The 72089-nt window shown below is 37.6% G+C and overlaps 1 protein-coding gene across 3 annotated transcripts; it reads left to right on the top strand.

The window, feature by feature from the left end:
- The first annotated feature begins 16758 nt into the window (after positions 1 to 16758).
- On the top strand, positions 16759 to 65211 carry LCA5 (lebercilin LCA5). Of its 3 annotated transcripts, none has more exons than XM_081530393.1 (8): positions 16759 to 16952; positions 32307 to 32693; positions 36896 to 37425; positions 57675 to 57812; positions 58742 to 58838; positions 59552 to 59694; positions 61894 to 62026; positions 62390 to 65211. In XM_081530393.1, the coding sequence occupies exons 2-8, from the start codon at positions 32495 to 32497 to the stop codon at positions 63244 to 63246; spliced, it is 2097 nt and encodes a 698-aa protein (XP_081386519.1). In that variant the 5' UTR covers positions 16759 to 16952; positions 32307 to 32494; the 3' UTR covers positions 63247 to 65211. The 3 variants fall into 3 exon arrangements, with proteins under 3 accessions (XP_081386519.1, XP_081386520.1, XP_081386521.1); XM_081530394.1 differs by having other exon boundaries at positions 16759 to 17005; XM_081530395.1 differs by lacking the exon at positions 16759 to 16952 and adding an exon at positions 26507 to 26629.
- Positions 65212 to 72089: the final 6878 nt, after the last annotated feature.

The raw sequence follows: 72089 nt of genomic DNA, 5'->3' as shown, positions 1-72089 counted from the left end.
CTCTTGGCAACCAGAGAAGTCACCGCTATGAGAAGCTCACATACCACCAAGAAGAGCAGCCCCCACTCGCTGCAACTAGAGAAAGCCTGTGCACAGCTGTGAAGACTCCATATAGCTTAAAAAAAGTAACAGTCCGCCAATTATGTATATTAATAAATGGAGTAAAACCTTTAAAAATTGTGAATTATTCTACTGTATATTTGAAACTTACATACTATTGTACATCAACTATACCTCAATAAAAAGATTTTAAATAAATAAAAGCTTGGAAATGGGGGGAAGAACAACAGCCCTTCAAACTTGGAAACTTTGTGCAAAAATTCTCAATTGGCCTTCATCAGGGTGCCTTAAAATGATGGATATTTCTCAAGGAGCTCTTTGTAGTAGGCTGGCACGCTCCCCTTTTAATAGTCAAGTAACACTGCACCCTTGACTGTTGACTTTCGTAGAAAGTCTCTGCTGGATATTGCATGAAAGGACACGCTCTTCTGGCACATTGGCAGAAAAAGTATTAAAAAGAAAGGCACAGAGATAGACGCCATGGTCATGACATTTAAGTCCCAGTAAGACAGGTTTGCATAACTACCTGAGACACAGATAGTTATGTCAGCAAGGAGGCTGCAAGGCAGAGGCATCTTCTAGGGTAATCAGTAACTGAAGGACGGGGAAGCCTGGCATGCTTCCGTCCAGGGGGTCGCATAGAATCAGACATGACTGAGCGACTGAACCACCACCACCACCACCACCACACCACATGTGGTGACCACCCTATAGAAGAACTTAACAGCCCACGTGGTCTTGACTTGACCATGTGTAGGAATAGCAGTCAGGTGATCACGGAGGTAATTCTATAAGATCAGGCCTGGTTTGCGTCACACAGAACCAGCCAGTGCAAAGCCAGGAAGCAGTGGCTCTGGGTAGAGTAAGCCCTAATGGGGAAGGTCTCCTTAGTGATCTCTGCAGTGGTCAGGTTTTTGTCTCGGCTATATTAAATAAGGGAGGAAGACGGATATGCATGTTTCATCCCACAGAAGAATCTAGAGAAGCAGAGAATCCCAGTAGGGGGAAAATTCAGGGGTGGCTCAGTAAACCCATAGCTGGTCAAATTCTCCATTCCAGTGTCCATGCAGAGTTCATTCCTTTCTGAAACCAGTGCAAGCTTCTGCTCTTCAGGTCCAATTTCTGTCTCTTTCTGTTACCGGTAGTTAAAAACCAAGCCTCCTCTCTTCAGCTACATATTGTTTCAAATTCTTTATCTGCATGTATAATACTTTACAGCAAAGCCATGGTCACAACAGTTACTTTGTGTGTGTCTGTTTTGAGAGCCTAATTTTTCGTATCTTTTTAATTTTTTAATTTTTTAATTGTAGTATAGTTGATTTATAATGTTGTGCTAGTTTCAGGCATACAGGAAGTGATTCAGTTTTATATATACTGTAGCCCGCCAGGCTCCTCTGTCCATGGGATTCTCCAGGCAAGAATACTGGAGTGGGTAGCCATTCCCTTCTCCAAGAAATTTTCTCAACCCAGGTTTCCTGCATTGAAGGCAGATTCTTTACCATTTGAGTCATCAGGGAAGCCCATAATATATTGTTCTTTAGGTTTTTTCCCTTACAGGTTATTGCAATATATTGAGTATAGTTCCCTGTGCTGTACAGTTCCTTAATAAAATTTTTTTTTCTATGACAGAAGTAATGGAGATAGTTAGCTTGGACAATGTAGAGCTATAGAAAACCCCCAAATGTCCATAATTCTTATCATTCAAAAGCAACCACTATTAACATTTTAGTGTGTTTATTTCTGTTTTCCTCTTGAAGTGAAAGTGAAAGTCACTTAGTCGTGTCTGACTCTTTGCGACCCCATGAACTATACAGTCCGTGGAATTCTCCAGGCCAGAATACTGGAGTGGGTAGCCTTTCCCTTCTCCAGGGGATCTTTCCAACCCAGGGATTGAACCCAGGTCTCCCGCATTGCAAAGGATTCTTTACCAGCTGAAACACAGGGAAGCCCAATTTTTCTTCATACTAAACATTTAGCAATTTATTAAAGCAATATCAAAACTTAGAAAATCTTCTAAGTTATATAGATTTCTCTGAGCCTCCTTGCACCTCCCCTCATCACCTGTGCCAAGTCTCACTCCCCAGGGGTAATCATTTTCATCTAGTCCTCTGAATATAAAGGATTTTGTTTGTTTGTGGTAGTTACCCTCTAACCTCTCACTTCTATTTATTGACATTAATTTTAGGTGGTATTCATCAGCTAGTTATGAAAGATGAGGAAATTAGGGCATTTACAGATACTCTATCTTTTTCCGTCCTGAGTTTTGTTAAATTTTTTAAAAAATTGTTGATATTTATAATGCTGATAGGGCTGCCCAGGTGGTGGTAGTGGTAAAGAACTTGCCTGCCAGTGCAGGAGTTGTAAGAGATGTAGGTCCGATCCCTGGGTTGGGAAGACCCCCTGGAGGAGGGCATGGCAACCCACTTCAGCATACTTGCCTGGAGAATCCCATGGACAGAGGAGCCTGGTGGACTACAGTCCACAGAAGCAGATACAACTGAAGTGACTTAGCATGCAGGCACATCATGCTGATAGTGTCTTGTGGCTTTAAGGAGCTCTTCCATGCATGCTGTTTGTAGACTGAGTTTAGGGATATAAACCCAGGGGAAAAAGAGAGAAAGAGAGGGAAAGGAGAGCAGGGAGGACCCAACTGTCTCAGTAGTTCTTTAATTAATTATGCTGATGATAACCCCATCTTAAACTGACTTTTGCCAACATTGTCTCTGAACTTGGAATTTCTCTGGGCCTCATTTAGAAAGGACTTCTCTTACCTATGAAGTTTTGGACTTGTAGCTTTTCACTTCTCTATTTGCACCTTCAGTCTGATCCTAATTAGTTTCTGCCTTCTAGGATTTCTGCAAACTTTTGGTCAATAGCTATCTCTGTCCCATGGAGGTATGTTACGTTTTTAAAAATGTTTTTTAAGATTTATGTGATGGCTCTTCTGTTATTTGCCTGGGACTTCATGGGACAGAGGGTTAGATGTGTGTGTGCCGTCCACACTTGGCAACACTAGGAATAACCTCCCCTATATGACCATTGCATGGTTTCAGCCATATTATTGTGAGCCTTATATCTTACTAATTGAATTGGTTAATTTAAATCTCAATAAAAACAAAGTTGTAGCATCTTGTCAATATTTATTCAGATGCCAGAACGTGAAGCTCCTTCCCCCACTTCGTCCTGTCTTCTACTAACCTCCCTGCCGCCTGTCATTTTCTTCTGTTAGGTCCATTCTTATCCTAATCACCTCCTATGTGGTTCCCATAAATGCACTCTGCAAAAACTAAAAGTGAATTGAAGAGTAATTACGTCCCATTCCTACTTAAAACTACATTCGTTTTTTTGTTTTAAACTCCTATTTTGGTGCCTACTCTGTGTTGATCCCTGTTCTAGGTACCAGGCATATGGCAGAGAATGAAACAGAGACAAACTCCCACCCTTGTGGTGGTTATATTCTAGAAGGCATGGGCATGTTATATCCTTTAGGACTACAGCCATCAGCTCCATACAAATTGGCGAGCACTAGAAGGATAAAGTGTATAATGCTGCCAGCTTAGGAAATGCATCATCAGAAACTCCTGGCTAGCTTACCAATACCACAGACTGTGTTCTAATGGATTACTTGGTGGTCAGAATCTCTTTGTCCATGGATCAGTGGATATTTAATAATGAAAATAATAATCACATTTAAAGGAACAAATAAATGTTAGAATTCTTAAAATTTGAAAACAACATCAATATCCTACAATATTAATGGTTAACAAGTTGTGACATATCTGTAAAATGGAGATAGACTATTATAAACAATATTTATATAGATTTTTTGAGAGTGTGAAGATTTTTTTAAGATGAGAAAATTGTTGTCATCAAGTGGAAAAACTCATAAAAAATTGTGTATATAGTTGGATTATGTATGTTAATGAAGCTGTCTCAATATTAAAAAATACAGCAGTATCCCTGCTTCCCACTGTGCTGTCTTGAATTCCAGATTAACATCTTGGGCAGATTCTATAACATGGCTGGTACTTTCAGGGTTGGAAGTGTATTTCAGTTTTAAAGCTTCACGCTCATTTCTGACTCAATCTCTTCCTCCCCTCACATAGTAGAAGCTGGAGCTCTGAACACGACAAAAGGAGGGGAGCTGGTCCAGCTGGCTCTGGAGTATGGAAAGGGTCAGGCTCCACCTTCTTCTGTGATGGCTCATGGGTCTCAGTGGGGAGGCATCACTGGTCTCTCTCTGGCTCATCATGTTCTTGTCTGATGCCAATGCCTCTGAGGATGAGATGGTCCCCAGGCAGGTGAAGTGTGGGTGCCCTGAGGCGATGCTCAGCTTTCCCCAGGTCCCCTCTGTTGGTGTGAGGAAGAGAAGGTCCAACCAGACTTCCTTCAGGTTGCCCTGCTGGTCATCCTTCCAGCCTGTCTGGTTCTGCATCAACCACCCCTTGGTCTCCCGGGCTGCCCCGCGCTCTCCTGCTTCCCCTCTAATCCTCCGCTCCTGCACATGGAATCTTGAGGCTTCAGATGTCCCTGCCGTGTCCTTTAACACCACAGCCAACAGACTGGGGGCAGGAGCCCTTCCTTCTTCTAGGCACACTGTATCTTCAAGCCTTATTGGGAGTGGCTTTTCTACTCTCACCATCAGAAATTTACCCTGGAAACGAACATCTAGTCTCTATGCATGCCTCATAAACAATGGGAGACACCCCCAAACCATCTCAAATGCTTTAGTTCAGTGGCAGCACAAAGTTCCCAAGAGGGTGCAACTTAGCAGGCATCATTCAGGGACCAAGATGCTAGTCTGCTCTTCTTCAAGACAACTGATGAATCTCTAGAATTATTCTCCTGGATTTCTTCCTCTCACGCCCACCCACTAGGCCTTTCCTTTGGTAAGATGAAGGCAAAGAAAGGAGTTTCTGAGGGTGGTGGTTGGTAGTGGTAAGGTTGATCCTATACTTTTTAATCAGCTCTGGTGGAACGTTTTGAGTCCTAATTATTTGTGGCTCTTTAGAGAATGATGGGGCTTCCCTGATGGCTCAGACAGTCAAGAATCTGCCTGCAGTGCAGGAGACGTGGGTTCGATCCCTGAGTCAGGAAGATCCCCTGGAGAAGGGAATAGCTACCCACTCTAGTATTCTTGCCCGGAGAATTCCAAGGATAGAGGAGCCTGGCAGACTACAGTCCATGGGGTCACAAAGAGTCAGACGTGACTGAGTGACTAACGCTTTTACTTCACTTCAGAGAATGAGCTCAGCTTTGGGCAGAAGCTACAACTCTGGGCCAACAGGAAATCTCATGCAATACTAGGAATTGGTAAGGGGAAGACCAGAGGTACTTTTCAAGTTCAGTAACTTTTATCCCACTCTGTCTTTATATTATTTCATTTGTATTATCTGGAAAAAAGTCTTCTTAATTCCTCCAACTCTTATGGTTTTCTTTAATGTCTTAGGTAATGTCTTACCTAGTGACGTGCTGCATGGTCTCGATACCGTGACCACAGCCCCTCTCTTGTCCTGGCACCAGGAGCAAGCAGCTGGCCACTGTGCCTTTGACAAGAAGAAACAGAGTTCACGGATGCCAAACAGGGCAAGTGGGCCCTGGCTTCCTGCTGTCTGATTTCTTCCCTGAGTCTTCATATCCAGGTCACTCATTCTTTCTTTTTTTTATAGCAGCCATAGGCAGCTGGGTATATTTGTGTTTCTTATTTATTTGTTTACTTGGCTGCATCTGGCCTCAGTTGTGGTACTTCGTTGTGGTACTCCAGCTTCTCTAGTTGTGGCGCCGGGGCTCAAGGGTGCTCGGGGTCAGTAGTTGTGGACTCGGGCTTCTTTGCCCTGTGGCATGTGGGATCTTAGCTCCCCAACCAGAGATCCAATATGCGCCCTCTGCATTGGAAAGCATATTCTTAACTACTGGACCACCAGAGAAGTCACAGGTCCCTCACTCTCGTCTCAGGATCCAGTCTAATGAATCGCATGGTTATTGCTGCTCGGCCATGGCCTGGACTTGCCCTGAGTCCTGCTTTGCTTCTGAGTTTTCAGGAAGGGCATCCTGTGCATGCCAGCTTCACTCAACTTTAAAGCCAGATGTGACCACCTGTGCCAGTTCACAAAAGCTTCTGTCATCAATGCTAAGAACAACCATGAATTGCAATATTTTTTAAAGTTGTGGTAAAATATCCCTGGTAGCTCAGTGGTAAAGAATCTGCCTGCAATGTAGGAGATGCAGGTTTGATCCCTGGGTTGAGAAGACCCCTGGAGAAGGGAATGGTAACCCACTCCAGGATTCTTGCCTGGAGAATCCCATGAACAGAGGAGCCTGGCGGGCTACAGCCCATGGGGTTGCAAAGAGTCGGACATGACCGAGCGACTAAACCACCATCAAAATAAACATCACTGTGTAAAATTTACCACTTTAAGTGTACAATTCAGTGGCACTAAATAAATGTAAAAGTTGCATTACCATCACCATTGTCTATTTCCAGAATGTTTTCATCATCTCAAACAAAAATTCTATATCTTTTAGACAGTAGCTCCCTTCCCTTTTTCGCTCTTTTGTTTCTGGTTACTTCTGTTCTACTTTCTGTCTCTATGAACTCTCCTATTCTGGATTGTTCATATGATATTAATGTTTTTCCCCAAGGCTTACTCACCTCTGTCTACGTTGATCATTGAGTGTCAGACTTTTGTGGGATTTTTGTTGTTGTTGTTGTTCTTTTTTTCTATTTTTAAAATTGAAGTATAGTTGATGTACAATATTATATGTTATAGGTATACAATTTTAATGATTATATCCCATTTATAGTTATTATAAAATATTGGCTATATTCCCTGTGTTGTGCAATATGTCCTTGTAGCTTATTTTATACCCAATAGTTTTATACCTCTTAAAATCCTACCCCTGCCTTCCTCCTCGCATCTTCCCTGTCCCCACTGGTAACCACTAGTTTGTCCTCTGTATTTGTGAGTCTTTCTTTTTTGTTTTATTTACTAGTTTGTTTCATTTTTTAGATTCCACATATAAGTGATCTCATACGGTATTTGTCTTTCTCTGACTTATTTCACTTAGCATAATACCCTCCAAGTCTATTCATGCTGCAAACGGCACAATTTCATTCTTTTTTTATGGCTGAGTAATATTCCTTGTATATATACACACTATCTTCTTTATCTGTTTATCTGTGGATGGATACTTAGGTTGTTTCCATATTTTGGCAATTGCAAATAATGCTGCTATTAACATTGGAGTGCAATGCCCAGCAATTCCACTCTTAGGTATATATCCAAAAAACAAAAACACTAATTCAAAGAGTGCCCAGACTTTGAAGCAGGAAAATAAGAGAGGTAACAATTAAGAAAAGTGTACAAATGCATATCACCCCCTCACCCCCTTCCCCATCAGAAAAACAGACAGGACCTTGGCTCTTGACTGTAGCACAAATGTGGAGAATTAAGTGTCCCATAACTGCTGCCTTCATGACTTCTGCTATTTGTTTGTATCACTTGTAGTATTTATTACATTTTTTTTAATGTAAAGAAACTTTCAGTTCAGTTCAGTTCAGTCACTCAGTCGTGTCCGACTCTTTGTGACCCCATGGACTGCAGCACGCCAGGCCTCCCTGTCCATCACCAACTCCCGGAGTTTACCCAAACCCATGTCCATCGAGTCGGTGACGCCATCCAACTATTTCATCCTCTGTCATCCCCTTCTCCTCTCGCCTTTAATCTTTCACAGCATCAGGGTCTTTTCAAATGAGTCAGCTCTTCGCGTCAGGTGGCCAAAGGATTGGAGTTTCAACTTCAGCATCAGTCCTTCCAATGAACACCCAGGACTGATCTCCTTTAGGATGGACTGGTTGGATCTCCTTGCAGTCCAAGGGTCTCTCAAGAGTCTTCTCCAACACCACAGTTCAAAAGCATCAATTCTTTGGCGCTCAGCTTTCTCTCACATCCATACATGACCACTGGAAAAGAAACTTTAGATCACTGAAAAGTCAGTGTCATTCATAAATGAGAAGGAAACTATAAACATTGACAGAATGGAAAGAGTTAATACATTTTAGCTAGAAACCATTGCTTGCAAAGCTTGTTTTTAAAAAATGCCTGTTTTTTAAAAAGCTTGTTTTGAAAAAACAAAGCCTGTTTTTAAAAAATGATCAGCAGGTATTAGCATTAGTGCTGAAAACTGCCACCAGGCTGAGATTTTCTCTTTCCTGAATTCAGAGAGATTTGCTGCCAGTTTGTAATACTATACCTAGAGACCACTGAAGTCATTTCACATACTGGTTTTAAGAGGCCAACATTTTGGGAAGTGACACTTTGTAAATGTTTTACAGTTTGCTTATGTTTTCCCAAGTGTTATATAGGCTCTCCAAGCTTTACTTAGTTTTACTTAACTTTTACTTGTATTACTTATATAATACAAGTCCCTCATATACATGTAATGAGGAGGAACTTTAAATATCTTTTGTAATTCCTTTTCCTTTGGAATCACATTTCTGAAATTATTTTCGTGTTGGTTTAATTATCAAGAAAAGAGTTGCAGATCCTTAGATGAAAAAGATTATTTGAACTTAGCAAGGCAAAAAAGATTTTAAAAAAGGAAGAAAAGGAAAAGAGAGGAAGAAAAGAAACAGCATGTTAATTCTTTAGTTAATTCAAGATTTCAGTGATCTGAAAGTACTGGGGGGAAAAAAGTCACCCGCATAGTAATAAAGCATGCATCATTTGAATGGATTAAAGTTTAAATCACTCCAAAGCAGCTTATTTTTCATCCATCACCATGGATACAAAAAGGACAGCTCAAGTGCAGGCATCTGACATCACAAGCATGTCCAGACAGGCCAGGGAGGAGAGCCGAGCCACAAATGATGGGCAGAAAAGCCACGAAGGGAGGGGAGGCAGAGGGAAAGGGTTATTGTTAAAATGATGAATCAGATGTTCAGTTGGGAGGATTAAATAGAAGGAGGCACGAAGCCAACTGAGAAGCTGGGAGACGGGCAGTCGTTTACAGTGACCTTTAAATACCTTCTTAGCCAGAAATAGAAGCAGAGGAAGACTGAGAGAAGGTAGATCAGATCAGTCCCCTCTCAGATATCAGTTTCAATAGTTTTTTTTTTTTTTCAAATGTTCTCCTTATTTTATGTGTAGGCTTTAATTTTAACTAATGTTCTAAGGGCCGTGCAAAAGGCAATTACCTGTATGGGTTAAGGGAACCGAAGAAGAAAGGTGGGGGTCACTAAAACTTAGGAACTCAGAGAAAAGATCCAGCAGGGCTGGTATCTATACCCACAGGAGAGAAATCCAGGTCTCTAGTCCGAGGAGCAGCAAAAAACACGTCAGACTAGAACCAACTGCTGCTGCTGCTCCTGGAGTAACATTATAGGAACAAGGGACATGAAGAACATCTCTCTCCCCACTGCCTGCCTTCCAGCCTTTTCCTTAATGCCTCCTGCTGTCAGAACCTGACAGTGAACCAACTCACGAGGGAGTCTGGGAGATGCAGTTAGCTGAATTCTAGTCTCAGCATCACATAATAGAAAATAGAAATGCAGGCTAGGAACTGAGAAACAATCGCATATAACTGGCAGCATTCCAGTTCAACTTTGGCACGGACATAAGTCGTGGTACTCGGTCAATCAGTGACAGCCACCAGTGAAAACTGCTGGGTTCTGGAGAGAAATGAGGTAGATTGTCACATGCTAGGGCAGTAGCCCTGTTTTCTTTCCTAAGAATTACCAGTGAGGTTAGTTGTAAGTATGAGATACTCTCTGGAAAGTCCTGGAAATTATTGTCGGGGAAGTCTTGACAGTGGAGGTACTATAAGTCAGAAGGGGTCAGCAGACAACCAGTTTGGCTGATCTTATATATATTAAAGACTAGGAAACTTAGACTTACATGTGCTTTTCTTAAAAGAATTTAAAAATCACCAAACGCTATGAACCCATTTGAATAAAAGTTTATCATCACTTTTGGGGACATCTATTGGTTTTGTCCCGTATTCCTTCTTTTAGTAGCAAGATTCCAGTTTTCCTTTGGATAACCACCTCTCTCAACTCTTCTGGATGAACATGAAAATTCTTTCCTGCCTTCCCCACCCAAAGGATCCACCTGGCCACAGTAATTAGTTCATGTTCAGGTATGAGCCGAGATTTTAATACCAGGATTTTTTCTGGATCAATCAGAAAAGAGGTATTCTTTTCCAATGGGGTTGTTAGACGAATAGAATGTAAGCCTGGAACTTTAGTGGTCAAACCTGACAGGGAAAGCCTGCCAGATATAAAACCTGCACGTTAGAAAGTATATGCAAGAGATGAAGAGAAAACAAAAATTTAATTGGGCTTCTCTGGTGGTTCAGTTGGTAAAGATTCTGCCTGCAATGCAGGAGACCACCTGTAGCGCAGGAGACCCAGGTTCAATCCCTGGGTTGAGAAGATACCCTGGAGAAGGAAATGGCAACCCATTTCGGTATTCTTGCCTGGAAAATCTGATGGACAGAGGAGCCTGGCAGGCTACAGTCCATGGGGTCACAAGAATCGGACACAACTTGGGGACTAAACCACCACCGTATTTGGAGCTGAGTCTACTTCTAGATTTTTCTGTTATATAATTTACTCTTTTTTTTTTTTTTTTTTACTAAGCCATTTTTAAAAATTGAGGTTAATTTCACATACAGGGAAAAACATCTATCTTAAGTATAAATTCTGATAAGTTTAGATAAAGGAAACACTCTTTTAACTACTACCTCAGTCAAGATATAATAAATTCACATCACTCTAAAACTCTCTTTCACTCCCTTTCAGTCAATCACTACCCTGACTGTTCTGATTTTTACTGGTACAGATGAACTTTGTCTGTTTTGAACTGATTAATGGAAATATACAGAATATATATTTTTGTGTGTGTGACTTCTTTTGCTCAACATCATGTCTTTGAAATTCATCCATGTTGATCAGTCATTAATTCTATTGATGACCAGCATTACATTATAATTTTATTCTCATGTGATGGGTATTTGAATTGTTTCCTATTTTGCCTAATATGAATAAAGCTGTTATAGACACTATTGATTAATTACTTTTTGGAAATATGTTTTTATAGCTCCTGTGTAAATACCTTGGAATGAAATTACTAAGTCATGTTAGAAATGTATGTCCCAGAGATATCTGAAACATGGTCCCCAAACCACCTATTACTGTCCTTGACAAGTAATGGACAAGTACCATCCATACTTGCCCTTCTGTCCTCACCATCTTCGGTGAAGTGTGTTTGTGTGTGAAATTGCTTTAGTCGTGTCCAACTCTTTGCAACCCCACGGACTGTAGCCTGCCAGGCTCCTCTGTCCATGGAATTCTCCAGGCAAGAATACTGGAGTGGGTAGCCATCCCCTTCTCCACAGATCTTTCCAGCTCAGGGATCGAACTCTGATTTCTTGCACTGCAGGAGGATTCTTTACTGTCTGAGCTCCCAGGGAAGCCTGTCAATTCTTTCTAAAGTGGAGATCAAATCATATCGATCCCAAAATTTATTAGTCACTACCTCATGGCTTTTGGGATTAAATAGAAGCTTAAAAATCCACCTTGCAATGCAGGGGACACAGATTCAATCGCTAGTCTGATTCTGGAACTAGGATTCCCACGCCTTGGAGCAGCTACGGTCAGGCACAGCAGCTAAAGAGTCCATGGGCTGCAATTCGTGAGCCCTCACGATGCAACGAAGATCCTGAATGCTGCAACTAAAACCAGCACAGCCAAATGAATACATTAAAAAAAAAACAAACCAATTCATTTAAAATCTAGCCCTTGCTTCCTCTTAAGGTGTACACAGGAGAGAGAGGGGGCCGTTCCTTCCCCCAGTGTATGCTCTACGCTTCCCCAAGCCCTCCCTGTGATGTTTACTGGATTTGCCCTTCCTCTCTGGGCATGCGCTGTCCTGCTTGGGTATATACTGATTTATTTCTGCCTTACATATCTTCCCACTTCTGGTTAGCTTTATGTGACATAAACTCTAATTCAAGAGTCATTTCCTCTGGGAAGCATATCTGGGCCACCAGGCTGAGTTGAGAGTTTCTTTTCCAAGTCCCCTCAGCACCTTAGGCATATCTTTATAATTGCCCTTATTACATAGGACCTGCAATCAGAAAAACTTACCTTTCTTGTTCATTAGATAGCAGGCAGCTGGAAGACAACGATTTCATTTTTCACCTCTGTATTCCCCCAACTACTCAATATGTATTTAATGCATGAATGAAGGTTTCTAGCTCAGATTTTCCATTGCAATTCTTCTATGCCCTTTACCTGTTTTCACTGAAAAAATAAATGGCTATTCTGCTAGAACTCTGAAGTAGTAAAAATACTTTTTCTTTACGTAGGATATTTATTGTCAATTAAAAATAGTCACTTATTTTAACAGAATCCCCTGTGGGTTATTTTCAGTTGAGAACAGGCAGTTATCTACTAAGGAAACTATATTATTCTCCCTTTCGTATTGAACAATGTGAATAGAATTACATTTTCCTTCAATGCTAGTCCTACTGTGTTAAAGATAGCATTTTGATCTATAATTTGACTTACTTAAAGATGTAATTGTGGAAGAACAAAATATGAAAACGTGTATTAAAAACTAGCTTAAACCAACTTTGGGTTTAGTTCTCTTTATGCAAAACAAAGCACAGATGGTAAAGAATCTGCCTGCAATGCAGGAGACCAGGGTTCAATCCCTGGGTCAGAAAGATCCCCTGGAGAAGGAAATAGCAACCCACTCCAGTATTCTTGCCTGGAGAATCCCATGGAGAGAGGAGCCTGGTGGGCTACACTCCATGGGGTCACAGAGTGACAGGACTGAGCGATGTTCACTCACTCACACACTCATGCGAAACAAAAGCAACGCCCCTCCGCCATTCAAATAGACTCCATGAAATTGAGAAACTATTAGTGATTTACTCACCAATTATGAAAGAAAAATACTAGTAAATATCTCTGTACTTTTCTTTCTCCACTAACAAAATAATTAACTTGTAAATTTCAAAGTGATCAAATAAAATTTATCCTTTAAAGAAAAGTATGTTAGTCACTCAGCTGTGTCCAACTCTTTGGGACCCCATGGACTGTAGCCTGCTAGGTTTCTCTGTCCATGGATTTCTCCAGGCAAGAATACCGGAGTGGGTAGGCATTCCCTACTCCAGGGGATCTTCCCAACCCAGGGATCAAACCCTCATCTCCTGCATTGCAGGCAGATTCTTTACCTTCTGAGCCACCAGGGAAGCCCTTACTTAAATAAAGCAATAATCAAAGGGTATCAGCCTTTCTGTACTGCAAAGGCAAATAATAACAACAAGCAGACTAAATTTGTTCTTATATGAGGAGACCACTTTCTGTATCTCCAATTTTACTGTTCTTTATACTCAAGTTTTCTAAAGCCATTCAATTTCTTTCTTTTTTTTTTTCCTTCTTTTTTTGGTTGTGCTGGGTTTTCATTGCAACTTCTCTAGTTGTGGCTTGTGGGCTTAGTTGCCCCATGGCATGTGGGATCTTAGTTCCCCAACCAGGGATGGAACCTGTGTCCCCTGCATTGGAAGGTGGATCCTCAACCACTGAACCACCAGAGAAGTCTCTCAATTTCTTTTAAACACTTGGTGTATTAGATTATGTTTTAAAGTTAATAGTATGTGCTGACAATCTACTATTTACCTGGAATTTATTAATGAATTTAAAATTTTCTAGCAATGTATCACCAAAGTTAGATTTAGAATTTTTGAATTTTGCATTATGTATCACATATCTAGGTAAAATACACAAAACTGTGACAGTATTTTTTTTTAATTGTATAAATGGACAACTAAATTTTAGCTAAGAATAATTATATGCTGGTGAACTTTCTAAGTTGTGATTATTTCTAGTATGGCCATTTTAAATTAGAGTTATTGTAATTTCTGGATTGTCTACAGTTGCAAAGTCTACTTACTACTCTGCCTATTAATTTCACGAAGCTTCTAACAAATTGTTCAAACACTTTAGTTTCCCCCTATGGAAAATGGGAATAAGTCTGTTCATAAGGATTTCTAGGAAAATTTTCATTAATATCATCTGTATCATTGGCTATATAGCATTAAACAAGGCAATCAGAGTACTGCAAAAAATTAACATTCAGTTAAATCTGGAGATATTGCAATACCAGTGTAAGCCCAAGAGTATTAAAAATAAAACTCTAAAGTGCTTAATGATCATTAGAATAACTTTTTCATAAATATAATCTTTAAAAACAAGAAAAGAAGCCTGGTTACTGTTGATTATAATTTCAAGTGGCAGAAATATAAAGGTGTAGTTTTATTGATTTTGCTTCCTTTTTTTTTTTTTGAAAAGCAGAATTCTATGTAGTATAGTGAAATGAGATGGCAAATGGTATAATCTTAGAAAATTCCAGTCCTATCAGAATATCAAAATCGTGTAAAATCACATAAAAACACCTGAAATTATCTCCTATTTTGGGATAACCTAGCTCAATAAACTGATCTCTAACTTCTGTAGGCTTATAAATTCTTTTGATCTTTTTCCTAGGTCCAATAAATTGATAGTCACTGTTATTTCAAATATGATAAGAGTGAATAAAACTCTATATTGTAAAGATCTTGAGACTGTGTCACATTCAATTAGACAATTCTGTGGTGACTCCTAAACTTTTCAGTTCTTTCTTGCTTTCTTGCTTTTCAGTTCTTTCTCTTACCAACTTGTTGGTGAAACATATTAAAAGCTTTAAATTTCAAACCTGGAATTTAGCTACCTTGACTTAAATCTTGGTTCAACCACTTACTACGTTAGTATCTAGCGGTAGGTCTTTAACCTCTCAGAATCTTTTTCTTCAGGTAGCTGCTGCTGCTGCTGCTAAGTCGCTTCAGTCGTGTTCGACTCCGTGCGACCCCATAGACGGCAGCCCATCAGGCTCCTCCATCCCTGGGATTCTCCAGGCAAGAATACTGGAGTGGGTTGCCATTTCCTTCTCCAAAGCATGCATGCATGCTAAGTCGCCTCAGTCGTGTCTGACTCTGTGCGACCCTATGGACAGCAGCCCACCAGGCTCCTCCACCCACAGGATTCTCCAGGCAAGAATACTGGAGTGGTCTTCAGGTAGAACGATAAATAACAATACCCGTCTAGTATCTGAATGAAGATAAAATGAGATTACACTGACTATCAAATTGTGATGGCTGAATAAATACCGTTCATACTCAGCTGTCCTTGAGTGCTAGCAAACCCCAGTTGATTCTACAGACTTTGTCTTTTGGGTTTTTTAAAACCTAACTACAGTATGTTTTGGGGACTCTTTATACAACTGACGAGTATTAGCATTTAAATAAATGAAAACTTACTTCAGTGCATTTTCTGATATTACTCATCTTTTCCACTAACAGATAATTACTTCAAACGATTATTAGCGCATAGAGGAAATTACATTTAATTATGGTATTGTTTGAGCTTCCTAGGTGGCACTAGTGGTACAGAATCCACCTGCCAATGCGGGAGACATCAGAGATGAGGGTTCAATCCCTGCGTGGGGAAGATTCTCTGGAGAAGGGCATGGCAACCTACTCCGGTGTTTTTGTCTGGAGAATCCCCATGGGCAGAGGAGACTGGCAGGTTATGGTGCATAGGGTCGCAGAGTCCGACATGACTGAAGCGACCACGCAGGCACACATGATATTGTTTAAGTGGGTTACTCTTTAACTTGAATAAAATATATTGATAGGATAAAATGAAAGGTTTGAACAGTTTAAGTCTAAAACAAGGCCAAGTAAGAAAAGGAATTATCATAATTCATGGTCATAAGATTGATTAGAACGCCTTTGCCTTCAAGAATTAGATTGTCTGCAGAATGGAAGTTCTAGAGCTTTTAACAACGGCGAGAGAGCAGAGTGTGGTGTTAAACCATCTTGATAATCAGAAGGCTTAGAAAGGCTTAAAAGAACCTTCATCACAAAGAGGTTTTTTTTTAACCTTCCTGGCCTCCCGCAATTAATGCCGTTTAATACACTGTCCATTATTTTTAAACGGAAAATTTGCCATACAGCAGCTCTTAATAGTTATTGGCATGCGCCACAGGCGTTTCCTTCAAAAAAACAAACAAACAAAAACGCAAATGTGTCACATGTTATTCCACCTCAAACCCTTTCTAAAACACGGGGCGCTTTTGTCCTTCACGAAAGCCAGGACTTCGAGGCAGAAGAATCATTATGGTTACTCCACATCCTCTGGAAAATCAGCAATTTCAGGGCTAAAAACAGAGAAGCGACTGGCTGTTTCTAATTTCAAACCAAGTGATTTCCAAAAGCGACCCGAGACAATATTCATTGTTTTCAATTAGGCAGTGGCTCATTTTTACAATTGACTTCACCGGAGGACTTCACCTCCCACCACCCACAGAACCGCTAGACCCTCTGCGGCCACGACTGGCTCCGCGCAGCCTAAAAAGGCCGGGCGGGCTTCTCGCGGTTGCGGCTCGCACGGCTTCGCCCCTCTCCTCAGCCGCCACAGCTAGAGCGGTCAGCCAATGGCCGCCTTCCCTCGTACGCATCGTTCCGCCTTCCAGTTCCACCGAAGCCAATAGAAAGAGAATCCTGTAGCAACAGAAGCCAATGGGAGGTCGGGGGCGGGCATATCATTGGCTGCGGGCGCCCCGCGGTGCAGTCTGGTCCTACGCCTCCGTTACCCTGGAGCCGAGGTGCCGCGCCGCCGCCGCCCAGGCTTACAGTCTCCGCCCCTCCTCTAGCGCCGTGTTCAAACCTCCCGCACCCCGGCCCCCTCCACGCCCGCCCCGCAGCTTCCTCAGCCCCCCGCAGCCGAGTCAGGCACCCCCTCCTCCCCCTTTAGCCGACAGACGCCGAGGCCCCGCGGAGAGAAGGCAAGGCGACGGGCGCCGCGTCGGCGCTGAGGAGGGGCCGGAACGGGTTGGAGGTGGGCTTTAGGGTGGGCGTGGAGATAAGAGGGGAGTTGTGGGTGCGGGGCGAGGCCGGACTTTAGGGGCGCTGGCGAGGTGGCTTTCGTGGACAGAGGCGTGCGAGTGGACTTGTTAAAGGGTTAGGCATGGAGGAGGATTTGGGGAGGCGGGGAGGAGAAAGTCCCTAGGAATGTAAATCTCGAGCCCGGCACGTAGGAGGGTCCCGGGAGGAGGGGAATTTGAGGGGAAAGAGTTGGGGGAAAAGGTTGATTTGGGATCGGGAAGAGAAGGAAGGGAACGCATTGCAGGAGTACTTAGAGGAGGGGTTCGGGGTTAATTAGAAAACCCCAGAGGCCTGTAGATTGAAGGTGGGAAAAGAGGACCAGAGTCAAGAAGGGGAAAGAGGCTGTGTGTGAGGCTTTGGGTAGCTCTGGGATGATAAATGATTGGAAATGAAGACTGTGGTTAGAGTGGAAAGGATCTTTGGTGCAGGCTGTGAAATTTTTATGAAGCCTTCAGAGATGGAATGAGAGGAGGAACTAGTTGGCCAAAAAAAGTCTTTTTGGCGTAGATGAGTTGGAGTGGGTACTCAGATACTTGGTGGTGTAAGTTTGCAGGACCACGGGATAGTGTTAAACAGTGGTGAAGAACACGGGTCCAATTCACCTGAGCTTCGTTTCCTCTTTTTGACTCACCTGGGCTTAACCCTCTCTCATTGACTCACCTGAACATAAATCCCTCTCATGCACTTTGCAGCTGTGGATAATCTACAAACATAAATTAGTAACAGATTCCTGGCTAGGAACAAATTACTAGGACCATTTTTTCCCATTTCAGAATGGGAATAGTATTATAGATATCGTAAAGATTAAATTTATTGAGACTGTTCACATCTATACCTACATAAGTGAAAAAAGAATTGGATATTAAATAGTCTGCCCTGAGTGGTGATTTTCAGTCATGGAGCACCCTCCTGAAAGTCTGAAGAAAGTTTTGGCTCCTGTCTCTACAAAAGTACACTTAGGCGGGCACCTACATGTTTATGATGGTCCTTCAGGTTGAGAGTTTGGATTAGGTATCTCTTTGGGACAAAGTCATCATTTAAATGAGTTTTGTTGTTGTTCAAGGGGCTTCATGCAATTTGGAAAACAGTAAAACAGAAAAGGATACAATTCTGGAGATTCTTTACTTTTTTTCTCACTTTAGTGTGGTTATTATTTTAATCTTTTTTTTTCAGTTGTAGTTTTACATTTGAATTTTATATTACTGTTCTAAGTATTTCACTTTAGGATTATGCTGAATGTTGACTTGCATGTTTATTCAAAATATAATAGGAAATAATTTGTTTTGATTCTCTTAAGTTGACAGAGTGTCATTTTAGATGTCAAAAAGTAACTGTGACTTGAGAAAAGCGATTTTTCTTTTGTCAGAGTCGCATCTCTTCTGTTAAACAGTCATGGAACCATAATTCTGTATAACACAGTAGAGGACTGTTAGGATAAACATGCTAATCTCTCTCCTGGTTCTTCTCCTGCCTATCATTCCCCATCTTCTGTATGGAATCCTCCTTTATCCACCACTTAATTATTATGTTTCCTCATAATTCAGTCTTCTGCCTTCTGTTCACTCTGTTCTTTTCTTGGCTGAGTTCATTCTCAGGCTTTTGATAGTCTTCGCTTCCACCTCCTATATTTTTATCAATATACAATGCATTTTTTAAATCTCTTTCCTGGAACACTTGAGGTAGCTATAAATATATATAATTGATTTTTGGTATTTCCACATTGATTTCCCATAGGCATCCTAAACTCTGTGTCTGATATCGAACTCATCAGGTTTCCCCGCCAAATCGGTCCTGTTGAATGGTACCATATTCACCCAATTTTTCAAGGGTTTATTTAGGTTCGTTCTTCTACTCCACATAATAATTGGCCACAACATCCAGTTTATTTTACTTGATAAACATGTCTGAATCAATTCTGCATTCTGTATTTCTAAGTTACTGAAGTTCAAACCTCTATCATTTGTCACCTTATCTCAAGGCCAGTTATTATTCCTTCAGCTTTATTGCTCTCCAGTTCTTGGGTTGAGGATGAATCATTGTATTTTTGAATCATGGATAGATCTTTGTCAGAGGTGATCATTTTAATCTTATTGAAGATCCTTTGCTTTCAATTAACTTAGTATGGCATAAAAATACTTCTTGTAATGGTCTCTTCCACTTAACTCTCTTGGTTATTATTATCAATACTTTATCACTACCCCCACCCAATGCAGTCATTTTAAACCATCATTGTCCAATAGAAATATAATGTGAACTGTATATGTAATTTTCAGGAACCGCACAAGAAATTACATACAGGTGAAATTAATTTTAATAATATATTTTATTTGACTCAAGATATACAAAATACTGTTACAACACATTGAATATTAAGATTATTAAAGAGGTATTTTGTGTTCTTTTCATGTACTGTTTTCAAAATCCCATGTGTATTTTATACTTAACAGCTTATTTCTGTTCTAACTAGCTATATTTCAGGTTCTCAGTCATCACCGTTTTAGACAGCACAGTTGTGAACTATTTGCAGTTTATCTCACGCCTTTTACTTTTGCACACGTTTCCTCTTACTGAAATAGGGTCTTCCTTCATCAACTGTCCTCTTTTGCTAACCTTAGCTGTCATCTTGACCCCACAGAACACAAATACACAACCCAAATCATTGACCTCTGCTAATACCAAATAACTCAATTTTAGGCGTTTTCTCCTCTGTCAGTCTTCCCAAACTCCTTTTTGTTCTCTAATCATAGTTTTGAGTTTCCTCAGCTTCCGTTACTTCCCTTTATCATTAGTATTTAATACTCTTTATCTTTCTCTTCAGGCTGGGAGTTTGTTAATAGTAGGGATCAGTTGTCTCATTTTTGTGTCTCCAGCTTTATCCATAGTTCAGTGCTTGATGGTAGGTGTGCAGTAAATGCCGCATGAATGAATATTCTGTGATGCTTTCGTTTGACTGACTGAAGTGTTGGAATACATACTGTAGTGAAGATGCGTTAATTTGACCCATGCTTCAGTGTGCTGTTTAAAAGAAGTTGATTATACCTTAAATCTTAAGTCTAGCCTTTACTGTGATCTGCCCTAGAGTCTAGGAAACTATACTTAAAATCTAAACATAGTTTGATTTTTAAGCAAAAGTCGGTGTTGTGTAAATATATGTAGGATAAGGAACCACTTAGCAACATCCTAGAATGTCGAGAAGTAGAGGAATGGAAACGCTTTACTTGTTTCTAATCATGTCTCCCTTATAGGAGAGAAAGAGTTATAGCTTTAATGCAGCAATATTGTTTTTACCTTAATCTCATCTTCAGTTATTTGTGTTTTTGGTGGGAGAGAGGGTAGATACTGTTCATATCTTTCGCTCCTAGTTTATTTGTATTTCACTCATCTAGTTGGCTATTGTGTGAACTCTTGTTGGCAGTAGAGGTGGCTAGGTAGCAATGTTTTATGCAAAGAAGCTGAACACAGGGAAATGACAGGAAATTAACAGTTGTTTGATTTTGCATAGTTTTTTTTTTCTTAAAATGAATTTTTCTTAAAGTCATGTGGATCAGATGCTTATTATAATATTCAGTATACAGTGGACTCTACAACTTTGGTTTACTTTCTGATTCATTTGAAACTGGATCTGTATATCCTTTATAGGAGGCAATTCTGTTACTGCAGAAGCTTGTGGTAATATTTTTTTCTGACCTGTGACGTGTACTACTTGAAACTTTTTAAAGACAGGTTGGAAAATGATAAGTGTAGAATTGATAGCTTTCTAGCATTGCCACAGTAGCACTCCTGGCCACTTTTGGAAGATAAACAATTCTTAGAAATTGAAATTGGGACAAGATTTATAGTTTTTATCTGGTTACCCTTGTACAATTAAGAGAAACAGATGAGCAACTGTTAACTGATTCATTCTATGTCACAAAAAATTAGTTTAAATTAGCTGGAGAGCTATACGTGAAGTGTAAATCTTCAGTGTTCTCTGTTGATAATTTTTTAAGAAAAAAAATTTTATTCACTTAATGTGACTAGTTTATATTAGTCTAATAGAAATTATTGTAACTGCAGGTGGAATTTATTTTGTCTGAAGCCCTATAGGTTATTTCCATCATTTAAAATTAACCCAGTAAGAATATTCCAACTTTGTGATAGGAATGGCTCAGAACAAAACTTTGGATTTGTTCATTTTCTCCCTTCTTAGACATTTTAGAGATTTATGTAAGTCTTATCAATTAGTTGAATGTGGGACGATTTAATTATTTCCTTTAAAATGGAAAGGTACATTTTATTGAATGAAACTAATATTCAAAATAGCATTATAGATTAATCATTTCACGAAAAGATTAATGCATGGTATTGTGATTATTCTGGTGAACTAGACAGATAAGATTTCTGTTCCCCTGGGTATCATATTTAACAGGAAGAGACAAATGTGAGATTAATCCCAATAGTAACGAAGTCTGTGAAGAAAATAAAGCAGAGTAATCTCACCTTTGTGAAGTTCTAAGGGAAGGTCCTGGGTAAAAGGTACAGCAGATCTCTGAGTTGGTGACATGTTTGGCACATTAGAGGCGCAAAAGAATGCCCCTGTAGCTGCAGAAGATGAGGGCATGAGATAAGGATGGAGAAGCAGGCAGGAAGGCCAGATCTTACAGGTGTTTGCGAGTCTGGTTAAGGAATCTGATGACTACTGGAAGCCGTTGAAAGATATTAAGCAGAAGATCTGCTTGATGGTATCTGATCTCTGTGTCACGTAGCTTTCTGTAACTGGGGCAGCAAGAATGAAAGCAGAATATCAGTTAGGAGGCTATTGCAGAGAGAAGATGGTGGTTTGGACCAGGGCAGTAGCAGTGGGAATGATAAGGAATTATCTAATTTGGAATATATTTTGGAGATAAACCAGCCTGGCTTTACAGATGGTTTGGTTGTGGGATGTAGGATTAAGAAGAAATCCAGGATTATCCTTCGATTTGTGGCGTGGATAATTTAGTAGATGGAAATGCCATTTCATGAGGTCAGAAAAAGAGGAAAGAGCCGGTGAGAGTAGAAAGCGAACAGATCATGATTTTGTATTGGCATGTTCAGATACCCAGCTGGAGTTGTCAAACAGGAAGGTGAATATATGAACCTGGAAGGCAGGGTAAGTGAAGTCTAGATGAGATCACCTAAGAAGAGAGTGTAGATAAAAGAGGGCCTAATACATGGTGCCTTGTGTATTGCAGCCTTTAGAGATCAGAAGAAGGAGACAGATTCAACCAAGAAGACGAAGAGGTAGCCAGTGAGGTAGTGAGAAAACCAGGAAAGCAGGAGGCTATGGAAGTTATAAAGAGAGTGTTGTAGGAAGGAGGGAATGGTTAGTCTTTTCAAATGCTCTGTGAGGTTAAGGACAAATAGGACAGAAAATAGATTTTTGAATTTCGCCAGGATGAACGTCATTGTTTGTTTTGATAAAAGCTATTTCAGTGGAATGATCAAAATGAAAACCTGACTAGTGCGAATTTAGAAAAACATTGGGAAGGAAGTAGAGGTATAGCGTTCTAGATTATCATATAATGTAGTATAATATTCTAGACTAGATTGGGCTTCCCTGGTGGCTCAGTTGGTGAAGAATCCACCTGCAATGCGGGAGACCTGGGTTCGATCCCTGATTTGGGAAGATTATTCTAGTATAGATAGTCTTCTTTTATTGGAAAATTGGAGTGGAGAAATTGGGTTGTAGATGCAATAGGGACCTGGAGCCAAGCAACAGCTTTATTAAAGCCTCTTTGTTAGTAGGAATGATCCAGTAAATAGGGCTGCATTGCAGGTGTACAGTCCTTGAGATGGAGAGGAGGAGTGGGAAAGAAGGCAGGTGAGAAGTTTGGCTCTTAAAAGGAGCAGCAGTGCTTCTTCAGTTTTAGCAGGGGAGCACCACAGAACTGTGTAGTTGCATATGGAGGCACCTTTAAAGATAAGGTAGTTCTCACCTGATTGTTGCTATTAAAATATTGACTAGGTCCCTCAACTAAGAGTCATAAAACTTGTAGTCCATTTCAGATTTTACTAATTTAACTCTGTGACCTTAGATAAATTGCCATCTTGGGTAAATCACTTTGTTTTTCTGGGTCTTAGTTTCCTTAATCTATGCAAAGAAAGGACCGATTTCTCAGGGTTCCTTCCAGTGCTAAATTGTTACGTAATCTTGTTTGCTGCTGCTGCTAAGTCGCCTCAGTCGTGTCCGACTATGTGCGACCCCATAGACGGCAGCCCACCAGGCTCCGCCATCCCTGGGATTCTCCAGTCAAGAACACTGCAGTGGGTTGCCATTTCCTTCTCCAGTGCATGAAAGGGAAAAGTGAAAGTGAAGTCGCTCAGTCGTGTCCGACTCTTCACGACCCCATGGACTGCAGCCTACCGGGCTCCTCCGTCCATGGGATTTTCCAGGCAAGAGTACTGGAGTGGGGTGCCAAACTAGTAGTAATTCATGGGTTTTTATTTGCTTGTACTTTGTAGCAAAGTTATTGGTTATTATTCTAATAGTTGCATTGTCTTGTCTGTATCCATTTCTTGCCTTTCATCTTTTTGGTCTAATATTTTGTGTATGTTCTTTAACTTGTTTTGTTTTCATGTTTGCTGGTTTGAACTGTTTTTTTCTGGCAGCAGTGTCAGCCAGGCAACTGTGTTTTTACAAGGACTAAGACCTAACTTTATAAAAGAAAATTTTCACAAGTGTCTAAATTTCCATTCTCTAGAAACGCTTGGATCTTTGGGTTGCTTTATGTTCTAAAGGAATGCTTGTTTGTTGTCATGAAGAATTGTAACATAATATGGGATACATGCTTTAAAAATAGCCTACCTTTTTTCAGCATACATGTTAGGTAATCAGAAGTTTGGCAAAGGAATAGAATTTATTATCTAGTGTTCCAGGGACTATTCTTTTTTTTTTAATTTAAATTTTAAATATTATATTGGAGTATAGTTAATTTACAATGTTGCGTTAGTTTCAGGTGTACAGAAAAGTGATTCAGTTATATATATACATATATCTATTCTTTTTCAGGTTTTTTTCTCATAACGGTTGTTACAGAATATGGAGTTCCCTATACTATACACTAGGTCCTTGTTGATTATCTATTTTTTATACAGTAATGTGTATATGTTAATCCCAAACTCCTAATCCCTCACCCAGTGTTTCCCCTTTGGTAAGTGTAAGTTTGTTTTTGAAGTCTGTGAGTCTGCTTCTGTTTTATAAATAAGTTTATTTGTATCATTTTTCTTTTAGATTCCACTTGTAAGTGATATCATATGATACTTGTCTTTCTGTGTCTGGCTTACTTCATGTAATACGGTAAATCTCTAGGTCCACACGTGGCGTCCACCGCAAATGGCGTTACTTTACTCTCTTTATGGCTGAGTAATGTTCCCTTCTATGTATGTACCTTACCTTCTTTATCCGTTGCTCTGTCGGTGGACACTCAGGCTGCGTCCGCATCTGCGCTACTGTGAACAGTTGAGTGTGTATATCTTTTCAGATGTTAGTTTTCTCTGGATATAGGTCCTGGGGCTGAATTTAATCACTTTAAAAAATGTTCTCATGTAGTTAGCATGTAATATTTTTAGGGAATGTATAAAGGATACATAACATAATTTATTGTGTTTTTTTCTTAATTGGTCGTCTTTGATGAAAAAGCCAGACCCTACCTTAAAGGAACTCATCATGTGTTTTTGCTCATCTTGATTTCCTCATTGTCTTTAGACGGCATCTGTAGCCATCAGTAACTTTTGTTGACTGAATTGAATAGGTGTATGAATTGAATAGTAGTTTCATAAACTTTGGAAAAGTGGTTGCTTATATCAAGTTCTCTTAAAAGTTTGAGAATTATTATTAGGAATAGTCAGCATGAAGACAGCTCATCCTATGGCTGATTCATGTTGATGTATGGCAGACACCAATACAACATTGTAAAGTGATTATTCTCTAGTTAAAAATACATTTAAAAGAACTAAGTAGCCACTTACTTAAAAAAAATAGTTATATTTGCTGTTAAAGTTGTAGATCTGACCATATGCATTTGTCTTTTCTTCTAGTTGGAGACAACATTAAAATCATATTTAGGATAAAAGAGAATAAACCTTTAACATTGAAAGGATGATAGAATACCCTCAGTGGATGAGAGATTATTAATACAAGACATTTCTGAAACAGGAAAGGGAAGTGATGCATGGAACAGATTAGAACAGAGAGAACTATGTCACAGGACGCTCGAGAGGGAAAGAAGTATTCTGATGTATCCTGCAGATTCTCAGACAATCTTGGGATTTAAAAAGTCAGAAAGGCAAAACTAAAAATGGGAAGAAAGAGTAATTGAAAAACTATGAGTGGAATAGTTACGTTTCCTTTACCACTCAAGCCTATGCACATCAACAGTCAGTATGATTCCTCTGCTCTTCACCCCTTCCTCTCTTCCCCATTAAAAAATACAGACGTAATTTCTTCTGGAAATGAAGACAAAGATGACACTTAAAAAGTAGAGTTGCCACGGTGGGCATTTGTGTTTGGAGGTAATCCCTCCTCTTTGCTAACTTTCAGTAAGTCCCCCACGTAGTGCTGATTCTCTGCTGTTCATCCTAAAGCAACATGTGCTTGCAGGAGGCTAGTTTTATTCATTCTTTTTCTTCTTTCCTATGAGTGACCAAAAATTATCTTCAAAGAAATAAAATCAGTATTTAAAAAACCTAGGCTAAACAAAGTGAAAAACTGTAGCTATGTGAAACCGATAATTTCTGCATCAGAAGAGATCTTAAACAAAATGTCTATTTTGAGTGTTCTCAGGGGAAGAAAACGTATTGCCTCATTAAAGCAAGAATAGAGTAATTGTTTAAAAAAATCAGAACAAGATAGAGTTCTTAGAAAATAAGATTTCTGCACAAATTCGAAAAAATATCCTGGATGGTTTTGAAGACAAATTGAGTAAATGTCTTTGAAAATAGAACAAAAAGACAAAGAGAGCGAGTTGGTTATTTAACCAGTAGAAGTTTAAAAAAGAGAAAAGGGAAAGTCACTTATCAAAAGTGGAACCTAAGCACATTAAGGAAGAGGGGAAGAAAAGGGCAGCACAGTGAAAAAAAACCCTCACACCTATATGTACATCTTTGTGACATTTCAGTATAGCGAGAGGGAAATTCCTAACAGCAGCTAAGGAGTTTGGTTTTTTTTTTCTGTTAAAGATTACCTAAAAGAATGAGAATCAGGTGGACATAACTAGAGTCTAAACTCCGTAAGGCAGAGATTTTTCGTTGTTTTTTCATTACTATTACATAATGAGAGCTCAAGAAAAATATATGTTGAATAAAAGAATGACTGTCATATCTCATAAGCAGCTCTGAGATTTTAAAGACAGTGGAGCAGTGTCTCCAAAGTTCTGAGAGAGAATGACTTAGAATTTGGAACTTATGAAAACAATTGAGTACGAGGCAAAATAAAGACATTCTCAGGCATACAGACTCAGAGCTTTCACTTCAGGTAACCCTTCCTGAAGAAGTTACTTGAGGATATGGAGCAGTAAAACACAATGAAAACTAATAAAAATGACATGGACTACCAGAAAAGGTAGATTAACACAGAAGTACAATAAAAATAATTCCAGAATGACAGTGGTACGGCAAGTAGAAAGTAATTAGTTTAAGTTCGAATAGGAAATTACTGGTCTCCAAGAAAAAATGTCTTTAAGAGGAAGAAGAACAGATTTCAGGCTAAGATAGAATGACTGAAAAACTGATATGTATCAGTGATGTGGTAAGAAGGATTTTTTTTCCTCTCAAGAAAAAAGGACAAATTCTCAAGAAAAAACTACATAACCAACGTGTAGTTGCATGTTGCAACCATTTAAAAATGAGGTGTGAGTTACATCCTTATCTTTCATAGTCTAAAATGAGTAATTCATGTCAATGTATGGCAAAAACTATTACAATATTGTAAAGTAATTAGCCCCCAACTAAAATAAATAAATTTATAAAAAAAAAAGTAATCCTTCTTAATTGAACTTGAAAGAAATCTAATCATAAGAATAATAAAAAAGTAAATTAAAAAAAAATAAAATAAAATAAAAATGAGGTGTGAGTTACATCCTTATCTTTCATAGTCTAAAATGAGTAATTGAAGAGATAGTATAAGCACACTACTATATATAAAACAGTTAACTGACAAGGACCTGCTGTAAAGCACAGGAAACTACTCAATATTTTGTAATAACCTGAAAGAGCAAAGAATCTGAAATTGAATATATATGTGTATATATATGTATGTATATATAACTGAATTACTGTGTTGTACACCTGAAACTTCCCAGGTGAAGCTAGTGGTAAAGAACTCTTGCCAATGCAGGAGACCTAAGAGGTTCTTTCCCTGGGTCGGAAAGATCCCCTAGTGGGGGTGTGGCAACCCACTCCAGTGTTCTTGCCTGGAGAATCCATGGACAGAGGAGCCTGGCAGGCTGCAGTCCATAGGGTCACAAAGAGTCGGACACGACTGAAGCGACTTAGCATGCACATACACACACCAAAACTAACACAATGTTTTAAATCAACTATACTTAAGTAATAAAAAGTAGTAGTATAGGCAAAGAAGTATAGGCCATTAAAATAGTTGTCCCAGGGAACAAGACTTGGATAATGGGGCAGTGGATATTTCCTTGTTAAAAAAAAAAAATGCATATATTGGAAGCAGGGGGTGTGTAGGGAGAGAGCTAGTGCTGGTACATAGGAGATGAATGACAGGTAATGTTTTTGTGGATTCTTACCCTTTGCAAGAAAAAGTTTGGTGGATTCCTGACTTAGAGGGGATAGGTCATAGGGAACTACTTCTGCTATATGCATATAAACAGAAATAATCCTCATCCATATCATATAGTCAGCTTTTAATGACGCTATTAAAATTAAAACTGAAAGTCTTTGACAGGGAACATTAATCAGAATTTACCGAGCATCTTGTGTGTTTGTATTATAAATATAAGTATTGATATTTACCAAGTGCTTACTGTGTGATAGTAAATTATTCCATTTAGTTGTTACAGCAATTTTCTAAGGAAGATACCATTATTATTTCCATTTTACAGATGAGAAAATCGAGATTTAGATGTAGATTGAGATTTGCACAGCTGATAAGTGATGGATCCACTTAATTGCTTTAATTCATTATCCTTTTTTCTTGGACAATTTTTTACATGTGTAAATGTTTTCTTTCATGATTTTCAAAGTGAAAGATGCAGACTGATTTATATATTTCTAATATTAGTCCTTGCCTTTGCCGATTTCAGCTCAAATAGCTAATTATAACAGCGTGAGATTGCCAGGCAATAAAATCTAAGTTCTAAGTTAGTTTGCTTGATTTTTAAAAAATCTTTTTTTTACTAAGGGAAATTTCAAACAAATACAAAAGCAGTGATATTAGAGTAATGAAGCTGCAAGTCTCCACAGTTTTTACATTGTTTTACTAACTCATGGCCAGTCTTATTTAATATATACTTTTACCTCCTTCCCCATGGATTATTTTGAAGTAAACTCCAGACATTATTTAATTTTATCTATAAATATCTCAACATCTACCTTGAAATATAAGGACTCTTTAAAAAAAAAAACCATAATATCATGATCTTACCTAAAGCAATAGCAGTTGCTTAATGTCATTAAATATCTAGTCAGTGTTTTAATTTTCTCAGTTTTATAATTTTATAATTTTCTTTTACATAATTTGTTTGAATTAGGATTGAAACAAGGCTCATAGATGGCAGTTGTTTGTTTTCCTGAGACCTTTAAAATATATAGATACCTCTCCCCATCTCTTCTTTTTTTGCTTGCAATTTATGTTAAAGAAGCCAGTTGGTCCGACAGAATTAGCCACAGAGTAGATTTTGCTAATTATTTCCTTGTGCCTCTCTCCTCTGTATTTTATATACATTATCATTTCAGTTTAGAAGTTTGATCAGAATCAAATTTTATTTTTCTTGCAGAAGGAATCTATTACCTCAGTGTAACTGTTGCGTCTCCTCTGGAGGCACACCGTGTCTGATTATTTTCTGTGGTGTTAGCAGCCATTATTGAGCATGATCTAGTTTCATTATTTTGTTAGTAACTACAAAATGGCAATGTTCTAATTCTGTCATTTGAATATTCCCTTTTTAAATTTATTAGCTAGAATAATTCTGTAAAGAAATACTTCCTCTTATCTACTATTTTGTTGTTCTGAGATACAGCTTGTAACAGTGTAGACAGGATATGTGTTGGATTTTTTTCCTCCTCTTGTATCAATTTTGAGATGAATGAGTTGGTTCCTTAGTATCTTTCAGAGGTAACTCAGTTTTTAGAAGAACATATGAGCTCATGAATTTAAACACATTCTATATGTTTTAATCCTTTGCTGATACAGTTCTTATTGAAGATACAATTGTCCCATTGTTGACTGGTCGAGAGCTTCCTGGAGCACCCTCCTGAGCCCTTCTGACACTCCATCAGGAGTGTTTCATAGCTTTCTTGCTCCCTAGTATGACCACATTTCTAGATTGTAGAATAATACCAGCAATGTGATTATTGAAAATTGTTTTTAGAAAAATTTTGGACCTCTTTTGTCAGTAGGATCATCTCCCTAGGGATTGTGTTCTTTAAAGTTGTTAGTACTGGTTAATCTGTGTGGCTTTGCCACCAACTGTATGTATGAAAGTGAAAGTGTTAAGTGAAAGTGTTAGTTGCTTATTGAGAGTGTTAGTTGCTTTGTTCCGTCTGACTCTACGACCCCATGGACTGTAGCCTGCCAGGCTCCTCTGTCCATGGGATTCTCCAAGAATACTGGAGTGGGTTGCCATTCCCTTCTCTAGGGGGTCTTACCCACCTAGGGATTGAACCCGGGTCTCCTGCATTGCAGTCTCCTGCATTGCATTACTCTCTGAGCCACCCACAGGTAGATTTTCTTTTGATTCATAGGAAATGCTTTTTAAAAACCTAATTTCCAAAAATTATTATTTCTAGCTTTGAGTCTGCAGAAGTTAAGGTAAAGAAGCCTAATTCCTACCCCATCCCTCAGCTCAGCTTCCTCCCTTCCTCTGCAGCTGTATCATCCAGTCAGCCAACCACCAATGCATTTGGCTTTTAACAGTTAATTAAAATTCAACATAATTAAAAATTAGTTCCTCATTCACACTTATGTTCAGTAGCTGCATGTGGCTAGCTGTTAATACTGAACTGATTTTAAAACATTTCTGTATTTTAAAATTGAAGTATAGTTGATTTACAGGGCTGTGCTAATTACTGCTGCTGCTGATTACTACTGTACAGCAAAGTGACTCCATTATACATATACATACCTTGGTTTTTTTTTTTAAATACATACCTTCTTTTTTTAAATACATACCTACTTTTCCATTATGGTTTATCATAGGATACTGAATATAGTTTTTTGTGCTATGCAGTATCCATTCTATATATAAAAGTGTACATCTGCTAACCCCAACCTCCCACTCCATTCTTCTCCCAGCTCTTTGCCTCTTGGCAACCACCAGTCTCTTCTCTAAGAACATTTCCATTCTTGCTGACAGTTCCGTTGGACACCCCTGCCCTGGAGAACCCATTGTGTTTTCATGAAATGTTTATTTCTCTACTTTTTAAAAAGATGCAAGTTATGTATATGAATTTATAACCCTCCTTCTTCAATACATGGTAGCATACTATGCATGCCTTTCTCCCTCTCCCTTTTCTTAGTGTATCTTGGCGATCACTGCAGACTGCAGAGAATATACAGAGATAGTCCTCGTTTCTTTAGGAGCTGGGTAGCATAGTACGTCACTGTGTGGAGGTGTACGGTGTCGGTGGTAGCCGGTTCCCTGTTGATGGTCATTTTGACTGATTTAGTCCTTTACCACTACACAGTGCTGCAGTGAACGGTAGTAATGCTGCCTTGTGTGTGTCTTTTTCATTTATTACTAGACCCAGTATTCTTTTAACACTAATTTCCTCAATGGACTTGGTTTCTTCTAAATATTATGAACAGTTGTTCTGATTATAAAAGGAATCCGGTTTCATTTTACTAGAAAATTAAACTGTTAAAGAGACAGATAAACTTATCCAAAATTCACATTGACCAGACAGAAATTATTTTTGTGCAGGTGTATACCTTGGTTTTTGCAGGTGTTTTTTTTTTCTTTCTTTCAGTTCCTGAGTTCAGTTAAAAAGAGTCCTCAGCATTTTTCAATGACTGTGTAGTTGAGATCATATTGTATATATCACTTTGAATTTTTCCTTTACCATAATAGTATAAGCATCTTCCTTGTTAAACTTTTTGTGAACATTTCTGACATCTGCATAATATTATGCTGTATTGATTTTTTCAATACTTTATTTCTTATTTTGCAATGGTTAGACATTTAGGTTACTTTTTTTCTTTTTAATTGTGCCACATTCAACATTTGTGCATAACTTTCCCCCTGTTTTTAGGGTAATTTTCTCGGTATCCAGGAATAGAATTATTGGATCAAAGGTTAAAAGCATAATTAAAGTTTTAACCTATTTTGCCAGCTTTTTTCCCCCAGTCTTTTCTTGATAGCCGTTTTGGAAGCATTGAGTATTATTTTGAGGAATCTTTGGTAATTTGATAGATTTAAAAATAAGTGAAATTGAATATTTTTTTGTGCCTATTTTTGTATTGCTTGCTATGGGTCTTAACATGTATTTGCCCATTTATCTTTTGACCTCCTATCTTTGTTGTGGCATGATATGAGGTAGTTACTGATTGTTAAGGATGGTCATTATTTTTCTGTCATGTTGCAAATGTTTTTCTTCATGTGCTTTAATTTGATTGATTTTTCACGTGGTTCAGTTTTACATTTTTATGCAGTCAGTCTTAGATATTTTTCTTGTTTTTGTTAGCAGGCTTGTTCTTTACCACCTTTCCCCCCACCCCCACCACCAAAAACAAAAACTGGTCACTTGATTATTATTCACCTAGCATTTGTGTTTGTTATAAATCTTAAGATTCAAGGAAGTCAAATTCAGTTAACATTTATTCAGAAGCAAGTGTAGGTCAGGTACTTTACATGTTCTCTATCTAGTCGGTGACAGTCTATCTTTTCTTCAAATACCGTAGACAACTAAGTATGAGTATATAGATGAATTAAATTATAGCCTCTTTTTAAAATTCTAAGCAATATGTTGTTTTTCTTTTGATATCTTTCATTGTAATTAACTGTAGAAATCTATTTCATGAAATATGATGAGTTTCCCTCCGTCTTCCTTAATTGTAGAGGAGAAAAGCGTATCTTCTGCTTGCTATTGTGAATTGTGGACTAAAGATACATAGAGAAAACAAATGGCACAGACCTGAATATTGTCCCCGGGATCTGAAGACTCAAAAATTGCTCTTCAGGCTTGTTGTGAATTTTTCTGAGAAGAATCTGTGAAATTATGTGAATAGAGACTATTTTTCAAAGCCATGGGGGAAAGAGAAAGAAGTCTAGCTACTGATCAAGAAAGTAGGACAAGCAGACAGTATTACTCCCACTGTTCGTCTGATTTGGGAACTACTCCACAGTCTTCTGGCCGGTCGTCGCTGGTCCATTCCTCCCCACCTGCAAGTGTTAAGGGAGAACATTCTAAAAAACAAATTTCAGATAGCCAAGTGCATCATCACGGTAAGCATCCTTTAAAAGACTCCTATAGACCTGGACTATTCATTCTGAGTGCTTAAGGAAACCTGTGTGAATGAGAATAAGATATGTTTTTTATAAATATTGCTTACAGTGTACATTCACAGCCATACTGTATCCAGAAGAAAGAACTCTTAACTGAGGCTTCTCATTTTTGTTTTCGCTTGTTCCTGAATAAATGATTGTCTTGGGGTTTGTAAAGGCAAAAAAAAAAAAAAAAAATCAAAACATTTGTACCTTTATTTTCAGAAAGTTGTGAAAGGCATGGATATAAAGTGGTTAAGGGGCATTTTTATAGATAGGGTAAAATTACTTCTACTTACTGCAAAAGTTCAAACTCAGCTTAGAAATGGAATTTGGGACCACCAGTCTGTTTTGTATTAAATGGTGTTATAATGAAACAGAATAAATCTTTAGAAATAATTTTTCTTGTTAGAATGTTATTAGTCTGGAGCTAGGTATTTTTGACTGCATAATGTTCTGGAAATCTCTTCTTCATCTTAATAAATCCCTAGTCAAGAAAATCCGTATGTACTTAGTAACAATATGTAGTACATAATAGGTAAGCTAAGGTAAATGAGGTTTTATTTGTTGTTCAGTCGGTGAGTCGTGTCCAACTCTTTGCATCCCCATAGACTGCAGCACGCCAGGCTTCTCTGTCCTTCACTATCTCCCAGTGTTTGCTTAGATTCATGTCCATTGAGTTGGTGATGCTATCTAATCATCTCATCCGCTGCCACCCGCTTCTCCTTTTGCCTTCAGTCTTTCCCAGCTTCAGTAAAATGAGGTTTTATAGTATCAGTTAATAGATACAATACAGCCATCACATTAGTAGCTTAGAGTGGTAAGATTGCAAGGCAGGAAGTAGTATGTGAGCTAAAAAGGAAAACAGGGTGAGGTCATGAAATGCCTAGAATCCTGTGTTAAGATATTGACTGTTTCTGTTGAGGGAATAGTTAGCTATTGAAAAATTTGAAGCAGGAGTTTGATTAAATTTGCCTTTATAAATTTTTACTTTGAAAAGTAACATTTGCCTTTTTAAAATAGGCAAAGAATGTGTGTTCCTTTTGAAAGAAACCTTTTTGTGAATCCTTGATCAGGCTTCCCAGGGATGTTGACACTTTTAACAATTGGATGTTTTTTTCTTTTTGTTTTTTTTTCTGTATGGCTTTTGCTGGTATGTTTGTGTTTGTTTATTTTTGCTACAAGTACAGTGCTGCAGGTTTCATAGTCTCTTCCTCCAAATCTGTCTCAGTGTCATTTTCTTGTTTTGATTTTGTGGTTGAGAGCATGATCTGATATTAAACTTCTGCTGTATAATTAAGAACAAACAGACCTTAGGGTTGAACCTTAGAAAATGACTGTTTATTCCCAAGAAATCATTCACATACCATGGGAGTTATTGGTAGGAATACTTTAATTTTTCACTCCTTACCTAGAAGCAGTTTTATTTAAGAAGATAATTGAGAAAAAGCTGTGAGAAACAGTTTGAGTGTCACCCAGAAAAATTTCAACCTGACTTGTACTGTTTTCTGCTTTGCATTGTATTTTGAATTAAAGTCTGTGGTAATTTGTCTACTTTGGTGCAAGCCAACAGGGCCAAACTGATAACATCCTTAAACATTGATTTCTTTCAGCTTAAGTTGGCAATTATCAGTGTAGACTAAACTAAGGAAAAACCAAATGTGATTTAAAAAGCATCTTGAACACTTGAATTTGCAGAATTTCACATTTGGTAACATATTCTTCCTTCTTTTTACATTTTCAGCTTATTTTATTATTTTAGAAATAAAATTTGTGCTGTATGAGAAGTTATATGTATAATACAATTTAATAATAATTTAGGTTATACATATTTATATGTTACATAATCAGTAATATAAACATACTGAGTTTTTAGTAGATGCATAGTTTATCTTTGTTACATGTTTTTTTAATGAGTCATACTGTAATTTGAACACCTGATGGAAGGAAAACAGTATTTGTCCACCCTCTTTTTGGTGGTAACTTAACAAGGGGGAGATGAAGAAGGATAAATACAATAGTCAGTCATCTTTCTTCTGAGTGGTACTAGTCCTGTATTTCATCTTGATCGTTTTGAAAATGAAAGAGATAGATGAAAGGTGAGAGATATTTTTTGAGTTCCGGTTAGTAGAATATAGTAGAAAACAATGTTCAGATTTTTAGGATGTCAAATGTTGGTGGCAGAAGCCCTTTTTGTCTGGCTATATCATAGCATAAAATATTAGTGGAGAATTTGTAATCTGATTCATATAATATCTAGGCTTTAACTTCTCAAATTAAGTTTCCATGTGCATGAAATCTTATTTGCTGAGCAATATAATTTTATACATATAAATCAGATTTGGGATGATTAACATTTATTCTTATGTACAACCATTTTTATGTATAAAGTTTCTGTCATTCCAAGAGCTGAGTACATATTCTATAATAGCATATAGATACTAAAACTCTATTCACTCAGTATGTTGGAAAAGAAAGAAAATTGAAATGATAGATGCTCCAATTTAAAATTGGAGCAGTTTCTCCAATGGAAGTATTATGCAAATCACAAATGCAAGCCACACATACAATTTTTTATTGCCACGTTTAAAAAGAAAAACAGGTAGAAAGGTGGAATTAATTTTAATTTTATTTAACCCAGAATATCCAAAATATTATCATTTCTAAATACAGTTAGTATCAAACATACTGTGTGGAATATTCTGCATTCCTTTTTTTTTTTCTTTGAATTGGATGTTTGAAATCTGGTGTGTATTTCAGTTATGGACTCAGTTTGGATCACCTACATTTCAGTTTTCAGTAGCCACATGACACTAGTGACTACTATATTGAATAGCATAGTTTCAAAGTTACTAATAGGCTTTCCTTCATTTCTTTTTATTATTACTTCCTTTCAAATATTCAGGCATGTATAGAGCTGGAATCCCAAATCAGTATACATTTAATATACCCTCTACAAAATTTCTGTCTCTTTAAATGAAACTTTATAATGTTAAATTGTAAACATGTTTTCCTTTACTTGTTTACATAATAAAATAAGGGTATCCATGGCTGGTAAAGTAGGTAGGGAAAGATTGGATTTTCTAGTTTTTCTTCATTTTTTTCTCCTCTGGAATGCATTTCCTTCTAGAAAAAATGCAGTCACCTTGGAGATTAAAGTTCGCTGTTCTCAACTATGGCAAACTTCCAGATGCCTCTTTTAAAGGGCAGGTGCTCTGTATATTGAGGCCAAGGTTTAATGAACTTTTAGTAAATAATATTCAAAATTTTGGGAAATGTTGTGATATGTACACTTTAAAGATTTCGTGTGCTTTTATTTTTTTAGGCTGGAATCGTTTATCTTGTTCTTAAATTATGCCAGATGTTTTTGATTTGAATATCACACAAAAGAAAGCCTCTGAGAAAGCATTTAGAATCACATCTGTACTAATAAAGTGTTTTCCATTTTCAGTCACTGATACATGGGATTAAGTTCTTAATACTGACAGAGAACATCTGTGGAGAATTTTCTGTCTTATACGCATACTTTAGTTAATCCTCACAACAAAAGGGGAAAGAGACCTGGAAAGGTTTGAGTTGAATTGCCCAAGGATCTATTAAGTAGTAAATCTGAGTCCCAAATCTTCTTGCTGTCATGTTGTCATCTTCTTTCCTCAAATAAAGATTTTTAATTAATTTTAAAAAATCATACGTTTCCACATTTCAAATTATGATCCCAAATATCTTGGCGCAGATGACTTGATTATCATGACATTTTGTATTTATTAGGCACCGTGCTAATGCTGACGGTGCTTGTGTTTGAGTACTGGCTGACCGTCTTATCTGCAAAGGTAAAAAAATGGTGGAGCCTTATGTTTCTGTCTTTTAAAACAATAAAATAATTCCTTGTAAACCATGGGATATGTTTTGCTGGCTCAGAATATGTTTCTTGAACTGTCTTAAAAGATTTCAAACCTTTCTTAATAAAAACGTTATATGAAAAGCTCTAAGTAAAACCAAATATTTAAATATTGTAAAATCATTTAAAAAAATATTTAAAAAAATGTTTCCTTAAAGGAAACAAAATGACTAAAGAATGTTATGGATTCACTTGTGTTAGGATGAGTCAGTAATTCTGCATCTGATACCGCTTTCACTTTATGTTACTACTGTTTCTTTTTCAGCCCCTAGGAAACCAAGCCCTAAGGGTCCACCAAACAGAAAGGGAGTCCGAGCAGGATTTCGCTCCCTAAGCCTCAATAGGGAGCCACTTCGGAAAGATCCTGATCTTGTTACAAAACGGGTTCTTTCTGCAAGACTGCTAAAAATCAATGAATTGCAGAACGAAGTAACTGAACTCCAGGTCAAGTTAGCCGAGCTGCTAAAAGAAAATAAGGCTTTGAAAAGGCTTCAGTACAGGCAGGAGAAAGCCCTGAATAAGTTTGAAGACACAGAAAATGAAATCGCACAACTTATTGCTCGTCATAACAATGAGATGACAGCACTCAAAGACCGCTTAAGAAAATCTCAAGAGAAAGAACGGGCAACTGAAAAAAGGGTGAGAGAGATAGAAGGTGAACTACTTAGGACAAAAATTTCCTTACAGAAACTGAGAAAGATCTCTGAAGCTAAACACCTACCTGAACGAGATGATTTAGCAAAGAAACTCGTTTCTGCAGAGATAAAATTAGAGGACACCGAGAGAAGAATTAAGGTAAAATTCTTACAGTTTCTAATTGTGCTGTTTTGTGTTATTTTTCATTGGGCATTCGATGTGCACTTTTAAGACTTCTTATTGCTGTTCAGCATTTGCTTGGAAATCTGATTTTTTTTTTTTTTTTAGTATCTTTCTGAGTAAGAGATTAGGAAAAATTTTAAATTTTATCTTTAAGAGCAAAATGTGAAAGATTGTATACATTAATGGGCCACATGCTAATAGATGTTTAATTCCCAGAATCTTAGCTATTTGAGGGAAATAACGCTGTCTGATTATGTGATTGTTTCTTTAAAATTGAAAATGATACTATAAGAGCTATAGTATATAAAACTGACATTTGGGGCCATTGTGTAAGAAATGCCACATGAATAATTTCTGTGTTTATTTCTTTGAACTTTTGTGAAAGATATATTTTGGGGCAGGGTGTGCTTCTACTCCCTCAAATAAGACTTGATGTGAAAAGTGGGTGGAATGACGCTGAGTTAATAGTCTGAGAATATAGCAGATCTTACAAAAATATTTCTTTTCTTGAAATTAAAGGAAAAGAGTACTACCACATGACTGTTACATGGAGAACCTATAATAGGTGCTACCTGAGATATATATATATATATCTTTGGAAAGCAAAGGTTGGGAAAAAGTATGAGAATAATGTTTGCTGTGAGAGTTCTTTGAACAGGGGAAGTCAGAACTATAAACTAGCTTTTCTGCAATGTATTCATTAGATGTTTTTAGTACCTGGTATATAAATAATACTTCTTAGTCTGTATAATATACCAGACTGTACATACCAATGCCCTGCCCAAAGAGAGTGGCTTATTAAATAGAGTGTATATCAGTGGCCAGAAAAAGAACTTAGTTTATTCTCCAAAGTTAGCAGTCATTAACTTTTGCTTTAGTATACAGAAGATATCTTATTGCATAGGTTCCACCAGTGATCAAGTCAAACTGCAGAGCAAACATATGAAGACTTTTTTTGAAGGACCATTTACCTGCCTGTATAGTGGGGTGAGGGTAGGGGATGGAAGCAGCTATTGTCGTGTATCGCTGACGTTTGTTTTTAAAGGAAAGTACAGAATGTGCCCATATGGATTTTAAAATTAGGAACCAAGAGCAAAAGGCTAATTATTAAGTATGGTTAAAGACAGCCCACACCTCTGTGTGTATTTCTGTGAAACTAGAGAGAACATGGAACTGCAGTGCACGCGCATGCACGCACACACCCACACACGTATACTGCGCTTCCCTCTTATAGCCAGTTACGAAGGGGGTTGTTGGAGTGGTAGAGGAGGAAGGATAGAGAAGGAAGAAAGGAAAACTTGAACAAACCTGTGGATTCTGTGCTGTAGATGGAGTTGAATGATTTGGCGGCACACTTAAGAGCATGAACATCAGTCATCTGTGAAAAGCCTGTGAAAGTGAAAGTGTCACTCACTCAGTCACGTCCAGCTCTCTGTGACCCCATGGACTGTAGCCCTCCAAGTTCTTCTGTCCATGGGTTTCTCCAGGCAAGAGTACTGGAGTGGGTTGCCATTTCCTCCTCCAGGGGTAATTCCTGACCAAGGGATTGAACCCACATCTCCTGTATCTCCTGCCTTGCAGGTGGATTCTTTACCCGCTGAGCCCTCAGGGAAGCTTCAGGTCTTTGAAATACTTACTGTATAGCATTCTCAATTCTTAGGTTTTTCTTACTGGAGTAAGAAATTTTTAAAAAAATTTTTGTGTTAATTGTAGATTTACAGGCAATTAAAAAAAAAAAAGATCCCATATACCCTCCATCCATTTTCTCATTGGTAACATATAGCATAAGTAGAATATAATACGTTGCTGTTTAGTCACTTTTGCAACTCCATGGACTGTAGTGCACCAGGCTCCTCTGTCCATCCGATTATCCCAGACAAGAATCCTGGAATCAGTTGTCATTTCCTTCTCCAGGGAATCTTCCTAACCCAGGGGTTGAACTTGCATCTCCTGCATTGCAGGTGGACTCTTTACTGCTGAACCACCAGGGAAGCCCATAGACAAATATATTATAATCAGGAAATTGGGAGTGATACATTGATACAGCTCATCCACCTTATTCAGATTTAACTAGTTTTACATGGACTCATTTGTGTTTGAGTGTGTATGTGTGTGTGTATTTAGTTCTGTGCAGTTTTATCACTTGCAGATTCATGTGACCATCACTGTGGTCAAGATGAACAGTTCCATCACAGGCTCCCGTGTGTTACTAACTTTTATAGACATAGTTAACCTTCCTGCTTTCCCTAGTGCTCTGACATATGGCATCCATTGATCTGCTCACCATTTCTAGAATTTTGTTATTTTGAGGATGTAATATAAATGGAATCTTATAGTGTTTAACCTTTCGAGGTTGGCAGATTTCATTTTTTCCCTTGAGCTCCATCAGAGTTGTTGCATGTATCAACAGTTTGTCCTTTTTTATTCTGAAGTAGTATTCCATGACATGGATATACAAGAGTGTTATGGTATATCCTGTTGAAGGACATTTGGGTTGTTTCCAGTTTTAGTTATTAACTAATGAAGCTACTGGCTTCTCTGGTGGCTCAGACAGTAAAGAATCTGCCTGCAATTCAGGAGACCTGGATTGGGAAGATCTCCTTGAGAGGGGAATGGCAACCCACTCCAGTATTCTTGCCTGGACAAGTTCATGGACAGAGGAGCCTGGCAGGCTACAGTCCTCGGGTCTATGGCCATTCATGAACAGGTTTTTGTGTGAACATTAGTTTTTATTCCTCTGGGTTATATGAATGAAAGTGCACTTGATGAATTGTTTGATAAGCACATTTGGTTTTGTAAGAAACTGCCATTTTCTTTTGTAAAGTAGCAGAACCATTTTACATTTTTACCAGTAATGTATAAGTGATTCACTTTCTCCACATCCTTGTCAGCATTTGGTGTTACTACTTTTTAAAATTCTAGCCATTTCTATAGGTATGTAGCAATATCTCTTAGTTTTAACTTAATATTATTCCTAATGGCTTATGATGTTGAACATCTTTTTAAATGCTTATTTGCCATTAGTAAATCCTGTTCATTTGTTTTTTGCCTATATTTCTAATTGTTTGTGCTTTTACTGTTGATTTTCGATAGTTCTTTATGTGTAATACATACAGGTTCTTTGTCAGATACACGGTTTGCAAATATTTTCTCAGTGTGTAGCTTGTCTTTTCATCCTCTTACAGAGTCTTTCAGAGAGTTTTTAAAATTTGAAGTGGTCCAACTTGTCAAATTTTTCTTTTATGGATTGTGCTTTTCGGTGTCAAGTCTAAGAATTCTTTGCCTATCCCTGTCACCCTTTACCTGTAGCCTTAAAGATTTTCTACTATATTTTATCCAAAAGCTTTACAGTTTTATGTTTTACTTTAAAGTTCATGATTCAGTTTGAGTTGATTTTTATATAAGTTGTGAGATTTAGGTTGAGATTCAGGTCTTTTCTATTTTTTTCCTTGCCTATGTAGTGCCCAGTTGTTCCAGTACCATTTGCTGAAAAGGCTATTCTTCCTCCATTGAATTTGGCACCTTTGTCCAAAATCAGTTGGGCATGTTTTTGTGTGTCTATTTCTAGATTCTTTAGTCTCTTCTTCTGATGTATGTGTATTTTCCTCTGCTGATACCACACTCTTTTCATTATAGACTACTTTGTAAACCTTATATATATGATTATGGTAGAGTGATTCTGCTCATCTTATGCTTTGTTTTTAAAACTTTAGCTAATTTAACTACTCTAAGTAGTTGTTCGTTGTTTTTGTTTCATGCCTCATTCAGTTTTTCAAATTTTACTTAATCTTTTTTCTTCCAGCTCAGTACCACTGACTGTAAGGGTAAGGGAAGAGTCTAAGAACTATTGTGGTGTTTCATTTTGCAAATGAACTAAAATCAGGGAAAGTCCTGAGTGTCCCTTGAAACTGCAGTAAAATCCTTGTAGTGCTGACTTTAAGTTTTGTGCTATTCTTTGCTAAGGATGACTGGTGTTTTTTGTTATTGTTTGGTGTAGCCTAGTAGTTCAGATGGTAAAGCATCTGCATGCAATGCAGGAAATCCGGGTTCAATCCTGGGTCGGGAAGATCCTCTGGAAGGAAATGGCAACCCACTCCAGTGTTCTTGCCTGGAGAGTCCCATGGACAAAGGAGCCTGGCGGGCTACATAGTCCATGGGGTCACAAAGAATCAGAAATGACTGAGCTACTAACACACAGCATTTTAAGAGTCCTTAAACTGAAACTTGAGACAGGCAGATTTGTTTATTTGTTTATAGACTGCCTCATCCCGGAAGGGATTTTAAGCCACAAGTCTTATTCCCCTTGTGTTATATTTTCTTTTTAGGGGAGGAAAAAGAAAGCATTCTTCAAGGTTACCTCTAAATAGTTGAACTGTGAAAAACTTACCTCTTCACCCTCTATAGGTTGGTTACAGGTTTATTTTGTTAGTTGATGAAAGTGACAGAATGCATGGTCTAAGTAACTTAAGAGTACAGTGGCTTAGAAGTAGGTAGATAGTTAGACAGAACCAAAAAAAGTATGAGTCGGGACAGTCACCCATGGCAGTTGCTTCTTGCCAGCCTTCTGTGGTGTGGTCTGCCGGGTCCTAGGCCATATGTATACTAGGGATCAAGAGCTGCTTGACAGGGTTAACTTTGAACTCTGTCCAAAAGGGCAGACAGCTAAATCAGGCTGCATGTTTATTTCTTTATTTACAGTTGGCTTTATACCTTCGTTTTGGCTTTTACTTCAGTAAGATTGTTGAATAGAGTCCTGTCAAAGTATCAGACCCATTTAAATTTATTTATTTTACTATTAATGTTATATACATATTATTAATATTTAAATAAAACTGCAACAAGCTGTAAAAAGATGCAAAAAAAACTGTTAAGGTGCTAACATTTATGACAGTAAAATATTAATAGTTATATAATGCAGCAATTCTCAAAGTTTTTGTTTTCAAGACTCTTTTATACTCTTAAAAACTATTGCACACCCCCCAAATACCACAGGAGTTTTGTTTATGTGGGTATATGTATTGATATTTACCCTATTAGAAATTAAAATTGAGAACATTTAAATATATTTAATTTATTTAAAATTAATAAAAACTCACTACATGGTATCATAAAATCTTTTAATGAAAAATATCTACTCTCTAAACCAAAATAAATTGGGACAGGAGTGACATCATTTTATGTGTTCACAAATTTTTCAGTGTTAGGCTTAATAGAGGACAGCTGGGTCCTCATAGCTGCTTCCGCATTCAGTCTGCTTTGATATGTTGCTGTGGTTGATAAATATAAGAAAATTCAGCCTCACACAGATGTCTGTAGGAGTTAGAAAACAGAGGAATATTTAAAAGCTTTTCTGGATATTCTTTGATACTATATCAAAACTTAGTAAGTGGTGTGCTCCAAGATTTGTTGCAATGTAGAATCTAAAGTCATATCAAAGAACTTTTCATACTCTTATCACATTAAAATCCCTTGGTCTTCTCCTTTGAATGAATGTTTTATCCATGAATGATTTTGTATTACCATACGTTACTCATTAGGAAAATGTTCGTCATTTGGAAAATGTTCATTTATTGTATTAAGCAATAAATGTTGACATGTTTTATTTGTTATGTAATATCATATGCTATACAGCCTTTTGAAAACTCCACCATACATTCATGACGGTGAGTGAAAATAGCAAGTACTATTGTATTATAAAGTAGTTCTGACCTTGCAGACTTCTGAAAGTGTCTCAGATCTTTAGGGTCCCGGCACTGCTCTTTGAGAATCACTGAATATCAGTGGTTCTTTTGTTATTAGCTTCATTAGCAATTTCCCCAATTTGCAGTTTCTATTAATGACTGCCAAACCGCACCATTGTTCACTGGGCCTGGAACTGGCCTCCGGTAGGGGCTGCAACACCAGTTCTCTCCCATCCCTTGTAAGAAAGATTTACAGTGGAGGTTGCTTTCCTGATCTAAGGATGCGGTAGAGATGAGTCAGAGCCATGATCAACTCTGTCATAAAGCAAATACCGTGAGTTGCTAGCTATTGTAAGTATCCTTAATCACTAATTGGGAAATTATCTACTAAGTTTTATGAAAAGATCATAAGTGTAATAGCATGTACATAGTTATTACAAGTACTCCAGTAAACCATAGGGCACACATTTTTAATATATTAAAAAATCCAGCTCAGTTTTAACATTAAACTGGCACAGAGTGAATAACCTTGTCAGAAAAATATAATGAAGCTGTTAAGTAGGCTTTCTCTCCCCTTTAAGAAATTTCTAAAGATTTGGGGAAATGATTTGAGTAGCCTGAATATCATAGAGCTCTCAAAGAAAGTTTGAATAGACTTCTTTCTCTTTTAGTAGTTTTTCACATGAGAGACTGGCATTCAGATTCCCTTGACCCCAAAGCTACCTTCAAGTAGGTATTCGTTTCTTGTTGATAAAATAATAGTATCGTCCTCCACTGGAAATCAGTTTCAGAAGTAAGAATTGATTCAGTTTTGTCTTCCCTACCCTTCCTAGTTTATTCAGAATGAGAACTGAGCTGTGCAGTATTGGCCAGGTAGATTCCTTTTCCTGAATCTTTCCCTGCCATACCTTATTCTAAAGGCTAGGTCTCTGCTCTAAATGTTATTCTGCTCTTTTGCCCATCCCCACCCCGCCCAGAAACTCAAATCCAGAAGGCATGTTTGCCTTACCTACCTGTGTTGTGTCTTAATAAAAGAATGAAGTTAAGTAAGACAGAGTAATAGAAGTCAAACCAGGAGTTCAACTCGCTTCTTCCCCTGCTCTGATGCTGTGAGCCCTGTTAATGCTCAGACTTCGGTTGCTTCATTTGTGGAATTAAATGATTCTGAGGCCACTCTCAGGCCTGAAATCTGATGAATCTAAATCATATTTTTAAACTTCTCATGTGTCAAAGGTTTTAGTATGGTAAACCATATTTATTTAAAAAATTATCCTTATGTCTATTACTGAATGTTGCAGAAATGAAAGATTTCTAATGTTGAAAAAAGGGACTGATTGTAAAATAAATATCATTTATTGAGATCCTACTTATTTTTTATTGCAGAATAATTCAAGAAATTGGCTAGATTTTATTATTTACAAATTTTTTTTATCATTTTTGGTAGATGAAGATTTACAATGAAATTATAAGATCTGTGATTGAAGGGCAAAGTTTAAAACCATTGCAGAGAATAAATTTTGTAGTGATCTTAAAAACTGCCCATTTAGATAGAACAATTATTATAGGAATTTTAAGTTAATATTTAAAATCACAGCTTTCTACTGAAAAAATAATAGAAGCACTAAAAAAGACCTAAAAGTTCAAATAATACAGAGAGGTGTATAATGAAACACCAGGGTCCCTTCAGTGTATCCTTTGTAACCCTCTTCCCAAGAAGTAATCTCTGTTAAGAAATCATCTCTATATGCACATGGTTATATATGTGTATATTTTTTTACTCTCTAACTACAAGTGAAAGTGTACCATACACATTGCTTCATGTTTTTTTCACTGAAAATATATTTTGGTGCTCTTTACATATCCTGTGGATATATGTGTAATATATATATATGTTTGTACACTCACACATATATTAAATCTGCATCATTTTTATTTTCTGTTTTTCCAGTTTTACTGGAGTATAATTGATGTATGTATATGTTTAGTGTGTACAGCATAATGGTTTGACTTATAAATATTGCAGAGATATTACTGCAACAAGTTTGAATCTCTGTCATCTCATATAGATACAGTGAAAGGAAAAAGCAAAAAAAGAATTTTTTTTTTGGTAATGAGAACCCTTTGGATTTGCTCTGTTAAACAACTTTCATATCTATTCTACAGCAGTGTTACTTTTAGTCATCATCCCATATATACATCAAATGCCTAGTACTTTTAACTAGAAGTTTGTACCTTTTGACTACTTTCATCCAATTCTCACCACCCCCACTCCCCGCCAACTCCACCTCCACTTCTAGTAACCACAAATCTGACCTCTTTTTTCCTATGAGTTTTTTTTTTTAAAGATTATTACATACACACACATACACACCCCTCACAACTTCTTTATCCACTGATGAATAATGGACATCAGTGGACACTTAGGTTATTTTCATGTCTTGGATATTATAAATGTATGCTGCTATAAACATGAGAATGCAGATATCTTTTTGAGTTAGTATTTTAATTTCCTTGAGATATATTCCCAGAAATGGAATTGCTGTAGCATGTAATAGTTCTATTTTTAATTTTTTGAGGATCCTTTATCCCATAGTGGCTATACCAGTTTACAATCCTACTACCCATCATTCTAATGGGTATGAGGTGTTAACTCATTGCGGTTTTGATTTGCATTTCTCTAGTGACTAGTTATGTTGAACATGTACTTTTGGCCTTTCATATATTTTCTTTGGAAAAATGTCTATTCAGGTCTTTTGCCCATTTTTTACCTTGGTTATTTGTGTCTTTTGTTAACAAGTTGAATGAGTTCTTTATATATTTTGGATATTAACCTCTTAGTCCAAATAATTTTTTTCCCATTCTGTAGGTTTTCTTTTCACTTGCTGATTGTTTCCTTTGCTGTGCAGAAGCTTTGTAGTTTGATGTAATGTCAGTTATTTTATCTATTATTTTGTTGCTTGTGCTTAGGTGTCATATCCAAAAAAATCATTGCCAAGACCTATATTAAGGGGCTCACTTTCAATGTTTTCTTCTAGGGGTTTCATGGTTTCATGTCTTAACATTTTTTTAATCCATTTCAAATTGATTTTTGTGAGTGGCATAAGATAGGAGTCTAGTTTCATTCTTTTATATGTGATTAGTTAATTATCTCAGGACCATTTGTTGAAGAGGCTATGTTTTCTCCACGGAATGTTTTTGACTCCCTTGTCAAATATTAGTTTTAACTTTATATGCATGGATTTATTTCTGGCTCAAAACTGTTTCATTGATCTCTGTTTTTATGCCACTACCATACTGTTTTAATTACTGTGTGAGTGCATGCATCCTCCATTATGTCTGACTCTTTGTGACCCACCAGGACTGTAACCCACCAGCCTCCTCTGTCCATGGGATTTCCCAGGCAAGAATGTTAGAGTGGGTTGCCATTTCTTCTCTAGGGGATCTTCCTGACCCAGGGATTGAACCTAAGTCTCGTGTGGCTCCTGCATTGTCTGGTGGATTCTTTACCACTGAGCCACCTGGGAAGCCCCTTTAATTACTATGTCTTTATAGTATTAGCTTGAAGTCAGAAAGTGTGTAATGTCTCCTGATTTTTGTTCTTCTTGAGGATTGCTTTGGGTAATAGGGGTTTTTTGCAATTCAATATAAAATTTAGGATGGTTTCTTTCTGCTTTTGTTTAAAAAAAATGCCATTAGGTACAGCAAAAACTAATACAACATTGTAAATCAGATATACTCCAAATAAAAAAGATAATTAAAAAAATACCATTGGAATCTTAATAGTGATTGCATTGCATCTGTAGATGGCTTTGGATAAGTATGGACATTTTAGCAATATTCTTCCGATCCATGAACACTGTATGCCTTCCATTTTCTTATGTCTTCTTTGATTTCTTTATTAGTACCTTATATCTTTCAGAGTAGAAGTTTTTTCATTTCTTTGGTTAACTTTATTGCTAAATATTATATTGTTTTGATGCTATTGTAAAGGGGATTGTTTTCTTTTTCAGATAATTTGTTAGTGTATAGAAATGCTGCTGATTTTTATATGTTAATGTTAGGTTCTCTAACTCTATACCCAATTCAGTGATAGCTAACAGTTGTTTGGTTGAAGTCTTTGGGATTTTCTGTGTATAAAATCATGTCATCTGCAAATAGAGACAGTTTTACTTCTTCCTTTCTAATTTGGATGCCTTTTATTTTCTTGCCTGATTGCTCTGCCAAGAACTTTCAGTGCTATATTGAATGGGAGTGGTGAGAGTGAGCACCTGTCTTATTCTTGATCTTAGAGAAAAAGTTTCAACCTATCACAATTGAGTATCATGTTAGTAGTGGGCTTGTCATATATGGCCTTTATTATGTTGAGATATAAGTCTTATAATTTGTTAAAACTTTTTATCAAGAACAAATGTTGAATTTTGTCACACACTTTTCCTGCATTTATTGAGATATGAGTTTTTTTGTTGTTGTTGTTCTGTTAATGTGGTGTACTACATAATTGATTTACATGTATTGAGCCATCCTTGCATCTTAGCTATAAATCCCACCTAATCATGATGAATGTTCCTTTTACTGTGCTGCTGTCTTTGGTCTGCTAGAATTTTACTGAGAATTTTTGCCTCTCTATTCGTCAGAGTTAATTGGTTGGTAGTTTTACTTCCTGGTACTGATACTTTCTATCTTTAGTGTTAGGGTGATACCGGCCTTATAAAATGAATTTGGAAGTGTTTCCTCTACTTTGATTTTGTTTTTGTTGTTCAGCAAAGTTACTGGTGAAGCCATCTGGGTCCCATGCTTTTCTTCACTGGGTTTGGTTGCTGATTCAGTCTCCTTACTAGCAATTGGTCTATTCAGACTTTGTTTCTCCTTGAATCAGTGTTGGTATGTTTGTTTTGTTTTTTTGGTTGCAGTATAGTTGCTGTACAGTATTATATAAGTGACGGGTGTACAATATAGTGGTTCAAAAATTTTAAAGGTTATACTCCATTTATAGTTATTATAAAACATTGGCTGTATTTCCCATGTTGAACAATATATCCTTGTAGCTTATTTTATACCTAGTAGTTTGAGCTCCTCCCCCTGTGTTGTTCCTCCCCCTCCCCTCTCCCCACTGGTAACTGCTAGTTTGTTCTTTATATGTGTGAATCTGCAGACAGGGAGAGACACAGGCCTTGCTCTCCATTCAAGTGCCACTGTCAGCAGGGCTGTTGGGTGGGCTCCACAGCCCGCTGAGTGCTCTGCTGAGGCTCCCTGGTCAGGCAGGCTGAACACTGTCTTCAGCAATAAGTGAGGCTCTGAGTTAGTTTCCCAACCTGAGCTCATCAGCTAAGTATCTCCAAGGCCACTGGTGCTCTTTGTGGTCTTGACTCAAGTCAGCCTGCACCCCTGGTTCACTGGCTGAACAGGTGCTACTGACTTTGCTCTGGGGGCCACCCGTTCTGCCCATTCACCTGCCCATCAGCTCAAAAATTGCTGGGTTGTGCAGGTTCCAGTATTCAGGTGTCTTGTCAGCCCTTCCCATCAGATGGGGGCAGGCAGGGACCACACTCCATGGTGGGCAGGGCTATGACTTCTGCCTGGGTGGAGCTGGGAGGGCCCACTTCAGGCAACTCCCCAGTTTTCCTGAACAGTTTTTCTGAAATACAGGGCAGGGCTGGATGAATCACAAGCTGGAATCAAGATTGCTGGGAGAAATATCAATAACCTCAGATGATACCACTGTAATGGCAGAAAGTGAAGAGGAACTAAAAGAGAGCCTCTTGACAAGAGTGAAAGAGGACAGTGAAAAAGCTGGCTTGAAATTCAACATTAAAAAAACCCTGAGATCATGGCATTCGGTCCATGGCATCACTTCATGGCAAATAGAAGGGGAAAAAGTGGAAGCAGTGACAGATTTTTTTGGTGGGGGGGGCCTCCAAAATCACTGATCACAGTCATGAAATTAAAAGATGCTTGCTCCTTGGAAGGAAAGCTATGACAAACCTAGACAGCATATAAAAGGCAGAGACATCACTTTGCCAACGAAGGTCTATATAGTCAAAGCTATGGTTTTTTCAGTAGTCATGTACAGATGGGAGAGAGAGACTGTAAAGGAAGTGGAGCACTGAAGAATAATGCTTTTGAATTATGGTTCGAAAAAGACTCCTGAGAATCCCTTGGACTGTAAGGAGATCAAGCCATTCAATCCTAAAGGAAGTCAACCCTGAATTTGTTAGAAGATCTGTTGTGGAAGCTGACATTCCAATACTTTGGCCACCTGATGCAAAGAGCTGACTTATTGGAAAAGACCCTGATGCTGGGAAAGATTGAAGGCAAGAGGAGAAAAGGGGGTGGCAGAGGATGAGAGGGTGAGATAGCATCACTGATTCAATGGACATGAATTTGAGCAAACTCCAGGAGATAGTGGAGGACAGAGGAGTTGGTATGCCGCAGTCCATGGGGCCACAAAAAGTCAGACATGACTTAGCAACTGAATAACAACAAATGATTTTAAAATTTCTATTACTTCTATAGTTATATGCCCCATTTTTAGTCCTAATACAGTTAATATGTTCCTCTTCTTGATAAATGTTGCCAAAAAATGTAGCATGTATGGAAGCTGTGTTATTTATAGGTTCAGAATTAAAACTAAAACTGATTCAGGTTTGTTTTACCTTTCTGGTGATTTTTTTTTTTTTTAACATTAAATAAATTTTCTCTCTCTAACGGTTTTGTCTTAAAGCCTATTTAATCTACACTACTTTTCTTTTTTTTCTTCACTTTTGTCTTTTTTGTGTTAATGTTTTATCTCTGTGCTTGTACAATATTTGACTAAATTAATTTTTCAGATGAATCTCGCATAAGAATATCTTGTTCCACAGTTATTTATTTACTACATTTGTTGGCATTACTGAGATAGATCCATCTACGTGGGTTATTTTTTTAAAACAAAGTTATTATCACCTTTTCTCTGCTTCTTATTTTTCATCCTGCCTGTTACTCTTTACTCTGCCTTTGCATTGATTTCAGAGTGACAGATTGTACTACTCTTCTTTTCGAGTTTAGCCTCGAATTTTTAAGATAATCTGTATTTGAATTAAGGGAGTCTAAAGTCTTAATACCTGTGTTCTTTCAAATTCTATCAGGACAGTAGAACATTTTCTCTAGTCTCATGTCACCATATTATTGTTGTCTGTTTTAATTTACCTTATTTTAAAACTCAATTCTTTAATCATTTTTATGAGGTTTACAATTAGTTTCTTGGCACACTGTTATTACTTGCATATCACTATTATTCATTATTGTTCACCTTTCCTTCAGGGTTCACTTTCTTTCTTATACTTTTGGTCATCCTTTCAATGAGGACTTTTAAGTGGTTAATTTTCTAGTGTTTCTATATAATTTGTCTTCATTCTTGAATGATAATTTTACTGAGTCTTGGGTTCCAGGTTGACAGTTATTACCATTTAGAATTTGATTTTCTCTTTTAACCTCCAGTAGCTTTTTAAACATTTTGTTTGAGTTCAGTGGTTCCTTGTTTTGCCTCTAAGTGTCTAAAGGTACACTTATTTAAATTAACTTTTTATATGGGGATGATTTTAAGGTTATAGAGAGTTGCAAATATATACATAGTTCTAACAACGCTCTCATACTCTTTACCCAGATTCACCTTTTGTTAACATTTGCCCGTTTGTCTTAAGTACACATATTCTTTCTCTGTCTTGGGTGAACACAAACATACATGCACACATACATACACATGTAATTTTTTTCTCAACTGTTTGAGAGAAAGTTCTGTGTGTTTCCTTAGTTGCTTAGTTGTGTCTGACCCTTTGTAATCTTACGAACTGTAGCCTGCCGGGCCCCACTGTCCATGGCATTCTCCAGGCAAGAATACTGGAGTGGATTGCATTTCCTACTTCAGGGAATCTTCCCAACCAAGGGATCGAACCCATGTCTCTTATGTCTCCAGCATTGGCAGGCAGATTCTTTCATCACTGTACCACCTGGCAAGTTCCTGAAAGTTCTATACATATGCTTTTTACCCCTAAATGCATTGCTTTTATTTCCTAAGAGTAAGGATATGTCCCTGTATAAACATAGTACAATTATGATATAAATTTACATTTATAAAATAATTGTCTAGACTCTCTTCACAATATATTGGTTTTTTTTCAGTTGATGTAATAATAATGTCTTTTATACCACTTTACTGCTTTAGTACAAGATTCAATCTAGAGTCAAGTATTGTGTTGGTTGTCCAGATATCTTTAGCCTTCTTTAATCTGGAACATTTCCTTATACTTTTGTCATCTCTTTTACGACATTCACATTTTAAAAAATTTTAGTTCCTCGACCAGGGACTGAACTCATGTCCCCTGATTGGAAGGCAGTCTTAACCGCTGGATCACCAGGGAAGTCTCAGCATTCATGTTTTTGAAGAATATGGTACCCCATCCCTTTTCATTTAATAGAATATTGTTAATTTGCATTTCTCTGATGTTTTCTCATTAGACTGAGGTTTTTGCATTCTTCTCCAGGATACTGTATAAGTGATGTGAGATTTCCTTGTTAAGCTATCACAGCTGGAGGTACATGACGTTCACCTGTCCTTTACTGTTGATGTTAATTGTGATCCCCTTGCCAATGTATTGCTTGATAAAATTACTATTTTTCTTCTTCAGTGAAACCAATAAGCAATCTGTGGTGAGCCACTTGGGATGTATATATCTTTTTCCCCATTAAAATTTAACATCCACTGATGATTCTTTCGTAATTCAATCTTTATCATGATGGTTTTCCAGCTCTAATCTCTCTTTTTATATCTTCAGTTCTGGAAAATTTGTAGCCTTTTTGTTTTTAATATTGTTTTTCCCCATTTTGTCATTATCTTCTAAATTCCTATTATACTATATAAAACTGTTTATAAAGAATATGAATAGTCAATAAACAAACAAATTAACTTCAGGATTATTAATCCAGGAAATACAAATTAAAATAGTAATATTCTGTTTTTTGGTAGTCCACAGATTTTAAAATGCCAGTATCCAGTCATTTCAAGAATATAGTAAAATAAAGGCTACTAGACTTTTCAAGAGAATGTAATTGTTACAATCTTTCCAGAGGCCATTTTGGTAATGCTTTTCAAAAGCTTTAAAATCATATAAATGTCTATCAATCCAGAAACCTCATTTCTTTACATTTACCCTAAGGAAATAATATAAAACTAAGCTGAAATGTGTATATAATAGGGTGTCCACCATAGGAGAAATTGAAAACGCTTGGATATTGAGAAGCAGAATATGGTTAAATAAATTATGATAATTTATTGTAGAATAAATTTGGCAGTGTTATCTCCTCTTCAGTTTTTTGGAATAGTGTGAGAAGGATAGGTATAAGTTCTTTACATGTTTGGTAGATTTCCCCCATGAAGCCATCTGGGCCTGGACTTTTGTTTTCTGGGTGTTTTTTTTTAATTATGAATTTTTTATTAAAAATTCTATTTTACTTCTAGTGATTGGTCTATTTAAATTGCCTGTTTCTGCTTGACTCAGACTTGGCCAACTGTGTGCTTCTAGAAATATGTCTATTTCTTCTAGATTGTCCAGTTTGTTGACATATAACTGTTCATAGTGTTTTCTTATGATTTTTTGTATCTCTGTTGTAGTGATTGTTATTTATCATTTTTCATTGCTTATTTACTTGAGTCCTCTTTCTTTTCTCCTTGGTGAGCCCAGTTAACAGTTTATCAATTTTATCTTTCAAAGAAAAAACCAAAACAGCCCTTGTTTATGTTTGATCTTTTCTACTGTTTCTTTTAAATCTCTATTTCCTCTCTGATTTTTATTATTTCCTTCCTTTTGCTGACTTTGGCCTTTGTTCTTTTTCTTATTCTTTAAGGTGGTAAGTTAGGTTGTTTGAGATTTTTCTTGCTCTTGAGGAAGGCCCATATCACTATGAACTTTACTCTAAGGGTTCCTTTTGGTGTATTTTGGAAAGTTGTGTTTTCATTTTCATTTGTCTCTAGGTATTTCTGACATCCTCTTTGATTTTATCATTGACCCACTGATTTTTTTTATTAGTGTTAATATGTTATTTAATCTCTATATGTTCTTTAGCTACTTTTCTTTCTGAGGTTGATTTCTAGTTTCATACTGTTGTGGTTGGAAAAGATGCTTGAAATAATTTCTTTCTTAAATTTGTTGAGGCTTGTTTTGTGATTTTGGTATGTGATCTATACTGAAGGACATCCCATGTGCATATGATATGAATGTGTATTCTGCCTTTTTTTGCATGTAGCTTCATGTAGGTATCAATTAAAATTAACTGGTCTGTTGTGTCATTTAAGGCCTCTGTGCCTTTTTGGTTTTCAGTCTCGATTATCTGTCCATTGATGTCAGTTGGATATTAACATCTCGTACTATTGTTGTATTATTATCAGTTTTGCTCTTTATGTTTGTTAGTATTTGCTTTATATGTTTAGGTGCTCCTGTGTTGGGTGTGTATACGTTAACAAGTGTAATACCCTCTTATTATATTGATCCTTTTATCATTATACAAGGCCTTCCTTGCCTTCGTTATAGTTTTTATTTTAAAGGCTGATATGATTTTGTGTGAGTATTGCTACCCACACTTTGTTATTTTTACTTGCATGAAACATCTTTTTCCATCCTCTTACACACTGCGTGTGTCTTCAGCCCTGAAGTGAGTCTCGTACAGACAGCATATTTAAGGGTCTTGGTTTTTGTTTTTAAATCCAGTCAGTCACCTACGTCTTTTGACCAGAACGTTTAGTCCATTGACATTTAAAGTAATTATTAACAGGTGTGTACTTACTGCCATTTTATTGCTGCTTTTCTGGTTGTGGCTACCATGGGGTTCACATATGTTGACTCATAATTATATCTACTTGTTTTAAACTGGGTAATCTTAAATGTTTGAACTTAAATGTTCAAACACATTCTGAAAGATCTACATTTTTAAGCTGCATAACCCGCATTTTGTGTATTTTGATATCACATTTTACATCTTCCTGCTTATTCTTTAACTCCAACTATAACTATAATATAGTTATCCAACTATAACTTTTAGTTATAGTTGCTTTTCTACTTTTTTTCATCTTTTAATTTACATACTGCCTTTCCTACAGGGATTTTCATACTTCATTTCAGCTTACACAAGACCCTTCAATATTTCCTTAGGGTAGTTTTCGTATGTTGAATTTTTTACTTTTGGTTTTCTGACAAGTTGTTCATCATTTCTATTCTAAATGGTAACTATCTTTCAGAGCAGAATATCATAGGTTACGGGTTTTTCCCTTTTAGGGCTTTGACTATATCATGTCACTCACTTCTGACCTGCAGAGTTTCTGCAGAGAAATCAGCTGATAGCCTTATGGGGACTCCTTTCTCCTTTGCATATGACTCTTTTCTCTTGCTGCCTTTAGAATTCTCTGTTTAACTTTTACAGTTTTATTGTATGTCTTGGTGTAGGTCTGTTTGGGTTCATCTTGTCTGGAACCCTCTGTGCTTTATCTGATATGTTTCCTCCTTCAGGCTTGGGAAGTTTTCAGCCATAATTTCCTGGTATGAGATGAGACTTCTATCTGTTCAAGGCTGTCACCTCTTTGTCAGGGGTGGGGTCTGATCCCAAGTTGCCAAAGCAGAAGCTCTCCTGTCAGGCTCAAGCTGCCTCTGTCCCTTTAAGTGTGCGTTTTTCTCCCTCCCAGCACCAGGACCTTTGCCCCCAAGTAGGGAGTGCTGCAGCAGATGGGGCCTGTCCACAGACAGAGGTTCAGCGCACTGCTCAGGCAGGTGTCTGTGGCTCCTTTAGATGCGACCCATGGTAGAGTCTTTTCCCTGGTCATGGCCATCCCACATCCAGTGCCACGCTGTGGCATGGACTGAGGAGGGATAGAGCATTTGCTTGGCTTTGGCTGGGGCACACAGTGAAGTAGTTTCAGGAAACCAGCCAGACCTCTCCTCAGAGGCACGGCAAGACCCCTCACAGCTGATCACTGTCCCCAGTCTCCACTTTGCTCCACGAGGAGGAGGAGCCTGTGTGGTTTCTCTGTGTTTGTGTGGCAGGGGACATTGAGGTGTGGTACAGTGGCTCCCAGAAATATGTCGTGCTTCTGGTCACCGCTTAAACAAACTGCCAATACTGGCCGCTGCAGACCCACCTGGACCCTGCCCCAGGACTCTGCCGCCTCTGTGTCCCAAGGTTGAGTCTTTTCCCTGATCGTGGCTACCCCAGATCCATTGCTGCACAGTGGCATGGAGTGAGCGGGGCTTGACTGTTCACTTGGCTGCAGCTGGGGCCCAGAGTGACGTGGTTGTGGGAAACCCAGTAGCTGCTAGAGTGGACCTTTCTTCACCCTTCCTTAGAGGCAGGCCAGTGTTCATGTGCTCCTCTTTAGTGGAGTCCAGGGTTTCCCAGCCTTTCCATCTGTCCGGGCAGTCCAGGTTGCTTCTCTCCTCCACTCAGACCCCAGGACTGGGATCCCAGTCTGTGGCTCAACAGACTCACTCCCCATGCAATTTCTCGTTTCCTGAGTTCTCGCCCAGAAGCACAAGTCCCTACCCAATCACTTTTCTTTCATTCCTGATTACTTGTGTATCTGCCTTACAGCCTTGGTTGTACAGTCCTTTTTTCAGTTTCTAGTTAGTTTTCAGTGAGAATTATTCCATCTGTAGATGTATTCTTGATGTGTTCATTGGGGCAGGTGAGCTCCATGTCCCCTTACTCCACCATCTTGATCTCCTTTCTTCCATGTTGGGAATTTGATTACTGATTCACTCTCTTTACTCATTATTAGCCGATTCACATTTTATGTTTCTTCCTGATTCATTCTTGGTAGCTTGTCTGTTTCAATTTTTCTAGGTTATGTAAATTCTTAGCACATAATTGTTCATACCAATCACTTACGATTCAGAGCATTTCTGTAGTATCGGCTGTAATCTCTCTTCTTTCATTTCCAATTCTTTTTTCCTTAGTTCAAGGTAAAGGTTTGTCAGTTTTGTTTATCTTTTCAAAGAACCAGCTCTTAGTTTCATTGATCCTTTCTATTGTTTTCCTGGTCTCTATTTCACTTACTTTCACCTTGATCTTTATTATTTCCTTCCTTTCGCTAACTTCAGTCTTATTCTTGGGTTCCTCAAAGTAAAGTTAGGTTGCTTCTGTGAGATCTTTCTAATTTCTAAATATATGCACTGATGCTCTAAATTTTGAGTTTTCACTGCATCCCACAAGATTTGGTATGTTGTATTAAATATTTCCATTTTTGTTGGTTTTGAGATAATTTTTAAGATTTCCCTTTTGATTTCTTTTTTGACCTAGTGATTGTTTAGAAGTGTTTTATTTCCACATTTATAAATCTTTTCACTTTTGTCTTGTTGACTGATAGTGCTAGTGGTAAAGAACCTTCCTGTCAGTGAATTTAGACATAAGAGACAAGGGTTCAGTCCCTGGTTCAGGAAGATCCCCTGAGGAGGGCCTGGCAACCCACTCCAGCATTCTTGCCTGGAGAATCCCATGGACAAAGGAGCCTGGTGGGTTACAGTCCATAGGGTCACAAAGAGTCAGACATGACTGAAGCGACTTAGCACAAGCACACAAGCACAAGTGGTCAGAAAAGATAGTTGGTATGATTTCATTCTTAAATTTGCTAAGATTTGTTTTGTGATCAATATGATCAATCTTGGAGAATGTTTCATGTATACTCAAGAAGAATATGTATTCTGCTGCTGTTGGATGTAGTGTTCTGTATATATCTGTTATTTCATTTGGTCCAAAGTGTGGTTCCAACATTTCCTTGTTGATTTTCTGTTTGGACAGTCTTTTCATTGCTGATAGTGTGGTATTGAAGTTTCCTACTATTACAGTATTATTGTTGATCTCTCCCTTAAGATCTATCAGTATTTTCTTAATATGTTTCAGTGTTTGGGAGTTGAGAGTGTATATGATATGACTGTTATGTCGTCTTAATGTATTGACCACTTTATCATTGACCTTCTTTGTCTTTTGTTACCTTTTTTGGCTTGAGGTTTATTTTATCTGATATAAGTAAGACTGTGCCACCTTCTTCTGGTTTCTGTTTGCTTGAAATACTATATTCCATCCTTTCACTTGATCTTGTGTGTCTTTTGAGCTGTAATAAGTAAAAACTGGAATGATGCTCTCTGCACCTTGAATAGTACTGTATAATTTTACACAGATGTCTCAGTTTCTATTTGCTAAACAATGATTCCCAAAAGCCAATGTTTCTCATCACATCCTTTAGCTGTCTTTTGCTTCCAGTTTAAATGACTATCCATTACTCTTCATGCAGCATTTATGTATAAATCATTGTGGAAAACAATAAGCAAAATAATAGGCTAAGTATCTTACTAAATTGTTGATAAATCTATTTTCCATTTCACTGTATATTTATGAACACTAAGCACAGTCTGCTTTGTGTGTTTTGTTTGGTACTAGGAAAAATGTCATTTTGACACTATGTACAGTATTTTACTGTTGAATTATTTTTTAAGTACTATTTTCTGTGTATTTATGCACATATCATAGGAACTATCAAGAAACCTTGAGCTAAGTACTAACAGTTTCCAACGACAGTTGCTTGCTGAAAGGAAAAGGGCATGTGAGGCTCATGATGAAAATAAAGTTCTTCAAAAAGAGCTAGAAGGACTATATCACAAATTAAAGGTAAACATTTTATTTTAAATTACATTGTTTCTCCCTATGATATATATTAGATGAAAACTCAATATTTTAACACTGTTATCATTTATATTTGGAACTTTGATACAATATCATTTACAAAATTCTCATATTTTTGACACAAAGAAAATATTTATTAATATAATCACTAACTAAAAATGAGACATTAGATTGACTAATGTAGATAGGAATGCTACAACTGAAAAAAGTTACAGAATCCTGGAAGAAAAATTATGGGATCTAGAGTCTTTCTGTATTGCATGGTTGAATAATCCAATGTCCTTCCTCATATAACCCCATGATTGATTATTTTTAAAGTTGTTTCAAATAATGCCCTTTCTTTTCATAGTATTTAGAGGAAACATTCAAATTAATTAATTTTGTTGAAGTAGATGTTTTTAATTCTATCCAGAAGTCACTGATGGGTTGACATATTGTGCAACTTAAAGCATTTATGCATTATCTTTCATAGAATTTTCATTTTGTTAATCAAATTTTCAGTGAGAGAAAGTCTTAGCTGCAAAATGGTGAAGAACACTTGTGTTTTAAAAAATGGTCTAATTTTTAACTCATCATTAGTTTGGAACCCAAATTTGAGATGCTAATTAAATTCTTTGTCTCTGAGGCTAGGCCTGGAAGTCAGTTGAAGACAATAGGAGTGGGTAGAAAAAGACTTTTTGCCTTATTCTGATTTTCTTGACTGCTAGTGTGTATTGGATTTTTAATGGAGAATCTTTGGTCTACCCTAACCTAAATGCCCTAAAAGCATTCCTTTCTATAGTTGGTAGTTACAAAGGGAAGCTGGACTTAGGTGTATTCCAATTTGATGAGGAAAATACCCAGTGGACAAGATGAGGATTTTTATTTTAAACTGAAACTCTATACATTCTTAATTATATTGGGTTTGTTTTTAGGAAAAGGAGAGAGAACTGGACATAAAAAACATATATTCTAATCGTCTGCCAAAGACTTCTCCGAAGAAAGAAAAAGAATTTACATCAACAAAAAATGGTATAGTAGTTATTATTGTTGAAAGACATATTCCAGTTTTTATTATTAATAAAATAATAAATTAATTTTTAAGTAGAAGGAAGATGAGGGGAAATAACTTTATTGAAATAAATTTAAATTCCCTTATAGGTACTTTTCAGAAATCTTTCACTTTCTCAGTTTTTTCCCTTGAGGTCATTAAAATTATTTTTTACATAATTAAAATATTTTTATTACAAGTTTTTTTTTATCTTTTATGAAAAAATATAAGCATTCCCTAAATGGGAAATTATAGTATAATGAACCTTTATTTATGGATTACCTACCTTTTAACAGTTATACATTTTGCTAATTTTATTTCATCTAGTTTGTCTACTTTTTTTCTACCTTAGAGGAAATCCCAGCTGTCGTTCATTTCACTCATAAATACTTTGGTGTTTTTATGCACATCCATACTTTTTTTAAAAAACAAAAGTGTAAATTTCCTTCTTCTCTGAATTCCAAAAAGTTAAAAACATAAACTTTCTAAAAGTTTAATAGGATTTATTCCTCAGAATTGTCTTCAAGTCACAAAATTGCCAGCAAATCCTAGAAATAAAAAAATAGTAATAGTGAGTAGTCATGGAGCTGATAAACATGCGTTATCTCATGTAGAGCATGAACATATACCAGTTGAATTCCATATATCTTAGCACTGTACGATTAGAAAAATTCTTTTATAATTTTCATGGTAGCTGCATGCCAGAGTGATTTTACAAACCAGTGTACAAAAGGAGTACAAACCAGTGAAGACTTCAAGCTGGAGGAATATCCTATAACACCACAGACAGTTATGTGTTATGAAAACAAAAGGGAAGAACCTGAACGTCTTTCTTTGGTGAGTTTAGCAATATGATTAGGTACTAAACTCTAGGTGTGAAGTATTCCTAAATACACAATATCAAACATTTAAAAATTTCAACAATGAAGCAAGTGCTGTAGCTGTCTAAATATGCAACTAGCCTTTTATAAGGAAAAAGGTAACATCTGTGCATTTTATTAAACTCCTTCGGATTGACTGTCAGTTAACACTATCTTTTAGGTGCTTCAGAAAGGTTGTACTTTCTGGGCTGGAGAAAGAAGAAAAGCTTTTAAGTTTCTTACCTTTTATGTCTCTTACCAGATAGTCTCTAAAAATCCTTCTTGCTTTTGTGTTTAATAGCAAACTATAGTAGCTTTCAAATGATTTGTTAGAATTTGACTATATTTTTTTGGCCTCTTGCATAAGAGACTTTTATAGATTAGATGAATGTTGAACAAAGTAATTGCAGTAGAATCTGACTTTATATCATTCAAATGAGAGTGGCATTCAGGAGCTCTGTGTTGGATCTTCATTAAAAAGGATTCATTGAGTACTGAAAGGTCCTTTTCTCTAATAGGGTTTTGTCTTTAGTGTTTACAGTTGAGGTCTCTTCTATGGTACAAAACAGAAAGGATGGACTAAACTGCTTCCTGTGTGTACTCTACTTTTTTCCTTTATTTCATTTTGTTTTACAGTTTAAAAAAGCTATTGTATCTGTGTTCCTTCCTATATTTGAATATCATTGAAACTGTGTGTGCGTGCTAAGTTAACGTGTCCACCTTAGCGACCCCATGGACTGTAGCCCACCAGGCTTCTCTGTCCATGGGATTCTCCAGGCAGGAATACTGGAGTGGGTGGCCAGGCCCCCCTCTGGGGAATCTTCCCAACCCAGAGATCAAACTCGCATTTCTTATGTCTGCTGCATTGGCAGTTGGGTTCTTTACAACTAGCGCCACCTAGAAAGCCCATCATTGAGACTAGATCATGCTAATTTGTTTTTAAAGGTAAAGTGTAGAATACCAAAGTAATTCTTAATTTTAGAAAGGTGAAAAAAAAAATTTGCTCTTTTTAATCAGCACAAGCAGCAGCAATCTGGTGTAGTGAAAGAGAGGATGTGGCCTTAGAGTTAGCGCTGCTTTTTAATTAAATTATGATTCTAACATTTTAGTGACTTGTATGACTTCTTAGAACGTCAGTTTCTTAATCTATAAAACAAGGGCGGGTTACCCTTCAGGTCTGGGGTAGTAACTAATCAGGAAGCTTATCCTGTAACTTTAAGGGGTCCCAGCAGATGGGAGCTGTTACTGTTGGAAAGAGACCCAGAATACAGTGGCTCAAGCAAGATTCAAGACACTTTCTCCTGTAATAAACTGAAAGTCAGGGGATAGTGCAGGGCGGGTAGACACCTTTGTTCCATGGTAGCCCTTCTTTGTCTGTTTTGCAGTTGTGAAGAGTGTAACCTCATCTGTGTGGTTGGAATTGGCCTACCCCACCTGGGAGGAGGAGGAATGAGGAGGTGGAGGGCAAGCAGTTTTTGTTTAAATAAATGTGATCAGAAGTGGCATGCATACTTCCACTCACGTTCCACTGGTCCTGTCTAGCTTCAGGGGAAGGCTAGCAAATGAGACCTCCAGTTAGGGAGCCCTATGCTCTGCTGAAACTTGGGGATTCTGTAACTGAAAGGAAGGAGGAGGAAATGGATACTAGGGGACAGTTCTTTCTTCTGGATGTCCACTAATTATATATGCTACTTTTATTAAGAAAAATCACACACACATGTGAAAGGGACCATAAGAAACAATAAATTTTAAGTTTACATTTTTAATTGATTTTAAATGTTATGAGATTTACTAATTGGAAGCCTTGGGCATAGTGTAAACTTGAAAGATTCAGTGCTTCACTTGGGCCTTTAATAGTTGATGAAGAGACTTTTCTTGTTAACTGCATTCATCAGATTTTGTTGTGAAATATATGAAGTAAGGGTACTTTAGAATTTTATGTAGGATATTGGTTCTGATATGTCTTCCAAATGCCTCTTTAGTTAAAATTTTTAAAGTAAGCATTTTGTGTGCCTCTGAAAATCTTTCAAAGGCGGTAACTTGTGGCTTGCTGCTTTAGAAATGGAAAATTTGCTTTAATTTCTAACTTAGTTGGAATATGCTTAATGGGAGATAAATTTATGATACTTACTTTTCTGGCATGTGAACTTGCATTTTCTTTTTAAACACATAATAGGATCTGGAATCTCAAGAGAGAGATAATCGTGGAGAAGCTGAGATTCTAAACCCAACTGTGGAAAGAGAAGACAAATTTGCTAAAGATCAAGGACTGCGTGTTGTGAAACAGGATGTTGAGAAGCTGGAGAATGGTAAGAGTTTAAGCAAATGATGAGTCAACATCCCTTGGAAAAGAATGGGTTAATACCCCCTAATATCTTCCAGCTGAACAGTGAACTGGTTATACAGAACAAGAAAAGGTTGAGACAGTGGTGGGGGGATTCTTATCAAGAGTCACAAACATCTGAACGAAGTTTTGAAGGAAAGAAAAAGAATGAAGACTTTGTCTTTAAGTATGTTTTTTAAACCCAGAATATCAAGTATAAAGATAAAATTTATGGTGTACTGATCATACCCAAGTTAGCTAAAACTGGTTTGTAAGTTAAGATGAGAGTTGTTTTCTTATTTGAAAATACTAATATAAAATCCCATTTTAAAAATTGGATTTCATACAGGGTGGGAAAGAGAAGAACTTGCTAAAAAGCCAAAGGAAAAGACATCTTTGTTGGAGAGAGAAGGAAAGCCAGTGTTGGAAACTGGAAGATACCAAGTGGAAATGTACCAAGTTCAGAAAATTGATAAACTGGAAGAAGAGGAAGAAGAGAGGCTGAAGAGAGAAATGCTACTTGCTAAACTGAATGAAATCAACAGAGAACAAGACTCTCAGAATGTAAAATATCCTTCTCTGCCATTGCTTCCTGATGTAAAGCCAAAACTGCGTTCCCTAGAGAAAAACCCCGGAACACACATGTCCTCGGGATCCTCAGAGAGATTATTTAATGGGCATCATTTGCAAGACCTCAATCTTTTAACGATGAAAGGAGATGGTCAGAATCCAGGCCATACTCGAAGCCCAGCCTCTCCAGATGAGCTTGCGTTTGGTAGCTATGTGCCTTCATTTGCAAAAACATCAGTGAGGTCAAATCCAGCTAACCAAAAAAGTGACCTTTTGGATTTCTCAGGAAATAATACAGAGAAATTTAGTAAAGACAGTGTAGATTCAATTACCAGACAAGAAAGAAAAGCCAACTTGATGGAACAGCTGTTTGGTACCAGTGGCAGCAGCAGCCTTTCCTCTAAAAGCGGTGACCCAAATTCTTTGGCTGCCACTAAAGAAGACCGTGACCCTCTAAATTTTCTCCCTGGGGATAAAAGTAGCCGGGGTAGGGAACATAGTGATGATGATGACTTTTTCCTCAGCGAAGGAAGTTTTAATCCAAGTAGACACCGACTAAGACATGGCAACAATAAACCAGCGGTAAAAGTAGTTGATTCTGTAGAAGATGAAATTGAAGAAGTAGTGCTGAGATGACTGACTAGAATGTTTTTTACCAATTGTAATTATTAAGATATTTTAATACAGTATTATTATGAACATTTAGGCTATTTAATATTAAAAAGTCTTAATTATTAAGGAATAATTTTTAGTGTATAAATTCAGTGAAAAGTAGCTCATACCACACTGTGTAGCTAGTTTGCCAATAAGGAAGGAGGCGCTTTTGAATCAAACCAAAAATAGAGATGTATCTTACTTTCTTTTAGCAAATAGATTTTACTTCTTGAATCAGCTCTATGAGGAGTTTTACTCCATTGGCATACACATTCATTTTCTGTTTTATCCCTATGATTTTTGGTCCTATCCTCACTGAGCTGAATATCATTTTTCCTGCTGATGATTGCATGGAAATGAGGAGTGAGAGGCTCTGTAGGGAAGTGCGGCTCCCAGAGGTGGGAGCCGGTGCTGCCAGGAACCTCTCACTGGGACTAGGAGTGAAGGGGGTCCCTTTCTTACACGGCCAGGCTGAGCTACTCTTAAGTGGAAACAGTGACAACATGGGAACTTCCCATTCTTCTCGAAGTAACCACAGTTAAACGCTACTCATTTCGCAGTGACTGTCTCATTATATCACTTACCTACAGCTGTGCTAACTCATTAGGTTGAATTCAGAAGACGTCTTTCTGTTTGCACGAACGATGCCCTCCCTGTCTTGGCTTCCAGAGGCTCTGGTGAAGTGTAATCAGTAATTCCTCTCCTTGAACTCCTAACGCTCTTTGTATCTCAGTGATTGGTTGTGAGATGTCATACCAAATGCACAGAATGTAGAAGAAATTTCATCCCACTAGAGCAAGATTTTCAACTCAATTGTGATTCCAGAGTAACACAACTTGGAAACTTTAATATGTTCTTTTAAGATTTGAACTTACTGTCAAACCAAAGCGACAAGGATAATGTGATACCATTGGACTTAAGAGGACTAGTTTTAAAACAGCCTTGGTGAAAAGTGTTTACAGATGGAGCTTCTCCCTTGCTGAGTAGGGTGGATGATTTTTCTGTTGAAAAGTGTTTGGTTTTTTGCTGTTTCATAGCTCACTTCAGCTGCAAAGGAGTCGATGACCTGGGATTATGCTGGGCATGATTGGTCTTTAAGAAGCAGAAATATACCACCCACCTAGGAGAAAAGGCAGTGCAAATGAAGAGTGGTGGAAATAGTGTGTCAGGGAAAGAAGTGATGATTGGCACTTATTCTAAAGTGAACTGTTGTTTTCAGGAGTTTGCTACATATTTGTTCATAGTAGGATTTCTGATGCCAAGCATACATACTGATCAGGGGATTAGAGTTACTGTTTTGAGTTCTTATAAATGCTTATTATTGAATATAACTTCATAATTATCTGACAAGACTTACTGGTTAGGTCTCTAATTACAAGAGGTACTACCTACATCTAAATTGCGTTCCTGTTACTTACTAGGAACTGAATCTCAAAAGTGCTAAACTATATCAAATTTTTTTATAAAGAGATTTTTGGATTGATATAAATAAGCATTTACTATGTTGTAAATCATTCTAATATATGTAAACCACAATATTTTTGTAATGCAGTTCTTGATAAAATATTATGTAATTTTTTTCATAGCTGCTAATTTTTCAGCCAAAAGTATTCTAATTTTTAGGCTGTTTTTGTATTAAAGGCTTTTTTTTTTTTAAAGTCCTTCAGTAAAGTTTTAAATTCAGGTCATTTTAATTAGTCTCTTTTTTCTACTTGATGTTTTCCAGTCTTTTTAACCAGCTGTAATAAGGCAGAATTATTAAAATTAAATCTAAAATTAAGTTATAGACTTAGAAGCATTATGGAGTTAAGCATTAAAATCGGAGATTAAAATGTACAGAACAAGTTTTTCTTTATGAATAAACCTTAATGGATAACTTCTTTTTTTCTAAATGTCAAGTTGAATTTATTTGTACTCCGAACTCTTACTAATAAAATTTAAAATACATTGTGACTCTGTTTGAATGATACTTTCCTTAGGTCACTTAGGAAATATATAGTGGAAATAAGACCTGAAAGGTTTTTATTTCCTTATTCACCTTTTTAATTTTCCTGTTCAGTATTTTTAGTTGAAGTAGATGAATTTGTCTTAGGTTAGACAGTATGCTTAGTCTTATCAGATAATTAGTTTTAATTAATCATTTCACCCTTAATAGCTATCATAATGGCATAGATTGCTCATAATATTCAAAGGTAAGGAGGACTAAATTGAATCATAAACTCACTTCATGGCTGACTTGCCGTTGTTCTGATCCTCCTTCAGACATACCTCATTTCCACTGTCCTGGGCTGGGTGTTACTTGGGTAGAGCCCGCAAGTCTGCCTGGTGAAAAGGGGATGGGAAATTTGTATTACTGTGACAGTGTGGACTTTCTGGGATTAAAGAAGTTACCATAAATTGTCAAGAAAGGATGTGCTTTTAAAGCTTTTTTTCTTTCTGCACAATAAGTGCCCCTTTCACATTAAAGTCCCCTTTTATATCACTTGAAAGTGCTTTTTTACTTTTGTGAAGAGCATGGCATATATTCATTCATTAACTGTTTGAGTGCTTCCCGAGGGTGCCCTGCTCAGCATTAGGTGCCAGGAAGAGTAAGACCCTGCCCCTCCCTCAGTGTGGACGTGGAGCAAGGCCACCCCTGCCCTTTGTCCACTCCCTAGGTGTCCTTGGGTTCCTTAGCACTTACTGGTCTCTTATAATACTGCGTGGGCTTCCCAGGTGGTGCTAGTGGTAAAGAATCCGCCTGCTGATGCAAGAGATACAGAGTCAATCCTTGGGTCTGGAAGATGCCCTTGAGTAGAATGTGGCAACCCACTCCAGTATTCTTTCCTGGAGAATCCCATGGACAGAGGAGCCTGGTGGGCTATAGTCCATGGGGCCACAAAGAGTCAGACGTGCTATGAGGAGTAAATACTTAGGTTAAGGTTTGGCAGGGTGCCTGGTACATAACAGTAAACATCAACTGTCATCACAGCTATGTATAGAGTTTCCTTTAGGGAATAATTGGGGAAAAAATAGAGCATAGATGTGTACATGATACATTGGCACTATACTTTGAGTACAATATAAGCAAAAAGAGCTTCTAAACCTCTGAATTAAGAGAAAACATCTGTACCAAATAGATCATGCCTCTTAGGCCTGCACTTCGCACATCCCTTACTGTATTCAGCACTGAACATGCAGCGTGACTGATGAGCTGCTTTCCTAATCTACAAACAAGTAGAATAGCTAAATTTTGGAAACGTTTTCTGAAGACAGGTTTAGTGACATAAGGAGGAGTGAGAGTTAGCCTCATAAAACGACAATGAAATCCAAAAAACCCAGGACTTCAATCACTTAATGTGACGATTTGTGTCCCAGAGCTCCCTCAATGTCTGTGTGTGTCCCTGGATACCGCCCTTCCCCTCTATAAGATGGGCTAATTATAGTCTCTAGCTTGTACTTGCATACATTAAACGAGCTGATGCATGAAAAACACTTAGAACTATCTGAAGCTCAAGTTGTTGATATTTTGGAAAGGTAATGGAGGAAAGGGGGAATGATGCGGTATTGTTGAATTCTATATGTGGCGGTTGGCATTTTTAATGTACGTGCTCTATTTCATTGAATCCTCACAAAGTTTTTTTCTAAAGAAGGTACTTATTGCTCTCCTTTTATCGTTGAGACTAACAGGTTGCAATATGTGCTAAATCTATCATACACAGGTAATAGACTGCATTCACTAGTCTCAGTTTACGTCCAGAGAAATAGAATATTTTAGGAACAGTTTTGCATTAGTACTCTTTCAGTGGTAAATGACAGAAATCTAAATTTTTGAACCAGGAGATTATTTTGGCTTAAATCTGGAAGGCTCAAGAAAATGTGGTTTGCTCTGGAGGTTAAAATAGGAGTGCTTACTCTGTCCACCTCTCAGCCTTGCTGAGTATCATTTCCAGTTTTAATTCTATGTTTCCTAACAGTATTGGAATTAGCAGCCTCAAGCCACAGCATCCCTTCAGCTCACACCTACCTCAAAAAGAGAAAATCTTTTCCGTAGTTTTGGCAAAGGTCTGCTTGGCTAGTTGATGTAATGTGCTCGCCTGTGTGGCAGGGGAGGGGTAGACACCCTACTGCACCTCTTCATGGAATAATGAGTATTGCTGTGGAATGGGGAAGGCATTTTTCTCTGATGACATTTTGGACACATAAAAAGAAAACCATATTTACTGCATTGCCCAATTTGTTAAAAATTGATGGCTATTACCTGGTGGCTCAGATGGTAAAGAATCTGCCTGCAATGCAGGAGACTCAGGTTTGATCCCTGGGTTGGGAAGATCCCCTGGAGAAGGGAATGTTAAGAGAATTCCATGGACAGAGGAGCCTAGTGAGCTATGGTCCATGGGGGCACAAAGAATTGGACACAACTAAGTAACTAACACTTTCAAAGAAAAAAATATTGGAAGGTTCTCAGTGGAATAGCACTACTTACTCACTCAACAAGCCTTATTCCTAGGAACAAGCCATTTTCGGGGATAAGATCTTGCTATGAAGTTCATTTTGTTGTTAAAGATGAGCAGTTTCAGCAATAGATGAGTCTGCAAGACATTTAAACTATGCTTTAGAGTTTATAGAAAAGGCTTAGACATCCAGCTACATATTTTCTCATACAAATGCTACATATGTGAAATCTATATCCATAGAAAACGAAGATATTCCATCTCAATCCAGAACAGAACAAAAATTAGAAGTGGCCAGGGTAGGGGAGAAAGAACATAGGCTTTGGTGTTGGGAGTTTGTAACTTAAACTACTTACAACTTTGGTCAAATAATTTTTCTTAAGGTTCTTCAGATGCAAAACAGGGCAGATCATATCTTACAAGGGTATTGTAAGGATGAATGAGATGGTGTATTCTCAAGAGAAGAGAATAAAACTGTAGCATGTCAGCAGAGGGACAGCACCACCTCATCAGTATTTTACTTCTATTTCAACACCCCAAACTTCTCTTTAACAAGAGATGCTTGTTAATGTGGATCCGAAGAAACTAAACGTGCTGTTTTACCCTGTGATCTGCCATCTTGGAAGTGGCTCTTGTCTTTCCAGACCCACGCGGAGGTTACGGTCTTTCGCAGAAGGCACTTCTCTGCCTCTGGGAATCAGCAGCCCTTAGGAGGAGCAGTTTTACACACATAGTTTTGCTTCACCAACCGTTTCCATGGAGGAGGAATAGATGGGAATCAGGAGCCCACACTGGTCTGAAGACGGCATTGAAATGCAGGGTGAAGCCTCCTTGCCACAGAGCGAGGGTCGTCCTGAATAGCATCGCCAAAGGCAGCCGCCTTGCCTCTCTCTTTAACTGACCTGAGTATCAGATTTCAGATTTTTTTTTTTTTTATCCTGATGAGAAGAACCCAAGAGTTACCTACCTAAGCAATCATGGATACTGAAAACTTCTGGGTACACCTGGGAGCAAAGGTGTATTAGAGTCTTTTTTTCTTCTCTAAGAATTTCCCCCTCTAAATCTTAAATTTAGCTTCAATATTTGCTTCTAGTTTCAATGATATCTATAATATTTACTCTCCCTAAGCACTTACAGAGGAGCTCCTTGAAGTAATCAGCACAAATCTGTTCTTTACCTAAAATATTTTCAGTAAAGAAAATCTGTTCATGTTACCACCTCAAACACTATCACCAGGGTTCAGAATCAATGCTGCCGGTAACTCTGAAGTCGAATTGTATAATAAATACACACTCCTAGGTCCCAAGCAGGAAAGTATGGCATTTCCCTGGACAATCACAATTTTTGTCTTGAAGAACAGACTCAGCATCACTTAAATAGACATTTGCTTTATACTTGAGGCAGTAGTTCTCACCGTGTCTCACCCCCCGACACACACCCCGCAGAGCTGCCGCAGCGTGCCCTGGGAACTAGAAATGCCAGTTCTTGGGCTCCACTCCAGACCTCTGGAACCAGAAATTCCCAGGGGTGAGGCAGTCTGTATATGAAGAGTCCCTCTAGGGAATTTCAGTGCAGCTCAAGTTTGAGAACCGTTGCTCTAAGGTAACATGAGGTGGTGAGGGTGGGGGAATGTTGCTATACAGACAGACTTGGCTGCCTGCAGGATTTTGCAGCTTTGAATCCAGCACTTAGGACTTGGGGTTACAGTGTGCAGGTTCAGGATATGGACTCACCTTTGTCCATCACACTGCCTGCCACCTAGACTAGAAATAATCCACTTTTTTATGGCTATAACCAGATACAGTCTGTCAGCTCTCTGTGGATAATGTATCAGAAGATACGAACTAAGAAAGCGAAATGCCTTTGAACAGCCAGCGCCAAAAAGATTGGGTCATTCCTCCGTCACAGCCTATAACCCCCAAGCTTCCAGAAAAACCTTCTAAACATCCTCCAGCACTCCCTGAGGGAAAACTAATCAATGGGGTTTACATTTGAATTCTTTGTGAACATGCACTTTGTCATAGAAACACATTTTTTTAAATTTAATTTTTATTTTATATTCAAGTATAGTTGATCCAGGTGGTGCAATGGTAAAGAATCTGCCTGCCAATGCAGGAGACACAAATTTGATCCCTGGGTCAGGAAGATCCCCTGGAGTAGGAAATAGCAACCCACCCTAGTATTCGTGCCTGGACCCTTTAAAATTTACAAAGCACTTTCATAAGAGCTTCCCTGGTGGCTCAGACGGTAGTGAATCTGCCCTCAATGCAGGAAACCTGGATTCCATCCCTGGGTCAGGAAAATCTGGAGAAGGGAATAGCTACCCACTCCATTATTCTTGCCTGGAAAGTTCCATGGGCAGAGGAGCCTGGTGTGCTGCAGTCTATGGGGTTGCAAAGAGTCAGACATGACTGAGCAACTGACACTTTCATTTTTTTTACTTCATAGTTGATTTACAACGTTGTGTTACTTTCAGGTGTACAGTAAAGTGACTCAGTTACACATACATTCACTCTTTTTCAGATTCTTTTCCCATATAGGTTATTGGAGAATTGTGAATATAGCTCCCTGCTATACAGTAGGTCCTTATTATTTATTTTATATATAGTAATATGTATATGTTAATCCCAAACTCCTCATTTATTTTCCCCTTCCAAGACCCAGTCAATTTCTACAGTAAATAAATTTTAAATGGTCAATTTCAAACAGTAAATAAATAGATATCATGGAGAAAATGTAAAGAATAGGAGACTGGTTGCCTATTCAGACCCTCAGAAAATAGGAAAAAGACAAACTATCTTGGAGCAGGCTACTCAAAATATGATCTGTGGGCCTGTCCTTGTTACTGATATAAGTACTGCAATCAAGGGTAAACATTTAGAAACTTCTAGGAGAAGGCAATGGCAACCCACTCCAGTACTCTTGCCTGGAAAAATCCCATGGATGGAGGAGCCTGGTAGGCTGCAGTCCATGGGGTCGCTGAGAGTCGGACACGACTGAGCGACTTCACTTTCACTTTTCACTTTCACGCATTGGAGAAGGAAATGGCAACCCACTCCAGTGTTCTTGCCTGGAGAATCCCAGGGACGGGGAAGCCTGGTGGGCCGTCTATGGGGTCGCACAGAGTCAGACACGACTGAAGCGACTTAGCAGCAGCAGCAGCAGGACAAGTTTATTGGATGAATTAGGAGTCTGAGATTAGTAGCAAGTTTCTTAAATTTAAAAGTTCAGCTTTCTCAAAGTTTGAGATGTATGTGTGTGTGTTTATGTGTGTGTGTGTGTGTGTGTGTGTGCGCTTAACGACCCAGGCAAGTAGCTTCTGTACCTGAGGTTTAAGAAATATTAAAATTATCTAAAAGAAATTAGCCTGTATACAGGGACTATGTTAAATAAAATAAAAATGAGACCTAAGTATTCAGATTTCTTGAGTCCATTCCTTCGTGTTGGTGAAGGCAGATGTAAATAAACAAGATGTCCAGAGGAAGTTTTTATTTATAGATAAAGTAGGTCATGTTTTCACAAGTGTAGATTTTGTTTGCTATACAGAGTCTCCATCTGTCTTTCTCTGGCTTCTTTAAAAAAAAAACAAAAAAAAACCCTACCTCATCTAGGACAGAAGTGTTTCTATATAATCTGTTATAAACAGATATAGATATAAACAGATACAGATGGGGCCAAATATCAAGCCATGTAAAATAATGGGGGTGATTACTGGGTGTGGAGACTGGTGGTTGAAGGAGGTAGTGGTGATTAAATTAGCTCTATTTCCAAATGCATGGTCAAGAGAAATGTGTTTCTCCAGGGCTTAGTCTCCTTAAAATACATCAATGCATCACCACTAGAAAACATACATGTAGGAAGTGCCTTGAAAATGTAGTGGGGTTTCAAGTTTATCTATCAAGCTATGATTATTCCAATGTAATTTTTGACCCTGGGACTAGCAAGCTCTTAGGCTAATTAATATATTGGTTCTGACACCTCTACTGTTATCACAACTTTACTAATTTCATTGCTACTCTTTTTGATAAACATGTTCCAGAGTAAAAATTTCTCTTTATAGTCAAGAAATTCTCCCCTTATGCCCTTTTACCAACAGTTCTAATTTTCAGCTGTGGGCTTAATTTCTGTTTCTGTTTTTAAGTATCTTTTTGATTAACTGCATAGTTTGCTGGAGACCAGCAGCATAATTAAAATGGTGTATATTGTCATCTGGGTCTACTATAGCTCCTGAAGGGGTTGCTTGGATACTCTCTTAAAGGTACAATTCTCTTGACTAACTGTAAAACCCAGATTACCCAAAGTAGCATTTTTATTGATTCATAAAAATACAGTCAGGATTACATTTAAATTTATAGCAAGATGAGTGATATATATCTCTGGATGCTTTTAATT

This window comes from Giraffa tippelskirchi, chromosome 9 (assembly GCF_054371585.1).
Source record: "Giraffa tippelskirchi isolate mGirTip1 chromosome 9, T2T-mGirTip1v1.2.pri, whole genome shotgun sequence".
Classification (NCBI taxonomy): Eukaryota; Metazoa; Chordata; class Mammalia; order Artiodactyla; family Giraffidae; genus Giraffa; species Giraffa tippelskirchi.
Note: the sequence above shows the minus strand (reverse complement) of the source record. Positions and strands in the feature narration are given on the sequence as shown.

Excerpts from the sequence above, each read along its gene's own strand:
- LCA5 (XM_081530393.1), top strand. The coding sequence starts at position 32,495 with ATGGGGGAAAGAGAAAGAAGTCTAGCTACTGATCAAGAAAGTAGGACA. Across the intron at positions 57,813-58,741 it reads GACTATATCACAAATTAAAG|GAAAAGGAGAGAGAACTGGA; the intron begins GTAAACATTTTA and ends GTTTGTTTTTAG. Across the intron at positions 59,695-61,893 it reads AACCTGAACGTCTTTCTTTG|GATCTGGAATCTCAAGAGAG; the intron begins GTGAGTTTAGCA and ends AACACATAATAG.